General features: G+C 36.5%; 1 protein-coding gene across 1 annotated transcript; it reads right to left on the reverse strand.

Annotated features, from left to right (window-relative positions):
- Positions 1-23020: 23020 nt before the first annotated feature.
- LOC148939023 (RNA-binding protein 47-like) lies at positions 23021-30675 on the reverse strand. Its single transcript, XM_089107341.1, has 2 exons — positions 30241-30675; positions 23021-23029 (listed from the first exon to the last, which is right to left on the reverse strand). Exons 1-2 carry the CDS (start codon positions 30673-30675, stop codon positions 23021-23023), a joined length of 444 nt encoding a protein of 147 aa, XP_088963467.1.
- Between the last annotated feature and the right edge of the window lie 41414 nt (positions 30676-72089).

Below are 72089 nucleotides of genomic sequence, written 5' to 3' on the forward strand. Positions count from 1 at the left end.
TAAAATTGATTCGCGAGGCTCTACTCATTTTAAATGTTATCTCGAGTTCTTCAGAACTTTCTGGTCAGCAAGGGGATAGATACTTGCAGTCTACCCAAGAGAAAACTCTAAAATGACAGTAAAAAGTGATATTAATTCGCGAGTTAAATGATAGTCGGTATGGTGGCCGACGTTTACCCACCCTGGAAAATGCCCCCTTGTGGAAAATACCCCCCTCCCGCGGAGACATGGCTCCGTGTAGAAAGAAAAAAAGCCAAGACGGCGCGTCCAAGGCATGCCCTGTTCTTCCGTCTATGAAACGGGATGGCCCCTCCTCAACGCCTTGCTCTATACGCTAAAGTTTTTTATTTTTTAAAAAGATTTGTGGTAAAGTCAAACTTATGATTTAACTTGCGTGGCGTTGAAGAGGGGACAGCCTCTTTCATATACGGAATAATTTCTGTTCATTTTAAGCTTTAAGGTCGGTCCTTACTTTCAGTTAAAAAAAACTTGTTTTTTTTATTTGATTTTTGAAAGTTTTTGAATAAATGCAGGTTTTGATTTTGACTCACCGTACATGAATAATCAACAACAAATGTGCATATTAATTTTACTTTTATTTGGTTAAATGACTTTCTCGAAAGTTGTTTAATTTTATTTACGAACGTTTTTATTATCAATAAATATAAGTAGCATACGAGTTATCTTACGTAATGAATTTATATATTCATGAATTATTAGTAATTATATTAGGTGGTCCGACCCCTATTCAATGCCTCACTCTTTCCACTGAAACTCGAGTTTTTTTCCGCATATTTTAGAATGACCCCTGAATAACAAAGGACTTTGAATATAATAAATAGATCTCATGAAAGTACTAAAAAACTTTGGAGCAAAGAGCGAGGTATTGACTAGGGGGCAAACCCAATCATATACGTAATATTTTCTTCTCGTTTTAAGTTTTGATGTTGCTCCTTACTTTCAGTTGAAAAACTTGTTTTTTTTTAGATAATTTCTGATCTTTTTTTTAAATAATGCTGGGAAATCCGGCGCACTCTTCATAGCAATGTCCCTTCCCACATGAAAACTTCCTCCATGTAAAGATCCTCCCACATCCACCCAGACCCATCCCCCCCCACTACCCATAAAAAATCCCCCTTAAAACGTCTGTAAACTTCCCGAAAACCAATACGATATGTTAACATTGGGTAGAGTTACTAACGTTAAGCCCTCCCCCCGGGGACTTTGGGGGATTAAGTCATCCTAAAAGACATAGCTAATTTTTTGGTCACTTAAAAGGGCACTAGAACTTTTAATTTCCGTTCCAATGAGCCCTCCCACGATATTCTAGGACAACTGGGTCAATACAATCACCCCTGGGGAAAAAAACAAACAAAAAACTTGATGAAACTTATATATTTGAAATCAGCATTAAAATCTGATTCTTTTGATGTATCTATTGGTATCAAAATCTCGTTTTTAGAGTTTCGGTTACTATTGAGCTACTAATAACATATTGAGCTTACTAATATTAAATAAAAAAAAACAAGTTTTTTAAACTGAAAGTAGGGAGCGACATTAAAACTTAAAACGAACAGAAATTATTCCGTATATGAAAGGGGCTGTCCCCTCCTCAACGCCTCGCTCTTTACGCTAAAGTTTTTTATTATTTTAAAAAATAAAGTTGTGAGACAGAGTTAAACTTTAGCGTAAAGAGCGAGGCGTTGAGGAGGGGACCGCCCCTTTCATATACGGAATAATTTCTGTTCGTTTTAAGTTTTAATGTCGCTCCTTACTTTCAGTTTAAAAAACTTGTTTTTTTTTTTTAATTTCTGATCGTTTTTTAGTTAATGCAGCTTTTATTTTGGCTCGCCGTCATTGAATAAGTAAACAAAATTTGCATAAAAATTTTACTTTTCTTTTGCTAAATGGCTGTCTCTAGATTTGGTTCTGACGTAATTTACAAATTAACTTACGTAACGAACTTCTATAGTCGTATATTTTTCTTCTGGAAAAAAATACAAAGTTGCAGATTTTTGCAGATATGAGCTTGAAACCTATGTTGTAGGGTTTTCTGATACGCTGAATCTGAAAGTGATTTTCATTAAAATTTTTCCACTTTTAGGGGATGTTTCCCCCCTCTTTAAAAAATCAGGTAAGTTTTCTCAGGCTCGTAGCCTTTGATGAATAATACTAAACTTAACAAAATTTATATATTTAGAATAAGCATTATAAGCCCATTCTTTTTATACATTTATTGACATAAAAGTTCCGTTTTTAAAAGTTTGGCTTACTATTTAGCCGTATCGCTTGTTTTTTTTTTGTTTTTTTTTTTATTTCGTATATGTTATTACGTATATGATGGGGTTCTCCCCTTAGTCAATACCACGCTCTTTACGTTTAAAGTTCAGAATTTTGTTCCAATTCTTTAAGAATGACCCTTTAATCACAAAAGCCGTTTAATTAGAATAAATGGCTCTAATAAAAGTACTAAAAAACTTTGGCTTAAAGAGCGAGGTATTGACTAGGGGGCGAACCAAATCATATACGCAATATTTTCTGTTCGTTTTAAGTTTTGATGTTGCTTCTTACTTTCAGTTGAAAAATTGTTTTTTTTATAGGTAATTTCTGATCTTTTTTTAAATAATTCTGGGAAATCCGGCGCACTCTTCATAGCAATGTCCATTCCCACATGAAAACTTCCTCCATGTAAAGATTCTCCCACATAAACCCAGACCCATCCCCCCCCACTACCAAGAAAAAATCCCCCTGAAAACGTCTGTAAACTTCCCGATAACCAATACTATATGTTAACATTGGATAGAGTTACTAACTTTAAGCCCTCCCCCCGGGGAATTTGGGGGATTAAGTCATCCTAAAAGACATAGCTAATTTTTTGGTCACTTAAACAGGGCACTAGAACTCTTAATTTTCGTTCCAATAAGCCCCCCCCACGACAAATGGGTCGATACAATCACCCCTGGGGAAAAAAAACAAACAAAAAACAAATCCACCCGCATCAGTCTTTCTTCTTGCAAAAAATACAAAATTCCACATTTTATCAAATAGGAGCTTGAAACCTCTACAGTAGGGTTCTCTGATACGCTGAATCTTACGATGTGATTTTCATTAAGGTTCTATAACTTTTAGGGAGTCTTTCCCCCTTTTTTTGAAAATCAGCTAATTTTTTTAAGGCGCGCAACTTTTGATGGGTAGGACTAAACTTGATGAAACTTATATATTTGAAATGAGCATTAAAATCTGATTCTTTTGATGTATCTATTGGTATCAAAATCTCGTTTTTAGAGTTTCGGTTACTATTGAGCTACTAATACCATATTGAGCTTACTAATATATTGTTGGTATGTGTTTACCGCATAATTACCGCCTGAGCATCGGTCTAACCACATAAGGTATTAGACATCCGTGAACAAGTGCTAGAGCGAGAGAGAAATTTGGGACATTTTTTGGGGGGAGCCCACCTGTCCAGAGTCCTAGGCAAATGACCCAAAACTTAAATTTGCTCACATTGCGGGGCTGAGCTGTGCCAATGAATAGGTACTATTTGGAAGATGACTGGAGAGAAACTAGGGGGAGAGAAGCACAGTATAAGGGTACAATTATAGAACCCAAAAAATTGGGCTTGTATGATGGAAGCGGCGGACATGGGCTAGATTGGGACCCCATGTGAAAATGAATATATTGTTGCTATGTATGTTGCGGATGGTTAGCGCGGGGGGGGGGGTATTTTCCGGGGTGTATTCGCCAGATTCACCGGGGGGGGGGGATTCACCTAGAACCAGTCCGCACATGTCCATAAAACGAGCTAACGTTTATGATTGGCTTGTCTTATTCGTTCTATAGATGTAGAAAATTACTGATATGGCCAGGAGCGGATTCAGGATTTCTTTTAAGGGAGAGGGGGCACAAAATAGGTTGATCCGATAAAAATAATTTTAGGGGGCACAAAATAGGTTGATCCGATAAACTTCCGTTAGGAGCCAAGTTTAATTAACGAAAACTTGAGTTAATTAAGTAAATTACACTACTTTAGACAACGCTAGGGGGGCTCTCACCCCCTGGATCCGCCACTGGATATGGCAAGAAATTAGTTAAAAAGTTTGCATCAACATCACTTTTTCCCACTTACTGGCTCATAATATTATGTCTTTGTATGGTTTGCCATTACAGAGGGAAAATATGCAGTTCTAAGCTTCCATCTTTTCAATTACGAAAATTATGTCTCAGACCCATACTTTTATCGATCACTAATGATCAATAATTTATTATAATGGATTAATAATACATTTTATGCTTGAAAGATGTAGAACCAGTAATCCTAGAATATAAGGAGAGGGCTCATTTTGAGGATGGCGTGACCCCCACAGCCCCTGGGGGAAGGGCTGCAAGCTATGAACTTAGGTCATCGTTTACATTTAGGCTAGTATTGACTATTTGGATGGATTTTTTGGGGGGGAATTTCTCTGGTGGGGGGGAGGGGCACATGAGAGGATCTGGACATGGAGAAATTTATCGAGGGGAAGGGAATCTTCCAAGGAGGAGGAGCTGGATTTCTCGGCATTATTTAAAAAAAGATCAGAAATTAAACAATAAACAAGTTTTGTCAATTGAAAATAACTGGCAACATTAAAACTTAGAACGAACAGAAATTTAGAAGGGGGAGGAGGTAGACCCCTCCTCAATACCTCACTCTTTACGGTAAAGTTTTTCTTAGAACTTTTAAAAAGGCTTAAAATTGTAATTAACGACCCTTGTGTTTCAAGTCATTCTTAGATAATTAGAACAAAAAGTAAAACTTCAGCGTAAAGAGAAAGGTATTGAATAGGGGCAACTCCCCTTATATACGTAATAATTTCTGTTCTCTTTAATTTTGAATGTTGCTCCTTAATTTCAGTAGGAAACTTTTTCTTTTTTTAATATTTTGTAGGGACGTCAAATCACGAAAATGCAGAGGGCAAGGACTCTTTTCTAATGTAGATGCAAAACAAGGTTTTCAAAATCGGTGACAATTTTGTTGTTTTTTATCTTTTCAACGGCAACATCAAAATGATAGCTTTTAGAATCTATGAGGTGATACTTGACCTCTCCCTTAATACCTCCCTCTAAAATATGGCACCGTGATTTTGGGGCCCGGTCACAAAATTAGAGGGAAAATATTACCCTATACATATCTGAGGCTTTAAAGTGCAAGAAATATAGGTAGTTAATAGTTGCAACAGTTTCATTCACCTATTGTATGCGAAAATATTATACTGAAAATTTGTACTGTTTAAAGCAAATGCGGATAAATAGCACTTTCATTATCAAAGCATTCATTCTTAAAGAACTAATAACAAATCTTAGTGAAAGCAGGGGATTAGAGAGGAGTTGCAGCCTCCTCATGTATAGGATAACTTTTTTGTCTCAAGCTCTTTACTTTAACCTGAGAATACTTTTTTGTTCGTATCTAATATCATATTCAGGGCTATCCTCAACATGTGGGGGGATTTCTCCCTCACCCAACCGTTCACAGCATATTCATCCTTTATCTTCAGTATAACAATAAAATAGGCTTCCTAATATAAGGGAGGATGTGGCTCTCATCAAACCCCCGCTCTTTCTGCTTAACTTTAGCTCTTCATCACAATGCTTTGATACTTAAAAAATAAAATTTTCACAAAAAGATTGGAGCCGTCACATTTCAAGCACACATTACAATACTGGCAACAGTGGCAACTAATGCCAAGGAAGACTTCTGCGAAGAAACACAATATCGTCATAAACAAAAAGATAATATTCCGTCAAATTTAGCATTAAATTGAAACAAAAATTTAATTACTTAAATCATTCAGAGGAGAAAGACAACAATCGGACGACAATAGTAATTACCGAAAAATCCTCAGGTAAATATTTATATACTCTTCTGAAGAAAACATGCTCAAAAATGAAAGCTAGTGCCATTGGATTCCTTATTTTATGCTATTTAAAAATCTCATGCTCGCTTTTCTGGCAAAGCACCCCCCCTGATGGTCCCATATATAGCCCTAATAAAATATTTCACATTAATTTATGGTACTTCAAATTATAAATATACAGCGTGTTACAGCGACCATACCAAAGAAGTAAACTTAGGCTAATTATAATGAAATATACCAAACTGTGATAAAAATAAAATACTTTAGTAACATAATTATAGAAAATACAATAGAGAATTATAGAAAGCATGCCACCCAGAACGCATTATATTAAATACCTAACTTAACCTAATCATCTCTACATATTAGATATTTAATTAAAATATACCTGCATAGATATCGTTTATCTCGCTCAGGCTAAGCTGAATATCTCCGAGTTGACGCAGAAAGCTGGTTTCATTAAATATCAAGAACAAAGTGTGGTCGCTATAACAAATAAGTACCAAAAATATTTTTTTTTAATTATTACTAAAAGAACCCAGAACCCTATCGGACAGCAGACTGCAGGCAAAAAAAGAAAAAGAGCCGTATAACATTTAATAATTCACGAGTATTATAATAAAATCGTTTATGATAAACTCCAGAATAAAATTTTGAGAATTCTTAAGTAATCTTAATTAAGTAAAGAGCGACCCGTGTCATTAGCAACGGAAATCCTAAAAACAGGAACTTCATAAGAATATACATGGATCTGCTTTTCATGTTTATTTTAAAGATGTATTACTTATTAGTTTAAATTTACCCATCCAAACTTATTAGTACAGTAGTATTTTAGAATAAGGCGAAAACACACCCAAAAAGGGGTCTGGTTTTCACAATAAATTCAATATGTCTGAGAACCAAAGTATAATCACCTACGGAACAAGTACTGACAAAACCTATCCTCTCCACACACAAAAATTACCCTTTGTATACCTATCAACTAAATTGTGTAGTTATACAATTCATCCCGGTCACTCGTCGCCTGAATCACGCTCTAGCATAATTATTGTCCGGAGCAAAGTACTTTGGCTCGGAGCGATTAAGTAGTACAACATTTTGCGTCTAGAGGCGCTGAGGTACGTGGGGTCACTTTTGGCGAGTTTTACCAGTACTTGTTCCGTAGGTGATTATACTTTGCTGAGAACTTACATAACACCTAATATTAACAACCGGCGGAACTTGTATACAACCATTACTATATTACCGCATATAACTGAGAAATAATTTTCAGAGAAAACTTCTGAACAAAAACAACAAACATGGTACATGCAGTCGCCCTGGGGAAGAATTTTATTAAGAAACTTCTGTTCATTTTATATTTTCTAGGAGTTACTCGCACATTCTGTTGAAAAGTCAGACACTATACAATCTTTTGATGACGTCAATTCGAGGAGAAGGCAGGGGGCGGACTTGTCCCTCTAAATTTGTCATCCTCCTAGACTTTGAAAAAAAAATCGTTACTTATGTATTGCACGAGAAACACACTCGATAACTTGTATCGCGAACTTGATACATTACCCGTTTTTCACGATATTAAGCCCCGCCACGTTGTTCCGGCTGATAAAACAACAACACAGATGTATGGAGGGGGGGGGCGGCCATAGCGCAGTAGATTAAATGAGGAGCCTAAACTAACCTAAGCAAAAAGCCAAGTAAATATTTAATTAGAAGCAGCAATAGTGTGATGGAGTTTTATCAACTGCTTTTTCCAAACCATCTGCTTTTTCAGCCAGATCTAATGTAAATTTGAAGGTCTAGGGGGGAAGCTCCCCCTCCCTACGCCCATGAACCACGCGATAAATTGTATAGGGAAGATGCTAAAGAAACTAGTCAAATTGGTCCTTTCAATGGAGAAATCCTGTGCCAATGATTGCAAACAGTGGTTTCTCACTGCCTTTACAATATTTATACTTTGGTTTTTTAGGTTTAAAGGGAAAAAGGTAACTAGTTTATGTTACTTATTTAATATTTACTATGCTTTCCCTCCCCCCCCTCCACCACACTAGTGTGCAAATATATAGCTGGCATTTCTTTTTAAACTATTACTTTTTCATCATATTTTTTTTTATTTCATTAAGATCTAAAATTTTTCTTCGTATTTAGTTTTATTTCACTAGCATTATCGAAAATTAACTTGTCGCGTGTTTAGCGTCGGTTACTAAACAAGAACCAATTTTGACTATATATTTAAACAATATTTGGGGGCATTGTAGCGGAGCAGCGTGCAAAAAAGGTACTTTTAAATTAGCTGGTACCCACCACGATATATTGTATAGGGAAGATGCTAAAGAAAACTAGTCAAACGGATATCTGTCAATAGAGGATTGGATCGCAAACCGTGGTTTGTTATTGCGTTTACAATATTTAAACTTTTAGGGGGAAAAAGGTACCTAGGTTAGGCTAGGTTACGCATTTAATATACACGAAAGAAGTCAAGTTTGGTTAATACTAATGAAATAAAATAGTATGAAAATTAAATAATTTAGATACAAATTTGGGCTATATATTTGCACATTAGGGGGGGGGGGGTAAAGCATAGCATATATCAAATACGTAGCATAACCTAACCTAGGTACCTTTCTCCCCTAAACCCCCAAAAACATTCGTTTAAATATTTTAAACTCAATCAGAAACCACGCTGATTACTATTGCAAAAGCCGTTCGACGGGTTTCGTGTCTGCATTCCTTGTCAAGTCTATAGCGCCGTGTTATATATAAAGCAGAAGTACCGTGCAAACATATTGCCCAAATTTGTTTCTAAACTATCATATTTTCATCCTATTTTGTTTTATTTCATTAGTATTAACCAAACTTCACTTCTTACGTGGGTACCAGCTAATTGAAAAGTACCAGAAAATGTAACCTAACCTAACCAAAATACCAACTAAATATTTATTAAAATATACCTACAATGTAGTTTTCCACTTAACCGAAGCTAATTGTCTCCGTATACAACCGGCAATAAATCGGTTACTGTTTGATTTTATAAATCAAAATCCTCAAGTGTGTACTGGCTAACAGATAGGTACCTAATTTTATGCTAGTCCTTTAGTTTACATATAAGTTATTTTGACAAATCTTTTTTAGTTTTATTTGAATTATAAAGAAATTCAGTATTCCATTTTAACCTAACGCTGCTCGTCTCAATATTGCTACTCAACTTAAGCAATCTTTTCAATTTAAAATTTTTAAGCCAAATTCTGGGAAAAATGTACGAATGAAAAAAGACTCTGACGTTTGAACTGACCTTTTGATATAACACACAATCTTCAGTGTCACCCAATCTTCCATTGTAAAATTTCACAATCCCATATAACTTGACAGTCTATTATATTACCTGAGATCAAAATAACACCTTACAAAACAATATAGGTGTCGTGTAGCTCCTTTCTATGACCATTTTGTATTTCAAGGTCACGCAACACCAAAACTAATCATAATATTGGCCAGTTGGTATGCTCACCTCCGACCATTACTCCCGAAGTGAAATCAACCACTACCTCCCGGGTACTTAAGACTCGACCCCGGCACCAGGCCGGCGTACCGATCGAACGCCGCCAACGAGCGGCCCGGTTGACCGCCACCGGTGCGCCACACGCGCGCCGCCGCCGGCAGAGGCGGCGGGGTTCGGTTGACTTTGAATTAATTTTGCGGCAATTCTTTATTGCATCAACCGCAAAGTCGGAGCTTTTCTTTCATCATGTGGTTAATTATTTTAATTTTCCTGATTAGAAATCAAGCAGGGCTTGCACTATCCCCGAATTTTTGGGGATTTCCACAAAAATCTATGCGTCACCCCGAAAAAAAAAAAATCACCCAATCACGGTGCCACCCCTAGTGATTTATCGCTAGTGACTATCCCTATCAAATGTTACTTTGTATACCATAATTCTTCACTACTCTCTTGTTCGTTAATTTTCGTCTCTTGTGTTACTTTGCATATAAATCAGACAGATACAATTGCAATATACACGGTTCTTCATATGTTGACAAAGGTATCGTCTTAATGAAATTGAATTAAAAAAACAAGATTTTTAACTGAAAGTAAGGAGCGACATTAAAACTTCAACCGAGCAGCAATTATTCCGTATATGAAAGGGGCTGTCCCCTCCTCAATGTCTCGCTCTTTACGCTACATTTTTTATTGTTTTAATAATTCGAGTTGTGAAAAATAGTCAAACTTTAGCGTAAAGAATGTTGAGGAGGGGATAGCCCCTTTCATATACGGAATAATTGCTGTTATTTTTAATTTTTAATGTCGCTCCTTACTTTCATCAAAAGAAAATGTTTTTTATTTAATTTCTGAACGTTTTTCAACTACTGCAGGTTCGATTTTGGCTCACCGTGCACGAAAATTAAAGCACAATTTGCATACTAATTTTGACAGATTTAATACGAATATGAAGGGTCGCCCCCTTTTCAATATCTTGCTCTTTACGCTAAAGCTGTTTAGAACTTTAAAAAAAGCTTCCTATTCTAACTAGATAGCCCCTGTGTTTAAATTTTAGTAAACAGTCAAACTTTAGCGTAAAGAATAAGTTATTGAAGAGGGGGAACCCTTCATATGTGGCATAGTTTCTGTTCGTTTTTCAAATTCTGGGTCACCCTCTATGAAATATACCACTCCCCCTCTAGTAGCTCCTCCGTAGAAATTGAATTTAACGTAAAGTGCACCCCCCGTCAAATTCCCTCCAGACCTTTCCTTCCTGGCTGAGAATCCCTGCCCCTCTGTGATATTGCTTTTGGACGATTCACCCTGAAAAATTCTCCTTAGCATTTTTTCACTGGAATAAGACTTTAATCTCTAATCGGTGTCTCGGTCACTCAAGAATCGCCCCCTTCCGTGAAAATTATTTCCCAGAAAACAAAACGCGCGGAAAAAAGCCCCCGACGAATCCCCCCGGCCCATCTTGATCTGCGAAATTTGGCCCAGCGCCTGTCAGCCCCTTAATACGAATCTCGTATTGTAATTGTGTCAAGACCCTCCAGTGCAATATTTCCTCTAGACTATTCACGCCTCCGAACTTTCCCTTCCTCCTGACAATTGTCTCCTTAGAAATCCACCCCAATAACAACGCCCCCCTCCCTAAAAATGGCTTTATACTTCCCAATAACAAACACTACATGTAAACACTGGGTAAAAGTGAAAACTTGCAGCCCTTCTCCCGGGCACGGTGGCGGGTCATTTTACACCCAAAGACAGAGTTATTAGATTTTTTGAGTATTCTGAACAAAATGGCTATCTCAAAATTTCGATCCAGTGACTTTGGGGAAAAAATGAGCGTGAAAGGGGGCCTAGTTGCCCTCGAATTTTTTGATCACTTAAAAAGGGCACTAGAACTTTTGATTTCCGTTCGAACGAGCCCTCTCGTGATATATAAGAACCACTGTGTCGATACGATCACCCCTAGGAAGAAAAAACAAACAAATGAAAATGCATCCGTGATCTTTCTTCTGGCAAAAAGAAAATCCACTTTTTTGCATATAGGAGCTTTAAATTTCTACAAAAAGAAGGCAAATATTTCCGAAAAGAAGGCAAATATTCTCAGGCTCGTAACTTTTAATGGGTAACACTAAACTTGATGAAATCTATATATTTGAAACCAGCATAAAAATCCGATCAGATTTGTGCGTGCCCCCTTTTAATTAGATTCCTTGGATTGCCACAGCGAATCTAATATTTCAACTATTATGCAAGGGATCTGAAACGTCACAGCCATTTCATTTCTACCAGATTTCTACTTCTCTTGATGAATAACGATGAAGACCAGCGTCCAGCCAGCATCTTGCCAAGTTTTTAACTCATGAACAGGCCCGAATCTATTGTAAATTCAAGCTGGGATTTGAGAAAGAATGATGAAAACATTAATGTTTGCGGTCAACATTGCTCGTGCCGGCGGCGGCGTCGAAAAATCATTGGCGGCGCGCCGCCGGTCATCCATTATCAGCGCGGCGCCGGGGTCTATTTAAGACCATTTAGAGGACATCGGAATTGCGAGGGGGGTAGCACTACAGAGTTTAGTGTATCTTTGCTATTTTGGAAAGTTTTTTGACTAGGTAAATAAAACTTTTAGAATCAACATTGACATGAGCCGAGGCAGAAGGGTTGCCCGCTTTCCACCATCTTTTCCGCCACTTTTCTGTACATGGCATGCACAGAGATCCACCGCGCGTGGCACAGTCCCCATAAATCTGGGCTTTTTTCCACCAAAGTGGCCCCGCGCCACCAGTTTTAGGTTATTAATTAATTAAAGCGACTCCACACTAGAGGTATTATTCTTCTCAAAAATTGTCGCACCGATTAATAGACATCATAAGCAAAATCGAAAACATTTTGTTCACTTGTTTTAGGTGACAGGCAGTTCAGGAGTTTAAAGTATTTAAAATGTCCCTGTTCTCACGCATTTTTTTTCTCTCTGGTATAAGCCGTATAGTTAGGTGAATAAAAATGTCATAAATGTATGTATAGCACAAAATATTGGGCTCACCTGGTAGAAGTTTTAAATATATAATTATTCCCCATTAATAATGCTTAGGAGATTGCGTAGAAGCAAGTCTATATACCCGTCTTTAGTTTGTCCAATAAAAACCTTTCCTATTAATATTTAGTATTGTGCATTTTAAATCTAGTATCATATAACTGCTGGGCTAACATGGTCTAAGATTTATATCTCTACTTCTTCCCCAGTTATAAGGCTTAGGAGATTTCGTAGAAGCAAGTCTCTATACCCGTATTTAGTTTGGACAATAAAAACCTTTCCTCTTAATTTTGAGCATTTTCATGCGGAAAACAAGTATCATAGAACAACGCAACAATCAATGAATTACACGGCCTACATAAGAATACTACTACTACTACTGCTAACAACTCATTGCAGCACCAAGCCGCCTGAAGCGAACTCAGCTGTGCATATTCCTCCTTGACCCCAATCTGTTTAAAGCTTCACGGTGTACCCCCTCTTGTGAAATTCCAGTCGCATTTAAACCTTTCCTTATAACCTCTTCCCACCTGCAAAATCTTTGACAATCTACTATCTTTCAACCGTAAAAGGGGACATAGCCATTTTAACCTTTATTTCATTATAGCATTTCAACGGACAATTCTACTGATAGTTCTCAGACATGTAGGCGTAAATTTAATGTTTGTATCACTTATTTTGTTGCCTTTTGTTCTTGTATTCTTTTTCAGTAATACCAAAACTCACCAGCATTAGTAAATCTTTAAGTATATTTTGAACCACTGCTACTATAGAAACTAACCAGTCTAATCACCCATTACACCACCAAAGCCGCCAGGGTGCACCCTAAGCACACCCTCTTTCTCCACCACAATGTATTCTAAGGTTCACTCTTTACCACATCTGACGAAGCTACTATTTATTTTTAATCCTTCCTTAATACCTCTTTCATTAAGAACGCATGCTTTCCGTTTGACCCAAGATTGGGGTTCAAAAGCTTAATCTTTGGCAATCTGTTCAGTGGCATCATTTCGTCAAAATCCTTGGGGGGAGGACAAAGTCCGAGCCAATTTTCCCAAATCAAGTGAAAATGACAGTGAAAGCTGAAAAATAAGACATTTAGTACCAAAAAAGATAATTATATACTAAAGGAAACTGACCCGTTTCTGCGGACGCTTGAATTATGCAGGCTTATCTTAGTTTTGACAAGATTTTCGCAGAGACTAAATTTCAGCTGGGGGACAAACTGGAGCAAGGAGAGGGAGGAAACTGAGGTTTGGAGAATAGCAAATTACGCCCCTGAATCTGTCCTCCTACATCTTTGAAGTGGCAGAATCATCTTAACTTTTCGTTCCTTATAGCCCTAGAAAGTGGAGAAGTGGAATCAAACCGCAATTTTCCTACAGCTTATTGTTTGATATACGATGAGTCACGCGAGTGTCAAAACTATCCTTAGACAATTCCTCTGGAAAACAGAATATAAGCAATTTTTTTGAAGAGTAAAGTATGTAGCTTCTCAGCTTTCTGGTAAAATAGGAAACCAAAATCTTTCTAATCTTTATTCTTTCTTATCAGCATAACTCTTTTATATGTTCTTGTTTAGATTTATTACCTAAGACAAGTTTTGTTGACTTTGACTAAATTATTCAGAATTTTTGATTTACTCCTATATATTGCGCATAGATTTTCCAAAAACATATGAAATTGGAACTTGGGAAACAATTATGGTATTAGTCTCTTGTAACACAGAAATTGAACAGTAAAAAGAGAAATATAGTCATACCGTTCGATCCTTAATGCTATTTAAACATTTACTTAAAACTCGCAACCCCCCCCCCCCCAAACAAAAATGCCTGGGTATAACCCTAGGACACATACACAACTTATTTTGTTGGTTCGAATTATATTTTGAAATTATGTCTCATGAACATTGGTATATTAGCGTCAAATTGAAAAAAAAAACAACAAAAAAAAAACAGCAACATTTCTTTTATATACAATATCTAAAATGATACAATTTAGGGGCAAAATTGTTACGATATTGATTGTTATACATTCAAAGATAAATGGATTTAGGACCCTGGAGCAAAATGCAATGAATACCTTTTTCCTTTTAAGTAGGGTCTTGACTGTTATATTGTTTTTAAGAAAAAAGTGAAACTTAAAAATCATTAAATATTTTTGTTTTATTTTCTCTATCACTTGATTTGACCTTTTCCGGTTGATTGAAATTGCAAGATAGGAATTACTACTACTACTACTACTAACAACTCATCGCAGCACCAAGCCGCCTGAGGCCAACACAGCTACGCAAGCTCCTCCTCCACCCCAATCTATTCAAAGCCTCCCTTTTTACACCCACCCACGAAGTTCCAATTTCCTTTAAGTCTTTCTTTATGACGTCCTCCCACCCCAGACGGGGACGACCTGCTTTCCGTTTAGCCCTAGATGGTTGGCCGAAAAGAACAATCTTAGGCAATCTGTCATCCTTCATCCGCACAAAATGCCCTAACCACCTCAACCTTTCTTTCATTATAAACCTAGAAAGCGGTATTGAACCACATTTTTCGTATAGCCTATTGTTTGAAATACGGTCAGTCAGCCGGGTACCCAGAACAATCCTTAACCAATTTCTCTGGAAAACATTTAGCAAATCTTCATCCGCTTTTCGGAGCGTCCATGCTTCAAAGCCATATTTGACCACTGTCATCACTGTAGCTTCTAATATTCTCATCTTGGTTTGCAGACTTATCTTCCTATTCTTCCAGACTTTTTTTTAACTGTGAAAAAACACCCTGAGCCTTGGCTATTTTATTTTTAACATCTTCACTGCTCCCACCATCTTTACTAATAATACTACCAAGGTAAGTGAAGCTTCCCACCTGATCAACCTTTTCATTAGCCAACGTCACCTTTTCATTTTCACTTATTCCTAGCCTCAATGACTTAGTCTTCTTAACATTATTTTTCAAACCTATTCTAGCACCCTGAACCCACAAAGCCTCTAAAATTTCATTCATTTTGCTCACTCTTTAATCTAGTATGCTTAAATCATCAGCACAATCTAAGTCCAGGAAACATTTTCCTCCCCATTTGAGTCCGTGGTTTCCCATTGCCTTTCCTGTGCTCCTTAAAACAAAGTCCATCAAAATAATCCATGTAAAGGGGGATAGAACACAACCCTGCTTAACTCCTGATTTAATACAAAATCAGCTGCTAACCTCATTTCCTACCTTAACCGCAGCAGTGTTATTCTCGTACATGGCATTAATCACTTTAATGAATTTGTCTGGTATACCATACAAGGATAAAACCTTTACTAAAGCCTTCTATCAACAGAATCGAACGCTTGCTCATAATCTATAAAACTGAGGACCAAAGGTGTTTGAAAACTTAGGCACTTCTCAATTATTAACCTAAGAGTGAAAATTTGGTCAACACATCCTCTACCTTTTCTAAAACCGCACTGCTCTTCTCTTAAAACTTTGTCTACGGCATCTCTCAGTCTATAAAGTATCATATTACTAAGCAATTTGCTACCTACAGAGACCAGACTAATGCCACGATAATTACCCCCCCTTATTTTTTGTGGGGCCCAAATTTGATGTCTGAAGCTCTTAATTTATTCTTACTTTTCCCAATTTTTTGTCGCTTTCGATTTATTCCTGAAAAACCAAAAACAAGGTCATTAGAAAACAGAAAATTGAAGACACTCAAAGATTTGCAGCGAATTCCCCCATTTGAAGAATATCTCTTTTGGCATGGTTTCGTCGGATTCAGCCTGTGACATTATACTGTCTCGCATAATTTATGATACGACGTGCTAAAAACATAATATCATTATGATATTATGATGAGATATGGCACAAGAGCATTTATCGACGTAGGATTGAGAAAGTGAAGACATTTAAGGGCTGGTAAGACAGCACAAAAGCAGTGACCGGCACAAAGCATGTACCATTTCCTGGACCAAATTTAAAGCTATCCAGTCGAAGACAGCCGAATCTGTTGCCTCATGCATCTCCAAAGAACGGGACAAGGACATATTAGAGAACAGACGGTAGGTCTTTTAACGGAAACCAACCCGGACCTGATGGACAAGTCTCGCAAGGACTATGGCAATTACTTGTCACACGAGTGCCAACACGAATACATTTAGGTCATAGGAAAAAAAACAATTACAAGTTCTATCGCGAAAGAAGTCAGAGAAGCAAAATAATTTGTCGTTCTTGCTGACGAAACAAAAGATCTCTCAAAGAAGGAACAACTTACGATCTTAGTGTGTGCTGTTCATGATATGAAAATCAAAGAAAGAGCCATATGTTGCTACCACATGCGCAAGGTTGACGCTGAGAGTTTGGCCGACTTTATTTACAACGAAATAAAGGATATCGGCCTTGACTGGTCAATATGTGTCGGACAGTGATATGACGTGGCGGGTTGAGCGGACGTTTTTCAGGAGTACAGGCCCGTCTCCAGCAAAAGGCAACGCAAGCGATGTACACTCACTGTCAATCCCATAGACTTTACCTTGTTATTAATTAAAAAAAACTTTTTCCACAAAATAAGTTTTTCAAAGAAAATTAAAGAACTCCATTAAACCAAAAATGAGCAAAAATAAATCAAATAATCTACCAAGCGTGAAACTACCACAAATCAGCATCGATAAATAAATGAAACCCAAAAGGAATAGAAATTACAATAAATAACCAAGTCAAACTCAAAACAAGCAGAAATTAACAGAAGTTGGTCTCAAAACCCCTATGCCTTCCCAAGGCCAGGACATAATTTGCACTTTACTGACAAAAAATATAAATGTTTTTACTTTTATAACTTTAATAAATCAAATAATATTAACATTTTGATTACTAAATATCAGCATATAGATAGATAGATAGATAGATAGATTTATTTTCCATATACCAGTAAAATAATTACACAACAATCTAAAAATCCCCACAAATTCTCCATGACCTGTAGGAGGGGGATTATGAAAAGATCAAATAAACATTAAACATTTAAACACTTAAGATTTAAACAATATAAACATAACATTAATACTTAAACATATAAACATAAGCATTTGAACTTTTAATATGTAAAGCATTTGCTTAATAAAACGAAAAAAAGGAGAGTTCACTAAATAAGCTTTATCAGTGAATCACAACATCTAAAAAAAAAAAAAAATCAATAAAATAATAAAAAAAAAAAATTAAATGGAAAAAAACTATTGGCAGCAGGCAAAAGTAAAGGAAATTAATCACATGAAAACAAATATTGTTTACTAGTCTTTTGAAGGTGCCAAACGAGTGGCATTCTCGAGCCGAATCGGGAAGGGTGTTCCATGTCAAATGACACGCAACAAGAGGATTAAAATCTGATCTTATTGTTGGTGTATGGGGATATTTAGATATTTATTTGGATATTTAGAGAACTACGGAGTTGATAATTTGACCGATCAGATATAAATGAAGACGTAAATCTAAGGGACCTAGGAATATCACCATGGAGCTGAAGAAAAGCGAAAGACGCACAGGAAAGAATATAAAGTTTTTTAATATCAAGTAACGGTTTAGATCCTGGAAACGATTTACATCCTGGATAAGATTTATAGCTTTATCATAAGTATTCGAAAGCGGTTTGAGAAAAGAAGGGAAAGTATACCTCCATATGACTGAACAATAGGAAACATAAAAATGAACTAAGCTATGAAATATGATTGTTAGAATAGGTTCTGGAAAGATGTTTTAGTTTTCTTAGAATACCGAGGTTTCTGCATACCTTCATTTTAATCAAATCAATACGGTGTTTAAAAGATAAATTTTCATCTAGGAGGATACCTAGGAAACGGACATGGCCATCCTTTGGTCTACTAATAAAGCCTTTGGATATATGAATTTCAGATAATTAAGGGCAAGCCTGGGATACACGAGAAAAAACTTAAAAACTAGTTTTAGAAACATTTAAGGCAAGAGAGTTAGCATCAAACCAAATTGAAACTCTCTCAAAGAGGTCCACTAACTTTGTACGAGCTTCATCCTCAGTTCTCCCAGAAGTAATAAGGGTGGTATCATCGGAAAAAGTAACAAGCGACTCCGAGGTATGCAAACTATAGTTATGGGTAAGGGAGATTGTTGGATGACATAGACGACAGCAATAAAGAGGATTTTTATTTCTAAGTGCAAAAATTAGGTCATTTATATAAATTGAAAACAGTGCCAGCCCTAAAGCTGATACTTAAGGGACCCCCTGGTCAACACTTGATGGTGAGCGAACAAGTGGATCAACAGAAATTATTCTACCAGACAATAAAGACTTGAACCAATAAATCGCACTACCTCTTACGCCAAAATGAGAAAGTTTAAATAGAAGAACACTGTGGGTTAAAGAATCAAAGGCTCTACGAACATCCAGAAACAAAGCAGCAGGAATCAAATGGGAGTCTATGGCAGAGTGAAGATAATTCAGTAAAACTGCACAAGCATGCTCAGTCGAATGACTGAGTTTAATATGTATATGAAACTGACAGTGCACATTCATTTGAATTTTGTCAGTACTCGCCTGTACTCGGATTTGTGGTAGTTTCACGCTTGGTAGATTATTTGATTTTATTTTTACTCATTTTTTGTTTAATGGAGATCTTTACTTTTCTTGGAAAAACTTATTTTGTGGAAAGTTTCTTTAATTCATTTCTGTTCCTTTTATGTTGACATAGTCTTTTCAGGGAAAAAGAAAATAATAATACTTTAAATATTTTCGTTTTTTTAAGACTTTATAGTTTGGCCTGCTATTTGCCTTCCAATCACTTTCGACTATTAAAAAAGAACGCTAGGCCTTTCGATTTCCAATCGAATGAGCCCTTTTTGATTTTCTTCGACAACGCTTTCTATAAACACCTTATATGCCCCCACGGCATAAATTACAACCCTTACCCTAAGGGTTGTTAGGGTGGTTGTCATCCTCTAAGACCTAATTTCCAGAACTTTCAACTACGTTAAACAAAATGGCTATCTCAAAAATTTGATTAGATGTGTTTGGGGAAATGGTGGGCGCGAGAGGAGGGTTAGTTGCCCTTCAGTCAGATTCGACTATTAAAAAGAGCACTAGCCATTTCAGTTTCCAATTGAATGAGCCCTTTTTTAAGTTTCTACAACATCGTTTCTATAAAAACATTATATGCTCCCAGGGCATAACTTACTCCCAGGGGGGTTGTCATTCTATTAAAAAGGTCAGTAGCCCTCTTAATTTCCAATTGAATAAAGCTCTTTTGAAGTTTTTACGACAACTCAATCTATAAAAACCTTATATGCCCCCAGGGCATAACTTACAACCTTTGACCTGGGGGCTCTGGGGGGTTTGTCATCCTTAAATACATAATTTTCAGAACTTTCAACTACGTTGAACAAAATCACTATCTATAAACTTTTATTGAATGTTCTCGTGGAACTGATGCGTGAGAGAGGGGGGTTAATTACTTTTCGCTCACTCTCGACTATAAAAAGGGATATTTCAATTCCAAATTGAATGGCCCTTTTTGAAATTTTTACAGCAACTTTCTATATATACCTTTTATACTCCCAGGGTATAACTTACAACCCTTGCACTGAGGGCTCTGAGGGGGTTATCATCCTAAGACACCTAATTTCCAGAACTTTCAACTAGGCTGAACAAAATGGATATCTCCCAATTTTGATTGGATATGTTTGGGAAAATGGTAGGCGTGAGAGGGGGGTTAGTTGCCCTTCCGTCACATTCGGCAATTAAAAAGGGCACTAGCACTTTCAATTTCCAATTGAATGAGCCCTTTTTAAAATTTTTACAACTACTTTATATATAAACCTTTTTTGCCCCCAGGGCATAACTTACAACCCTTGCACTGAGGGCTCTGAGGGCTTTATCATCCTAAGAGACCTAATTTCCAGAACTTTCAACTAGGCTGAACAAAATGGATATCTCAAAATTTTTATTGGATATGTTTGGGAAAATGGTAGACGTGAGAGGGGGTTGCCCTTCAGTCACATTCGGCAATTAAAAAGGGCACTAGCCCTTTCAATTTACAATTGTCTGAGCCCTTTTGAAGTTTATAAAACATCATTTTCTATACAAACATTTTTTGCACCCAGGTCATAAATGATAAGCATTCTCCTGACGAGTGTGTGTGGGGGGGGTGTCCTTCTCAACGGTATAATGGCAAGAACTTTAAACTCCGCGGAACAAAATGGCTATCTCCAAATTTTGATTAGATGTGTTTGGGGAAATGGTGGGCGTGAAAGGGGTGTTAGTTGCCTTCCAATTACTTTCGACTATTAAAAAGACACTAGCCATTTCAATTTCCAATCGAATGAGCCCTTTTTGAAGTTTCTACGACAACGACAACGCGTTCTATAAAAACCTTATATGTCCCCAGGTCATAACTTACAACCCGTGTCCTGAGGGCTGTGGGGGTGTGTCCTCCTCAAAGAGCTAATGTCAATAACATTCACCAACGTTGAACAACATGGCTCTCTTAAAATTTTGCTTGGATGTGTCTGGGGAAAAGGTGGGCAAGAGAGGAGGGTTAGTTGCCCTCCAATAATTTCCGACTATTAAAAAGGGCACTAGCCCTTTGGATTTCCAATCGAATGAGCCTTTTGTGTTTCTACGACAATGTTTTCTATAAAAAAAAAAACCTTATATGCCCCCATTTCATAAATTAAAACCCTTGCCCTGAGGGCTGTGGGGGAGTGTCCTCCTCAAAAATATAATTTCTATCAGGAAATCAACTACGCTGAAAAAAATGGTTATCTCTAAATTTTGATTCACTGTGTTTCGGTAACTGGGGGGCGTGAATGGGGTGTTAGTTGCTTTCTAATCACTTTCGACTATTAAAAAGGGCACAAGCCATTCCAATTTCCAATTAAATGAGCCCTTTTCGAAGTTTCTACGAAAACTTCTTCGATACGAAGTGATAATAATGCATTGTGCCAACATCCTTCTTATATGCCCACCAGGGTATAACTTAAAACTCGCCCTGAGGGTTGTGGGGGAGCGTCCTCCTCAAAAACATATTTTCTATCTGGAAATCAACTACGCTGGACAAAATGGCTATTTCAAAATTTTGATTGGATTTATTTGGGGAAATGCTGGGCGCGGAAGGGATGTTTGTTGCCTTCCAATCACTTTCGACTATTAAAAAGGGCAAAAGCCACTCCAATTTCCAATCGAATGAGCCTTTTTCGAAGTTTCTACGACAACTGCTTCGATACGAAGTGCCCTGGTATCGAAGAAGAAGAAAACAAAACAAAAAAAATAATACATTGTGCCAACATCGTTCATTACTTAAAACCCTAGGCAGCGCAATTGCGCTGCCTATGGTTGCCGATTGTATGCAGAAAAAACGAAGAATTTCGTTAGTATTTTCAGTTTTGCAAACAGTTATGGTTTTGTTTCTAACAGCAACACTCGATACCAGTTGTTTGTCGAGGCCCAGAAAACGCCCAACGTGTCCATGCTATGGCTTGAAAGGACAGTTGTGACGCGTTGATCTTACTGATATGGATCAGTGGCTAAAATTCTGGTAAGATATGAGTGTATACTCGCAGTTCTGTCAGTTGTTCAAGAATCTTCTGACAGGGAGGAAGCGGCAGAAGCTACAGGTCTTAAGAATCAACTAGAGTCGTTTCCCTTCATATTAACTTTTTTTTTAAATAAACAAGTTATATCCTTTATCAACCCTCTTTCTGAACAAGTGCAGGCCCCAGATCTGATCATTTGAGACGCCTGCACTTTAATCACCACAACAAAAAACCAACTGAAGACAATGCATGATGTCGAGTATTTTCGAGTCCTATGTGACAAGTCTAGGGAGGTGGCTATTAATATCGGAGCTGATCTGTCGAAAACAAGCGCTCTTGCTTCAAACATGCTAGCAAATCAAAACGAGCTCAGAAGACATCTTGAAGAGTGAGGGACTATTTTACGACATCAATAGTTGGAAAGCACAGCATTGAATCTGAGGGTGCAAGAACAGAAGAGAAAATGCGAAGAAAGCTCTACGAGGTTTTGGACAGAGTGGTAAATGAGTTTGAAGAGCGTTTTTCTGTTCATCTTCCAGTACTAGAAGCCACACGATTCTTTAACCCTAAATCCGAAGACTTCATGAGCACAGATTTACTTCGCAAGATCGCGACATGCTTCGGTAAGGCGGTAAGGCTGGCATCGATGTTATAGAGCTGAAGAGTCTAGCTTTGATAGCTCGTGCATATGTGTCGCAGATTTCACAGAAACCGGCAAACGCTTTAGATCTTTTTGAAAGCCTAGGAGGATTGAAAGAAGCTTTTTCTGAGGTTCTTGAAGTCCTGAGGCTAGTCCTCACACTCCCGCTCACAAAATGCTCAAATGAACAATTTTTCTCTGTGTTAACATTTGTGAAGGATTACGTTCGGACAAAAATTGACAATGAGCGACTTTCGCACTTGCTCCTTGTGTTCTGAGAAGGCTGCAGTGAAGGAGCTCAATTTTGAAAAGCTTGTGGAAAACCCCGCAAAAATGAAGCCAAGGAGATATCCATTGCTTAATTAACTGCACGTAACTTTCAGTTTTTAATTTGTGCGGTAAATGTTCCATCTTGTAACGATTTTTTGGTCCTTAACCAGGCTGCAAAAGGTAAAATCTAGATAAATTACGTTGCTTTAATGTGTATTCGAAGAGTCATTTGAAGAGTAGTCTTTCAAACAGAGTAATTACATTTTGTGTCTGGATGGGGGTCCGACCTTGCTCTTTGCCCCCCCCCCCCTGAGGTTTTCTAAAATGGCGCCACTGGTCCCAGCTCCCCAGAACGGGCCAAGGTATTCCCCTTTGCTATACACGAAAGTTGGCTTGTTCCTTCTATTTTTTCTAATTTTGCGTTTTTTTGGCATCTTGAACCAGCTGTTAATGTGAAATAAGAAAAAAAAAAGTACAAAAGCACACAAGTCAGCGAGCTTTTGTATATACATAGTAGGATAGAGCTTCATTATTATCTAGCTTCATTAGGAGGGGGAGGACTAGGAAGGATCTGCAACACAGTATTTACTATGTTCGGACAGAGCATTGAATGGGGGAATCAAATAGTATATTTCTTTCTTTTTTCGATCTAATTTTTGTTTTTTACAACAGCTACCCAAGCTACCCAACCTGCTCTACCTTAGTAAGTTTTTGCACATAGCCTCTTCTGAACTAGAAACTATAATAACAAAAGAGTAGTACTATTCAACACTGTTTCCAAATACAATGATCACTACCATGTCCCTTGTGTCTCAGCCCCTCCCCCCCCCGCCCGTGGGGAAGATGTGCGCCTAGCCTATTTATAACGCTTAACCGATTTTTATTGCTTTTTTTACTTGGTATTATCAAACGGTTGGTGGTAAAGAACTGTAAGTAAGGCGAGGATCGGGCTGGTGTAACCGAAACTAAAAAAGGAACGTTGTTAGCAACCAAACAGTTCATGGTAACGAACTGTAAGTAAGGAGCGACCCAGCTCAATAGTAACATAAACTCTAAAAAAACAAAATTTTAATACCAATGGATTTGGTATCAAATTGCCCATCAAAAGTTGAGCCTGAGAATATTTGCCTCATTTTCAAAAAAAGGGGGAAACGCCCCCTAGAAGTCACAGAATCTTAATGAAAATCACACCGTCGAATTCAGGGTATCAGAGAATCCTACTGTAGAGGCTTCAAGCTAATATCTTTAAAAATGTGGACTCTTTTATTTTTGCCAGAAGGAATATGACAGATGCGTATTTATTAGTTTTTTTTTCAAGGATGATCGTACCGATTCAGTGGTAAAATAATATCTCGAGAGGGCTCATTCAAAAGGAAATCAAAAGTTCTAGTGTCCTTTTTAATTGACCGAAAAATTGGAGGGCAACTAGGTCCCCTCCCATGGTTATTTCTCCCCCCAAGTCATCCGATCAAAATTTTGAACAAGCCATTTTATTCAGCATGGTCGAAAAATATAATAACAATGTCTTTGAGGATGACTTAATCCCCCACAGTCCTTGGGGAAAGGATTGAAAGTTTTAAAATTTGTCCAATGTTTACATATAGGCTAGTATAAGTTATTGGAAAGTATACAGACGTTTTCAGGGGTGATTTTTCTAGTGAGTGGGGGGATTGGGGGAGCGGGTTACACGGAAGGATCCTTCCACGGAGAAATTTTTCATGGGGGGAAGGGACATCGCTATGAAGGGGGCACCAGATTTCCAAGAATTATTCAAAAAACGATCAGAAATTAAATTAAAGAATAACAAATTTTTTTCAACTGAAAGTACGGAGCGACATTAAAACTTAAAACGAAGAGAAATTATTACGTATATTAGGAGGTTCGTTAGGCGGTTCGCCCCCTAGTCAATACCACACTCTTAACGCTAAAGTTTTTTTTATTACTTTAAAAATAGCTATTTATTCTAATTAAACAGCCTTTGTGATTCAGGGTCATTCTTAAAGAATTTGAACAAAATTCGAACTTTAGGGTAACGAGCGAGGTATTGACTAGCAGGCCAACCCCCTCATATACGTAATAATTTCGGTTCGTTTTAAGTTTTTATGTCACTCCTTACTTTTAGTTGAAAAAAACTTTTTTTTGTTAAATTAATATATAAGATTTTGCGGTACTTATGTGTTATATATAACACATCACTATATACTGTACAAGGAAATACAAATTGAAATCAGTCAAACGGGTATTTGCAAGACATAAATGGATTGCAAAGCGTGATTGCTTATTGCGTTTACAAAATTTAAACTGTTGTTTTTTGGGGTTTAGGGGGGAAAAGGTACCTAGGTTAGGTTAGGTTACATATTTAATATATACCATGGTTTACTCACCACCACCCCCTAATGTGCAAATATATAACCCAAATTTGTTTCTAAACTATTATATTCATCCTATTTTATTTTATTTCTTTAGCATTAACCAAACTTGACTTCTTTCGTGTACAGCGCTGTGTTATATACAATGCATAAGTACCAATTTTGCTATTTATGCTGCTATCATATAAAAAGTTAAAACTTTTATCTTTTTCCAAGAAGGAAGATCACGGATACCCGTTTATTTTATTTTTTATTTCCATGGATGATCGCATCGAAACAAGTCCTAAAACACTGGAAAATGGCTCATTTGAACGGAAATTTAAAGTTCTAGCGCCCTTTTAAAGTGAAAAAAAGATGGTGCCTCAATAAAAATATGTTTCAAGCCCTTCTGTGGCACCAGACAACAATTTTACCCGAAATAGAAGCAACTTGCAACCAATTAGAAATTCTGAGATACAAAAACGATTAAAAAGGGTCACAAAGCTATATATTGAGCTTTCCAGTGGCAGGGGAAGTAGTGCCGCATCGTTCTTGAAAAGCCACGAAGTCCATGGAAGATAAATGGGTAAAATTGACATTTATTTTAATGCTTCATTTAACTAAGTTGATTTACTTGAGTTTTTATAAAATTATATTCGGTGGTATATAATTCCACATCAGATATTCTGAAAGGGGGATGGTGGATCATTGTGTAGGCAGGGAGACGTCAGATCCCTCATTAAGTGCTTTCTAATATCCAAATTGTGTAACTATTCATGAACCTTCAGATAAATACAGAAAAGGGTCCAGGGGGGGGAGGGTAGGGAGGGTTGTTACGAGTTAACCTCTTATATACCTTCATTTAGACTAAGCCTGAATAAGGGTGCTTCTTATTGCAGAAAAATGTTTTTGACATTTATTTTCAAGCTTCATTGGAGTAAATTGTTTCGCTTGATGTTTCATAAAATTTTAGAGCGGATAAGTGCGCATGAGCTATTATGAAGGAGGGCCGTGTGCCTCTCTCCTTCATAATAGCGGATGATACCTCAAAGAGTGCATTTCAAACGCCCAAATTTCTTAATCCTCGGTGAGCCATCAGATAAATATAGAATCAAGGTACTTGTGTATTATATAATACAAACTCGAGAACTTGTATCACGAAGATGAGACAATACCCGGTTTTCACCACAGTTTATAAACTGTGGTTTTCACCCTGTCTATACCAGACAATTATTTTTAATTATTATATTAAGGCAGAAATTTCTATCTAGGGCTTTGTTATTGATGTTGGGTGATGATTGCACCCCGCCCATTGTGACATGTTTCAGTGTAGAATAAAATATTACATATTCTTGCCGAAATGAGGGGTGAAAGAAGGGGCGGGGCATCATGAGCCTCGCTAGGAAGTTTCTTGGGTGGGGTTTGACAAGTGCTATTAGGAATTCTGTTTTCAGCCAGTTTATATGACAATATTTCTTATTGATACTTTCGTATTACCCAGTACACACTCGAGAGGTTTGCTGAATGTAAGATGTAAGAAAACCGGTTTCATAGCCACAAAGACAAAATGACGGGTGACAAAATACATTAGACTTGAATAATTTGGGCGGTACAATCCCATTTTATGGGCTTCTCTAAAAAGTCAAGTTTGGTTAATACTAATGAAATAAAATACGATGAATATATATTAGTTTAGAAACAAATTTGGGATATATATTTGCACAGTAGGGGGGATAAAGCATTGTATATATTAAATACCTAACCTAGGTACCTCCCCCCTAAAATCCAAAAAAAAAACAAATGTTAATATCGTATAAGCCAAGAAAACCGTGCAATAATTGCCTGCTCTAAAACCGTTAGGACGTCACAAAACGGGTTATATTATTATATAAACTTAAGTATTATATTTGCATCATATTTTGGTATATTTCGTTAGGATTAATCTAACTTCACTTCTCGAGTGTGCACTGGCTAATACGAAAAAACCTTCTTATTTTCTATTTTATTTACGACGTATAATGTATTCTTCTTTCACGAAGGCATTACCCCTTAATGACATTCATGGGGAACATCCATATGGCTCAAAGAATTCGCCTTTAAACCCGTAGAAATGATGACCCTATAAATTATTTTTGATATTCCAACCCCCACCCTCCTGACTATAGTGATATATTTTTTTTAAGGGGTTAATATCATTCTCTTGGCATTTATTTACTAAAACTAAACTTGAAAAAAAAAAAAAATTGGTTACTTTTATGATAGACCCCGTACCGCTGATGTTGTTAATTAATTTACGAATTATAAACCGTTTTTTTTTTTCATCTTCGCTTGATACATGGATAAGATAATAAATATAATATATTTAAATTTTATAGTTTTAGATATATATTTGCACATAAGGGGGTGGGGTCGGGGGTAAAGTGTTTGGACAGTTTGAAGTTAGAAAATAATTCTTACTACATAATATGCAGGATAATTGTACCTAACACATTAGACATGCAAACCCGCTAAACTTAACACCCACCTCCACCCTAATGTGCAAATATACAGCCCAAATTTGTTTCTAAAGTATCATATTTTTATCTTACTTTGGTATATTTCGTTAGGATTAGGTTCCGTATTGGTATATTTCGTTACCTAGGTTAGGTTCCGTATTTAATATATGCTATGCTTTACCCCCCCCCCCACCAGGGGCGGAGCCCGTATTTTTTGTTGGGGGGGCCATCTAGGGTGATCCAATAACATTTCGTTTGGTGCAAGTTTAATTACCGCACACTTGCGTTAATTAATTCACGGACCTTACTTTAGACTCCGTTAGGTGGGGGGGGGCCCCCCCTCCCCCCCCTCTGGATCCACCCCTGCCCCCCCCCCTCTAAAGGCAAAAATAAATCCCCAAATTATTTACAAAAAATTATAATTTAACCGGATTTAGCGCAAGAGAAAAATATTAGAAGAATATTAGGTAGAGGGTATATCATACAAGTACCAAAAGTTGGAGTTGAAGCAGTGAACAGTAGTCCTCCTTCATATTTCAGAGACTTGGGTCAAACAGCTCGTAGTAAAAAACTAAGTAAAGAGCAACTTTTGTCAATAAACACCAACACTGAAAACTTTTGATTACAACAAGTAACAACAAGATATATTATTCATGTTGATTCTGAACATGCAGAATGTACTGAATTTAAAGTTACTCATTAAGATGCATCCTCCCACTGGGATTATGGTTTGTTATAGGGCAGAAATTCGAAAGGAAAGAAAATTATACGACAAGGCTCTCCATTCGATGCTCTCCAAATATAATAATCGCTGCCGTTGTTCAACAGTTGGTCCATAATCCAAAATAAACCCATTTACGCCAAAATCTCCCAGGGGCGCCGTAGGCTGCGGTAATCTTGCATTACCTCCCCTTTTTCAAACGGCCCTTATTTTAGCTTCAAGCGGGATGGTATTACCTTTGGTTCCCACTGGTGCGATTTTTTTTAAAGAAAAACTGCTCATGGATGCGGGAAATTCGCAAAAATGTTCACACAGAAACGGTTCACTACAGCCGTTGAAGCACGAAGATACTATGTTATATTTAAAAAGCATATGCATAAGAATAGGATAAATCAAATTCTAGAAGCCAAGAAAAATATTCAAAGGGCTAACCTATGATAGCCTTGACTAACTATGCCTAATGAAAAATATAAGTCTTATCTATAACATGTTTAATTTCTCATTTACTTGCAATTTATGGTTCTTAATGCGTTCAAATTAAAATAACGGATGCAATTTTCAACGGCTCGTTATAAATATTTCAACGCAGCATTTGAACCGTTGTGACGAATAAACTTGCAGCAAAAAAAAACGGAGTAATTATGACGGATCCCGGAAAAACGGCCGTTTTGGCGCGAAATCGCATCATTGGAAACCCAGGGTTAGCCTACTTTTTGTCTCCCCTGCATTTGTTGAGGTTGAGACAGGGCTGGTGACACCTGAGGGAAAATTAATTGCAGCGTCCCCTCCCGACTCAAATATAAGCAAAAAAAAGGCGAATCAAAGTGATCAGTGCCCCCCAGCCAAGGCGTCCCCAGTCACAGCTCTCGAGATAGCTTGCCCTCCGGTCCCTCTACCTTTGAACGGCTCTTGATGGTAGGCAAGTTTAGCCGAAAGATAAAAAAGTAGTGAAAATATATAGTCCAAATTATGTATTTTCCATGTGTTCTACCGCTTCTTGATTTCATCAGCGTTGATTCAATTTAAGGGTACTTGGGTTTAAACAAGAGAGACGAATAGAAAAATGAATGGGAAATATATAATTTGGGCTATAATATTTGCACATTAGGGGAGGTTGGGGATAATGTATAGTGGAACGGTAGTCAAAATGAGGTAACTACCATTATTATGCATATTATGATTTAAGAATTGTTTTCATAACATTTTTCCTTCTAAACTGCCCCAGTTCTAGGCTTATAATTTACCTTAGTTTTAAATATACTAGGCCTAGATCAAATTTGAATGGAGATTGTAGCAGAGACGTTCCTAGGGTCGGTGGCGACCGGATAATAATTAATTACAGCCCCCCACCCTCCCGACAAAAATATAAGCAAAACACGCCGAATCAAAATTAAAAATTTTATCACGGTTCACCACTCTAGCCCCCCCCCCCAGCCACGGCGTCCAGGGAAGTGTGTCCTGTTCACCCTCCCCTCCCTCTTTGAACGGCTCTAGATGGTAGGCAAGTTTAGCCAAAAGCTAAGAAATGGATTAGACTAGTCTAGCAGGATGGGGATATAAACTCTCAACAAGGGCAGGGGAGACAAAAGTAGGCTAATACCATACCACTTGAAGCTAAAATAAGGGCTCTTTGAAGAAGTCCTAGAGGCAAGGCACGCGTGGTAGGCTACTGAATTCTTTTTGGTAAAATTCTAGTTCAGCCTAGATACTTTTTGCTCTCTTGGATAGGAAAATGAAACTTTCAGGGATGGGTCTACAGACTAAAGTATGTCCCGGAAGGTAATTTGTGATTAGATCTATAACAAAAAATAAACTTACATTTTTCACGATCTCCTCACTGACCATAGGCTCAGGCTCTGCCCACTCGACGGCTACTCTTTGCTCAAAAAGAAGAATCTTTTGTGGCAGTAATGTGCGACGAGCCATCGCTGCCGCTTTGTGGCTATCATAGTCCACAAAGTCACAGCCTCGCGATTTCGATTTGTCAGCCATGCCAGGGTAGCAAATGACATCAACAACTCCTTCAGTAACTCTAGATATTTCATCAAAGATTTCTTCTCGATTTTTATCTTTGGGTAGACCCCCAATGAACAGTCTACAATTATCAATCGAAACAGTGACCCCTATACGATAATTGGGACGAATTAGAAATCTATCAAGTTCCTTCACAGCCCTGGCTGCCTCTTCCGGGGTTGAATAAGTTACAAAACAAAAGCCACGATTTGTTCCAGAAAAATCCATCATCAGCCTCATTTCATAAATAAATCCCACTTTTTCAAAAATCGGCACTAATGTATCCTCGAAAATATCTCTCGGAAGCTTACCAATAAAAACTTCGCTCCCTTTTGGAGGAGGGGGCCCCGTCCAGTTGGGTGGTGGGCCACCATCTATGCGCTGACCATTTTCTTGAACCAATTTATACCCTGTTCTGCTAATTCACTGCAGTATACCAGGAGTATGATATTTGAACATTTCCAACTTGAACTAGTGACAATTTAGACAACCCTTCTTATCTAAGATAATTCCCCAACTGATATTTCAAGCATCCACTTGACTCAAGGGAAATGTAACCTTGAATCCTGATTGGTTAATATTTGTTGCTGGCTTGTTTAGTTCTAAACTGCTTAAATGTCAAATGAAAAATTTGACCGTTATGAAATGAAGATATTCGAAATAGACAAATTATTTTCAATGAATTTGAGAACAGCAATAGACTGATACAATGGATTTTGAAATGCCAAATAAAAATGTGTATTCTAGTCTATTTAATAGGATTGAAGTTTTGTTGGATCAACGTCGTTTAATGGGTGTAATTATGAGCAGATATAGTGTAAGGAGTGGAGGTAGGGAGGATGGAGGACCAGACCCTACATTAATACCGTACCAAGAAGTCAATAAGAATAGCGAAAAAGTACAATATGAGATTCTAAAAAAAAAATGTTTGCGAGTATTAACAATTTCTTTTAAACCTTTCTTCTCACCAGAGGTGGTTTTAGAGGATGGGGCACTTCCCTAAAGTACAGAAATTTTAGGGGGCGGGAAATTTCAAATAAACTAACGGTTATATTCAGTCTGTAATTTTTGTAATTGGTACTTATCGGTCTGCTGGAACACACGCGGCATGAACCGCATATATAATCTCAAATATACTAATGAAAAATAGGTTTTCTCTGCCTAGTGAGGTATTTCTCACTCCGTGAAAAATTATTTAAACTTTAGTTTTTTGGGGTTGAAGGGGCAAAAAAAGGTACAAAGGTTAGGTTTGATTAGATTACATTTTTAATATATGCTATGCTTTACCCCCACCCCCCCTAAGGGGCAAATATATAGCCCAAAGTTGTTTCTAAAATATTATATTTTTATAGTATTTTGTTTTATTTCATTAGAATTAAACAAGCTTCACTTCTCGTGTGTGTTCCAGCTAACCGCCAAGTACCTTGTAAATTGTAATTTTATTTTATTACAAAAAAAAAAAAAAAAAATATATATATACGCAAACGGGACGTGTTTTCACGTGTTTTCTTTTATTTATTTTTATTAAAATAAAGTAGAGACACACTAAATAAATGGAAATAATTCATAAATTATTAATAAACTAATAAGATAAATTAAAAATATAAAAAAATAATCAAACAATAATAATTGAATAATTTAATTAATAAATTAAAAATAAACGTGGAAATTAAAAGTTCTAGTGTCCTTCTTAAGTAAAAAAGAGAGATTGTGACCTAAGAGAACAAGGGATTACAACAATTCAAAAACCTTAAAAAAACTAAACATTTGAAGCTTAGTAGATATCGTTTTTAGAAATCGAACTTGCTTTAATAACCACAACTGTTTCAACCGCTGATGGAAAGTAGTTCGTTGAGTTTGACAGTAAAAGAACAGCTCTTTGATCTTTATTGCAGTGACTTTTTTAAAGCTACATTTGAACAAGACAGCTCATTAACAAGATTCTGAGTAGTGGAAAAGGCGACTGACCAATATTGTTTCAAAAAGCCATGAAAATCCTAGTCCCATTTGCAACTACTATTAATGTGAAACAGGTGTTTCTGCCCCTAAAATCAATGAAGTGTAAGCAGCACCGTGGTGTACATCTTCGCCAGTGTAAGCAGCACCGTGGTATATATCTTCGCTGTCAGCAAAGATACCTAAGTACTTTTACCTGACATCTGACCTTAAAAAAAAAAGATTAGATGTCATTAGAGAATTGAGAGTAGCTTTATCAAATATTTCTTTGGTTCACCGAACTTGTGATGTAAAAATCAAAAGCAAGTCCACGCATCACATTAAAAGTCGCCAATTAATTGAAAACTTTTATCATAAATAAATTTTATTTGTAATGTGAGCATCAATATTGGCTTGTATATGCTATTTTTTTTTAACTTTTTGGTACTCTAAACATGACTATTAAAACCAATTTTATTACGGGGGCGCACGTTTGGGGTTGACCAAAGTCTGGGCGGGTGCAAACTGAAAAGTTTGATAACCTCTGTCTTAGAGTATTAAGTTCAAACTTTTAGGACATGTTGAGGGGGATGTTGAACTAGCTAAAAGGTGCTTTGCGCATGCTACTACTTTTACTGCTATTCTACTACTTTTAAGGGCAAGGGTATTAAGGTGAAATTTTCTGCAAATGTTGAGGAGGATGTTAAACTAATCAAAAGGCTTAGAGTATTAAGTTGAAAATTTCAGGACATGTTTAGGAGGAGGTTGAACTAACAAATAAGCTTTATCTGCATTCTACCACTGCTACTTCTTCTACTACTACTACTACTACCACTACTACTACTACTACTACTACTACTACTACTACTACTACTACTACTACTACTACTGCTACAACTACTACTACTACTACTACTATTACTACTACTACTACCACTGCTACCTCTACTGAGGCTAGGGGTATTAAAGTAAAACTATCAAGGAACGTTGAACTAAATTAAAACACATTATATGCATGCAGGTTGTCAAAAGGGCGTATCAGCATTATCTTAGGAACAGCGTAGTCATAAGTTGAAACTTTCAGGGCACATTCAGGGGGATTTTCAACTAACCAACAGGCACTATATGTATACTACCACTATTCCAACTACTACAGCCACTGCTGCGACTACTGCTAATACTGAGGCTAAGGGTATTAAGGTGAAACTTTCGCAGAATGTTTAAGGGATGTTGAACTAAATCAAAACACACTGTGTCCATGCAGGTTTTCAGAAGGGCGTATCAACAATTTCCCAGGAAAAGTTTAGAGTATTAAGTTCAAACTTTCAGGGCATGTTGAACTAACTAAAAGCCATGTCTGCATGCTGCTGCTGCTATTACTGCTATGACTACTATTACTGCTGAGGCTGAGGGTATTAAAGGGATACTTTCAGGATATGTTTAAGCGGAGTGTTGAAAAAAATCAAAACACATTGTGTGCGTGCATGTTTTTCAAAGGACATATCAGCATTGACCCAGGAACAGCTTTGTATATTAATTTTAAACTTTTAGGGCATCTTAAGAAGGATATTGGACCAACCATTAGGTACTATATGAATACTACTGGTACTCAGGGGCAGATCCAGGAGGGGGGAGGGGGCGCCCCCCGCGCGTAGTCTAAAGTCGTGTCCTTTACTTGATTAACTCAAGTTTGCGGTAATTAAACTTGCTCCTAACGCAAGGTTATCGGAGCAACCTATTTTGCGCCCCCCCCTAAAAAATCTTACCGGATCAACCTATTTTGCGCCCCCCCTAAAAAATCCTGGCTCCGTCCCTGCTGCTACTACTTCTACAGATACTACTGCTGCTCCTATTACTACTGCTACTGCTACTACGACGCATCTAAAGGCGAAGGGTATTAAGGTGAAATATTCAGAAAATGCTGAGGAGGATGTTGAATTAAATCAAAATACGCTGTGAGTATTCACACTTTCAAAAGGGTGTTTCAGCAATTATCTCAGGAACAGCTTAAAATGCCAGTTTGATCCTTTCCAGGCAAGTTGAGGGGGGTGTTGAAATAATAGAAAGGTATTATGTGCATACTACTACTACTAGTAGAAGTGCTACTACTACTGCCACTGCTATTAGTACTACTAAGGGTAATGGTATTAAGAACTGTCAGGGATTGTTAAGAGAAATGTTGGACTAAATCAAAGCACACTATGTGCATGAAGGTTAGTTATCAAAAGCGCGTATCGGCAATATTTCAAAAACAGCTTAGAATACAATGTTGAAAATATCAGAGCATGTTGAGGGGATAGTGATATAACCAAAAGGCACCATGGGAACACAACTACTACTACTACATCCACTACTATCGCTAATACTAACTGTATTAAGATAAAACTTTCAAAAAATGGTGAGGGGGTGTTGAACTAATTGTAACCCATTATGTACATGCATGTTGTCAAAAGGACATATCAGCAATATCTCAGAAGCGACTTAGAGCTTTCTGGATATATATTTTTTTTGTAGGGGAAGGGGCAGTTGAACTAAATCAAAATACACCATGTAAACGTGGGTTATCAAAGGGGTATAACAGCAGTAACCCAGCAACGTCTTAGCGTATCAAGCTAAACCTCTCAGGGCTGCTAATATTGGTACCACTTTCGCTACTATTTTTACTACTACTGCATTTTCTACTAATACTACTACTACTAATACTACTACTACTACTACTACTACTACTTCTACTACTACTACTACTACTACTACTACTACTACTACTACAAGAACTTTCAATTTCCAATCAAACGAGCCCTCTCTAAAGTTTATACGAGCATCCTTCCAAAAGAAATAATATGAAGGATTCGGCGAATCCTTAAATTACCCTTGCCCTGAGGGCTTTGGGGGAGTTGTAATCCTAAAAGACCTAATTTCCAGAATTTAAAACTACGTTTAATAAAATGGCTGTCTTAAAATTTTGATTGGATGTGTGTGGGGAAAAGGTGGGCGTGAGAGGGGGGTTAGTTGCCTTCAAATCACTTTCGAATATTACAAAGGGCACTAGCCCTCGGAATTTCCAATCGAATGAGCCTTATTTGAAGTTTCAACGACACCGCCTTCTATATAAACCTTATATGCCCCCAGGGCATAAGTTAAAACCCTTGCCCTGAGGGCAGTGGGGGATTGTCCTCCTCAAAAACATATTTTCTATCTGGAAATCAACTACGTTGAACAAAATGGCTATCTCAAAATTTTGATTGGATGTGTTTGGGGGAATGATTGGAGGGGGGGGGCTAATTGCCCTCCAATCACTTTCGACTATTAAAAAGGGCACTAGCCCTTTGAATTTCCAATTGAATGTGCCTGTTTTGAAGTTTCTACGATAACGCCTTCCATAAAAACCTTATATGCCCCCAGGGCATAACTTAAAACTCTTGCCGAGGGTTGTGTGGGAGTGTCCTCCTCAAAAACATATTTTCTATCGGGAAATCAGCAACCCTGAACAAACGGGCTATCTCCAACGTTGGCTGGGAGGTGTTGGGGGACATGCGGGGCGTCGGGGGGGGGGCTCGGTGCCCGCCAAACACTTTTGACAATTAAAAAGGGCACAAGCCCGTTGAATGTCCAATCGAATGAACCTTTTTTGAAGTTTCTACGACAACGCCTTCTATAAAAACCTTATATGCCCCCAGGGAATATCTTAAAACCCTTGCCCTGAAGGTTCTGGTTGAGTGTCCTCCTCAAAAACATATTTTCTATCAGCAAAGCAGGTACGAGGAACACCATGGCTATCTCCCAATTTGGAGTGGAGGTTTTGGGGGACTGGGGGGCGTAGGGGGGGGGGGCTCTATACCCTTTAAACAATATCTACAATTGAAAATGGAAAAAGCCCTTTAATTTCCAATTGAATGAGCCTGTTTTGAATTTTCTACGACAACGCCTTTTATAAAAACCTTAAATGTCCCCAGGGCATAACTTAAAACCTTTGCCCTGAGGGTTGTGGGGGAGTGTCCTCCTCAAAAATATATTTTCAATCTGGAAATCAACTACTCTGAACAAAAATGGCTATCTCAAAATTTTGACTGGATGTGTTTAGGGGAATGATAGGCGTAGGGAGGGGGGGGGGCTAGTTGCCCTCCAATCATTTTTGACTATTAAAAAGGGCACTATCCCTTTGAATTTCTAATCGAATGAACCTTTTTTGAAGTTTCTACGACCGCATAAAAACCTTATATGCCCCAAGGCATATCTTAAAACCCTTGCCCTGAAGGTTTTGGGGGGGGGTTTCCTCCTCAAAAACATATTTTCTATCAGGAAATCAACAACTCTGAACAAAATGGCTATCTCAGAATCTTGATTGGATGTGTTTGGGGAAATGATGGGCGTGGGGGGGGGGGCTATTGGCACACCTATCAAGTTAGTCTATTAAAAAGGGCACTAGCCCTTTAATTTACAATCTAATGAGCCTGTTTTGAAGTTTCTACGACAACGCCTTCTGTAAAAACCATATATGCCCCCCGGGCATAACTTAAAACCCTTGCCCTGAGGGTTGTGGGGGAGTGTCCTCCTCAAAAATATATTTTCTATCTGGAAATCAACTACGCTGAACAAAATGAATATCTGAAAATTTTGATTGGATGTGTTTGGAGAAATGATGGGCGTGGGGGGGGGGAGGGGGCTAGTGACACTCCAATCAATTTCGACTATTAAAAAGGGCACTACCCCTTTAATTTCCAGTCGAATGAGCATGTTTTGAAGTTTCTACGACAACGCCGTCTATAAAAACCTTATATGTCCCCAGGGCATAACTTAAAACCCTTGCCCTGAGGGTTGTGCTGGAGTATCCTCCTCAAAAATATATTTTCTATCTGGGTCTCAACTACGCTGAACAAAATGTCTATCTCAAGATTTTGATTGGATGTGTTTGGGGGAATGCTGGGCCTGGGGGGGGGCTAGGGGACCTCCAATCCATTTAGACTATTGAAAAGGGCCCTAGAACTATCGATTTCCAATCGAATGAGCCCCCATTGAAGCTTCTACGACGACCCCTTCCATATGAAGTGCCTCTGCGGAAAAAAAATAAAACTGTACAATAGGCAACTTTACAATAGGCAACTATTTACTCAGATTGGAGGGCTAGTTGCCCTCCAATCATTTTCGACTATTAAAAAGGGCACTATCCCTTTAATTTCCAATCGAATGAGCCTGTTTTGAAGTTTCTACGACAACTCCTTCTATAAAAACCTTATATGCCCCCAGGTCATAACTTAAAACTCTTGCTTTGTGGGTTGTGGGGGAGTTTCCTCCTCAAAAATAATTTTACTATCTGGAAATCAACTACGCTGAAAAAATTGGATATCTGACATTTTTTTTTGGTTTGTTTGGGGTAAATGTTGGAGGTCGTGGGGTGGGAGGGGGGCTAGTGACACTCAGATCACTTTCGGCTATTAAAAGGGTACTAGCTCTTTAATTTCCAATCGAATGAGCCTGTTTTGAAGTTTCTACTACAACTGCTTCTAGAAAAACCTTATATGCCCCCAGGGCATAACTTAAAACCCTTGCCCTGAGGGTTGTGGGGGAGTATCCTCGTCAAAATATATTTTTATCTGGAAATCAACTACGCTGAACAAAATGGCTCTCTCAAAATTTTGTTTGGATGTGTTTGGGGGACTGATGGGAGAGGGGGGGAGTTGCCCTACAATCATTTTCGACTATTAAAAAGGGCACTAGCCCCTTAATTTCCAATCGAATGAGCCTTTCTTGAAGTTTCTACAACAACGACTTCTATAAAAACCTTATATGCCCCTAGGGCATAACTTAAAAACCATTGCCCTGAGGGTTGTGGGGGAGTGTCCTCCTCAAAAATATATTTTTTATCTGGAAATCAACTACGCTGAACAAAATGGCTATCTTAAAATTTTGATTGGATGTGTTTTGGGAAATGATGGGCGTCGGGGGGGGGGAGCTAGGTACCCTCCAATCAATTTCGACAATTAAAAATGGCACTAGCTTTTTAATTTAAGAGAAAATGAGCATGTTTTTAAGTTTATTCGAAAGCATCTTCTATAATAACCTTATATGCACACCAGGCGTACCAGAAAACCAGTGTCCTGAGGGTTGTGGGGGAGTGTCCTCCTCAAAAATATATTTTGTATGTGGAAATCAAAGACGCTGAACAAAATGGCTATCTCAAAATTTTGATGGGCTGTGTTTGGGGGAATGGTGGGCGTGAGGGGGGGGGCTAGTTGCCCTCCAATCATTATCGACGATTAAAAAGGGCACTAGAACTCTCGATGTCCAATCGAATGAGCCTGTTTTGAAGTTTCTACGACAACTCCTTCTCTAAAAACCTTATATGCCCCCAGGGCATAACTTAAAACCCTTGCCCTGAGGGTTGTGGGGAAGTGTCCTCCTCAAAAATATATTTTCTATCTGGAAATTAACTAGGCTGAACAAAATGACTATCTCAAAATTTTGATTGGCTGTGTTTGGGGTAATAATGGGCATGGGGGGGGGGCTAGTTGCCCTCCAATCACTTTCGACTATTAAAAAGGGCACTAGCTTTTTGAATTTCCAATCGAATGAGCCTTTTTTGAAGTTTCTACGACAACGCCTTCTATAAAAACCTTATATGCCCCCAAGGTCTAACATAAAGCCCTTGCCCTGAGGGCTTTGGGAAAGTGTCCTCCTTAAAAATATATTTTCGATCTGGAAATAAACTATGCTGAACAAAATGGCTATCTCAAAATTTTGATTGGATGTGTTTGGGGAAATGATGGGTGGGGGGGGGGGCGAGTGACACTCCAAACACTTTCGATTATTCAAAATGGCACTATCCCTTTAATTTGCAATCGATTGAGACTTTATTTAAGTTTATACGACAACGCCTTCTATAAAAACCTTATATGCCCCCAGGGCATAACTTAAAACCCTTGCCCTGAGGGTTGTGGGGGAGTGACGTCCTCAAAAATATATTTTCTATTTGGAAATTAACTATGCTGAACAAAATGGCTATCTCAAAATTTTTATTGGATGTGTTTGGGGGACTTGTAGGCGTGGGGCGGGGGCTAATTGCCCTCCAATTATTTTCGAATATTAAAAAGGGCACGAGAACTCTCGATTTCCAATCAAATGATCCCCCTTTGCACTTTGTACGACAACCCCTTCCATGTGAAGTGCCTCTGGGGAAAAAAAAAAATAATAAATAATAAAACATTGTAGCCGTATGGCCTTTACTATAGGCAACGCTACAGCGTTGCCTCTGATCTGGAAACAAATAGTACTGTTTAATTTAGTTTCATAACTCCTCTAGTTGACCTGAAATGGAAAACTTGATACCATTCGCAAAAAAATCTGTTTACTTTCTTTGATAGCTTGGAAACACTTACGCTATTTTGATTTGGTTAAATTTTAAGAGCAGAAATGGGAGGGCTGGAGTGGGAGAATGGGGGTGGGTGGGGGGTAGTGGAAGGGGGAATAGTTGCCCTCAAATCTCTTACGACTATTAAAAAGGGCATCAGCCCTTTCTATTTTCAATCGAAGGAACCCTTTTCGAAGTTCCCACCACAACTCCTTCGGTACGAAGTGCCCTGGTCTAAACAACAACAACAACAAAAAATAATACATTATACCCGCTTCGATCTTTACTATAAAAATGTCAAGCCTTCCAATCACTTTCGACAATTAAAATGGGCACTAGGCCTTTCGATTTCCAATCGAATGACCCCTTTTGGAAACGACAACGCTTTCTAAAGACACCTTATTGCCCTCCAATCCTTTTCGACTATTAAAAAGGGCACTAGCACTTTCGATTTCCAATCGAATGAGCCCTCTTTGAAGCTTCTACGACGACCCCTTCCATATGAAGTGCCTCTGGGAAAAAAAAACAAAAAAAACATTGGAGCCGTATGGCCTTTACAATAGGCAACTATTGGCCTTTACAATAGGCAACTATTTACTCAGATTGGAGGGCTAGTTGCCCTCCAATCATTTTCGACTACTAAAAAGGGCACTATCCCTTTAATTTCCAATCGAATGAGCCTGTTTTGAAGTTTCTACGACAACTCCTTCTATAAAAACCTTATATGCCCCCAGGGCATAACTTAACACCCTTGACCTGAGGGTTGTGGGGGAGTCTCCTCCTCAAAAATATATTTTCTGTCTGGAAATCACCTACGCTGAACAAAATGGCTATCTGAACATTTTGTTTGGTTGTGTTTGGGGAAATGATGGGCGTGGGGGGTGGGAGGGGGGCTAGTTACACTCCAATCACTTTCGACTATTAAAAGGGCACTAGCTCTTGAATTTCCAATCGAATGAGCCTGTTTTGAAGTTTCTACGACAACGCCTTCTATAAAAACCTTATATGCCCCCAGGGCATAACTTAAAACCCTTGCCCTGAGGGTTATGGGGGAGTATCCTAGTCAAAATATATTTTCTATCTGGAAATCAACTACGCTGAACAAAATGGCTATCCCCAAATTTTGTTTGGCTGGGTTTGGGGGAATGATGGGAGTGGGGGGGGGAGTTGCCCTCCAATCATTTTCGACTATTAAAACGGGCACGAGCACTCTAATTTCCAATCGAATGAGCCTGTTTTGAAGTTTCTACGACAACACCTTCTATAAAAACCTTATATTCCCCCAGGGAATAACTTAAAACCCTTGCCCTGAGGGTTGTGGGGGAGGGTCCTCCTCAAAAATATATTTTCTATCTGGAAATCAACTACGCTGAACAAAATGGCTATCTCAACTTTTGATTGTATGTGTTTGGGGGAATGATGGGCATGAGGGGGGGGGGAACTAGTTACCCTCGAATCATTTTCGATTATTAAAAAAGGCGCTAGCTCTTTAATTTCCAATAGAATGAGCCTGTTTTGAATTTTCTACGAAAACACCTTCTATAAAAAACTTATATGCACCCAAGGCATAACTTAAAACTTTTGCCCTGTGGGTTGTGGGGGAGTGTCCTCCTCCAAAATATATTTTCTATATGGGAATCAACTACTCTTATCAAAAAGACTATCTAAAAATTTTTTTTTGAAGTGTTTGGGGGAATGATGGGCGTGAGGGGGGGGGCTAGTGGCCCTCCAATCACTTATCGACTATTAAAAAGGGCACTGAGCTCTTGAATTTCCAATCGAATGAGCCTGTTTTGAAGTTTCTACGACAACGCCTTCTATAAAAACCTTATATGCCCCCAGGGCTTAATTTAAAACCATTGCCCCGAGGGTTGTTGGGGAGTGTCCTCCTCAAAAATATATTTTCTATCTGGAAATCAACTACGCGGAACAAAATAGCTATCTCCAAATTTTGATTGGATGTGTTGTGGGGAATAAGGGGCGGTGGGGGGGGGCCTAGTTGCCCTCCAATCACTTTTGACTATTATAAAGGGCACTAGCCCTTTGAATTTCCAATCGCATGAGCCTTTTTTGAAGTTTCTAAGACAATGCCTTCTATAAAAACCTTATATGCCCCCAGGGCATAACTTAAAACCCTTGCCCTGAGGGTTGTGGGGCAGTGTCCTCCTCAAAATATATTTCCTATCTGGAAATCAACTACGCTGAACAAAATGGCTATCTCAAAATTTTGATTGGATGTGTTTGGGGAAATGATGGGTGTGGGGGGGAGGGGGCTAGTTACACTCCAATCACTTATCGATTATTAAAAAGGGCACTAGCCCTTTAATTTCCAATCGATTGAGCCTGTTTTGAAGTTTCTACGACAACGCCTTCTATAAAAACCTTATATACCCCCAGGTCATAACTTAAAACTCTTGCCCTGAGGGGTGTGGGGGAGGGTCCTCCTCAAAAATATATTTTCTATTTGGAAATCAACTATGCTGAACAAAATGGTTATCTCAACGTTTTGATTGGATGTGTTTGGGGGAATGACGGGCGTGGGGGTCAGTTGACCTCCAATCACTTTTGACTATTAAAAAGGGCACTAGCCCTTTAATTTCCAAGCGATTGAGCCTGTTTTGTGAAGTTTCTACGAGAACGCCTTCTATAAAAACCTTAGAAGCCCCCAGGGCATAACTTAAAACCCTTGCCCTGAGGGTTGTGGGGGAGTGTCCTCCTCAAAAACATGTTTTCTATCTGGAAATCAACTATGCTGAACAAAATGGTTATCTCAACGTTTTGATTGGATGTGTTTGGGGGAATGACGGGCGTGGGGGTCAGTTGACCTCCAATCACTTTTGACTATTAAAAAGGGTACTACCCACTCCAATTTCCAATCGAATGAGCCATTTACGAAGTTTCTACGACAACTCCTTCGATACGAAGTGCCCGGGTATGGAGAAACACCAAAAAAACACATTGTGCCCACATCGTTCTTTACTTAGGCAGCGCTAGCGCGCTGACTATGATTAAGCTAAAACTTTCCGGGCATATTGAGGGTATGTTTAACTAAATATGGATGTTAAGGCAACTGCAATATATCTGAAATGGCTAAACGGATTGAGGTGAAATTTCCAGGGGATGTTTCGGTATGTGCTGAACAAAATCCAAGCGCAGCATTTGCATGCAGTTTTTCAAAAGGGCGTATCAGCAATACTTCATGAACGGCTGAGCCCTTTAAATTGAAGCTTTCAGGTCATGCTACATCTACTATTGATATTTCTACCACTACTACTATTGCTTCTTCGACTATTTACGACTTCTACTACTACTACTACTACTACTACTACTACTACTACTACTACTACTACTACTACTACTACTACTACTACTACCACTACTACTACTACTACTACTGTTACTTCCACTACTATTTCTACTGCTACTACTACTGCTACTACTACTACCACTACTACTACTACTACTACCACTATTACTACTACTACGATTGCTAATTCTACAACTACCATTGCTACTGAACTAAATCGAAATATTTTAAGGGCATCAAAGTTCTCAAAAGAGCATAGGCGTGATATCTTAGGACTAGATTAAGGTATTAAGTAGAAACTTACAGAGAAGTTTGTATTGCTATTAAATTGAATAAAAGTGCACAGTATTCATGCTGGCTCTAAAAATAGGCATCATCAATATATCATTAAATGTGGAGGCCAGTTATTTTAAAAGTCCAGGACTACTACTATTACTACTGCTACTCCTAATGCTGCTACTTCTATTGAATAAAATCAAAAGATTCTAAGTGCATCCAGACTGTCAAAAGTCTTAGATACAATGTTCCAGGAACAGAGTAGGGTATTAAGTTTTATTTTTAGGAAAATTTTCGGGGGTGTAAAAGTAAATCAAAAGGTAGTATGTGAGTAGGGTAAGAGGTACCATATTGCGGCCTTTACGTTCCTTCCGGTTTTTCTGGTAGGTAATTCTATTCTACAGGTCATTACACTCTTTGCCAAGAGATTTACGCAATTAATTAAACCTGTATTATAAAACCAGCGCGTCTTGTTTCGAGTTTTAACGGACAAGTTTTTGAAAAGAAGACAGTTTTTTTTTTCTTGTTTAGCATTTGCAAAAAAGGGGTAATGGGATTTGTGAATTGGAGGAGATGCCATGATTATGTACTGTATAATACACAAGTGATGTTTTGGAGCGTATTGTCAATTTAACGAGAAAATGACTGAAAAGTGTTTTGAGGGAGATGGGTTGCCTGGAGGGTTGAGTTGCATGAGAGTTCAGTTAAAGGGGGTACAGTTACACGGGGGTTTCGGTTATACAGGGGTTCAGTTAGAAGGGGATTCAGTTGCACGGGGGTTGAGTTAAATGGGGATTGAGTTCCACGAGAGTAGTGCTTTGTCGTGGTTTAGCTTGTCACAGTTTTAAAAGAGCTTTACGGGGATTGAGAGACTCAGTTGCCGGATTCCGTGTGGTTTTTTGGGGATTGAGTTCCACGAGAGTAGTGCTTTGTCGTGGTTTAGCTTGTCACAGTTTTAAAAGAGCTTTACGGGGATTGAGAGACTCAGTTGCCGGATTCCGTGTGGTTTTTAGGGAGATGGGTTGCAGGGAGGGTTGAGGTGCCGGAGAGGGCTGTTCCAGGGGGGACCGTTCCCCGGGGGGTGCGGTGCGCCCGGGGTCCAGCGCCCAGGGGGTTCAGTGGCAAGGGGGTTGAGTTAAATGGGGATTGAGTTCCACGAGAGTAGTGCTTTGTCGTGGTTTAGCTTGTCACAGTTTTAAAAGAGCTTTACAGGGATTGAGAGACTCAGTTGCCTCAGTCCGTGTGGTTTTTCGTTACTTGGTGGTCATTAAAAACGAAATTTTTGTGTTAAATTAGTTGTTTGTTTAGCTTTTAACGGATCTTTCCCTGGTTGGAGAGACTTGGGTGCCGGTTTTCGTGAGGCTGTTGGTCACATGGTGTCCCATTAAAAGCGAAAATATTATTTTAAATAATCGGAGTTTGCGTATTTTAAAACATATTTAAGGGGTTTGAGACACACGGTTGACTAAATCCCTGTGGTTTTTCTTTACTTGTTGGTCATTAAAAACGAAATTTTTGTGTTAAATAAGTAGTTTTTTTATCTTTTAAAAGAGCTTTAAGGGGTTTGAGAGACTCAGTTGCCGGATTCCGTTTGGTTTTCCTTTACTTGTTGGTCATTAAAAACGAAATTTTTGTGTTAAATCAGTAGTTTTTGTATCTTTTAAAAGAGCTTTACAGGGTTTGAGAGACTCAGTTGCCTGATTCCGTGTGGTTTTTCTTCACTTGGTGGTCATTAAAAATGAAATTTTTGTGTTAAATAAGTAGTTTTTGTATCTAATAATAGAGCTCTAAGGGGTTGGGGAGACTCAGGGGCCTGAATTCGTCTTCTTTTTCTTTAGTTGGTTGTAATTAAAATCGAAGAATTTAGGGTATATATTTAGTTTTTGTATCTTTTAATATTTATTTCAGGGGTTGTAGAGACTCGGTCTCCTGACTACGAGTAGCTTTTCTTTAAGTGGCGGTCATTAAAAAAGAAATTTTTGTGTTAAATAAGTAGTTTTTGTATCTTTTAAAAGAGCTTTACGGGGATTGAGAGACTCAACTACCTTATTCCATGTGGTTTTTCTTTGATTTGTGTTCCTTAAAATCGAAATTTGTGTGTTACATCAATATTTTTTGTATCTTTTAAAAGAGCATGAAGGGGTTTTAGAGAATCAGTTGCCGGATTCCGTGTGGTTTTTCTTTACTTGGTGGTCATTAAAAACGAAGTTTTTGTGTTAAATAAGTAGTTTTTGTATCTTTAAAAGAGCTTTACGGGGATTGAGAGATTCTGTTGCCTGATTCCGTGTGGTTTTTCTTCTTTTCAGTAAAGACACTCGATATCCTAAAAGTGTTTAATTCAAACTTTTTTTAAACTTCGAAATTTTTCAACTTTATTAATTTTTTTCTTTTTGTACATAACTTAAAATGTCAAAATATGCTTACAGTTCTAACAATTGCGCTCTGTGATTGGTCAAAGACATAATTTGACTGCACCACTTGTATTCAGGAAATGATCATTCACTCAGCCTACTCTAGTGCGTTTTTTAACTCAGTATTTTTTACTCAGTGTTATGATAAACACATAATTCATATCTATAAAAAAAAAGTGAAGATTGAACATTTAAATGAAGGGTTTCTAAATTAAAAGTATATTGAAGCATTGAATGCTGACAAAGAGAAGTATTTAAACTTTGAATCAAGTACAGATGGAAGAATTATTGGAAATGTATGCATGCATTGTCATGACAGTAAGGAATTAAATTTCTTTGGAATACTGAAAAAATTCAACTCTTATGTTGATGGTTATGCGAGATTGAGATCTCCAGAGATGATTGCACTCAAAGAGAATGCCTACATTAAAATAATCATTGATGATAGAGGACAACTCTTTGTTACTGTTGCAGCTAACACATTACCTACTGATATATCCAATTGTCACCTTTCAGGTATTAATATTCAATGGGAGACCAAGAAATTACATGCATGCCCGTATACTATTCTTTTAAAGAATATCTTATCTTCATATTAACACTGTGCTAAGCTTAAAAATAATGGGAGTATTTACAAATCTTGTGACACACCAGTATAAAGGGCTAAGTCATGATATATAACTATGGAATATTCAGATTAATAAGTAAAATTTAAAGCACAAGCACATATTAATGCCAATGGTCAAGCCGACATTGCTACAAATACTACCACGGATGAAACGCATATTTAACCTTTTGATGAGAAACCAGTAAAAATTGTGTATGACTCAAAATGGAATAATGATTATTCTACTGATTACGAACTAAGAGAAGACAATAGCTATAATATCAAGAGAGAACATGGTGAACTATTTTATAGAACAGATTCAAAATGTCCAAAGTTAATCATTGATATTAATAATGTATCATAATATATTTTTTGTATTAATATTCTACATAGCATGATCTCATTAAAAATATATTTTTCATTATATTGTTATGTGTTCATTATTTTTAGAGTAAGCTAGCATATCAAACGTTTAGAATGTCTAATAAAACGTTGGAGATGTAAGAAAAGTAATTTGTATACATCTATTGTCATACACATGGGGACAAATTTTTTCTTGAATTCACCTCTTGGATAAATAAAAAAAAGACATTTCATTCAAGAAATTATGACGAAACTCTAAGTAAGCTACAAACTCTTTCTTGAAGTTACATCATGGATACACAATGAAGAAATTTCATTTAAGAAATTATCAAAAATTGTAATTAAGTAACAAATTATTTCAAAAATATGTTAATACGTTTAAGCAATAAATATCTTTAAGCTTAACCCGTCTTTATTCTTTAGAATAGTTTTATTCATTTCATTAAATTATGAAGAAATTTTAAGTAAGTAACAATAGCTTTCTTGAATTCGCTTCCTGGACACACTACAGATATTTAATTCAAGACATCATAATCAAATCGCAAGTAAGTAATAAAGTCTTTATTGTTTTCACCTATTGGATACACAATACTAAAATTTCACTCATGAAATTATGAAGGAATTGTAAATAGGTAACACGCTGATGTTACCTAATGAATACACAATGCATAAATTTACTTTAAGAAATTATAAAAAATTTAAAGTAAGTAGCAAACTCTTTCTTGAGTTCACCTCCTGTGTACAGATAAAAGACAATTTAATAAAGAAATTATGAAAATATAGTCAGTAAGTAGCAAATTCCTTCTTTAATTCAACTGCTGAATAAACAAAAAGACATTTCTTTCAAGAAATTATAACGAAATTCCAATTAATTAAAAAAATAATTATTTTTTTAATGAATTAGATACAAGTTTTATAAATTTAATTCAATGAATTATTAAAAAATTCTAAGTCATTTGCAATTTCTTCCTTTAATTCAACTCTTGGATAAACAATACAGAAATTTCATTTAAGAAATTATGGATTATGATTTAAGAATTTTGTCATAATTTCTTGAACGAAATGTTTTTTTTGTTTGTCCAATAGGTGAATTCAAGAAAGAATTTGCTACTTAGACTGAGAATTTTTTCATAATTTCTTGAATTAAATTTCTATGACGTATATCTAACTTGTGAAAACAATAAAGAGTTTGTTACTTACTTAGAATATTTTCATAATTTCTTGAACGAACTTTCTTTTTTGTTTGTCCAACAGGTAAATTCAAGAAAGAATTTGCTACTTAGTTACAATTTTTTCAAAAATTTCTTGAATTAAATTTCCGTATTGCGTATCCAAGAGTTGACTTCAAGAAAGAAATTGTTACTTACTGAGAATTTTTGAATAATTTCTTGAATTAAATTTCTACATCATTTAGCTAAGTTAAAAATGTTTGTGATAAAGAGAAAAAAAAGTTACTTACTTGCGATTTTTTCACAGTTTCTTGAATGAAGTATCTGTACTGTATATCCAAGAGGTGAAATCAATAAAGAGTTTTGTTACTTACTTACAAATTTTGTCATAATTTCTTGAATGTAATTTCCGCATTGTGTATCCAAGAGACGAGTTCAAGAAAGAAATTGTTAATTACTGAGAATTTTTTCATAATTTCTTGAATCAAATTTCTACATCGTGTATCTAAGTCATGAAATTCTTGAGTGAAATTTCCGTATTGTGTATCCATGAGTTGACTTCAAGAAAAAAATTGTTACTTACTGAGTATTTTTTTCTAATTTCTTGAATTAAATTTCTACATCGTGTAGCTAAGTGAAAATTGTTTTTTATAAAGAGAAAAAAAAGTTACTTACTTTCGGTTTTTTAATAATTTCTTGAATGAAGTATCTGTACTGTAGATCAAAGATGTTAAAACGATAAGAGTTTGTTACTTACTTATAAATATTTACATAATTTATTGAATTAAATTTATGTATTGTGTATCCAAGAGTTAACTTCATGAAAGAAATTGTTTTTTTTAATAATTTATTAAATTAAATATCAGTAGTGTTTATAAAAGAGTTTATTTAAAGAAAGAAATTGATAATTACTGAGAATTTTTTCATAATTTCTTGAATTAAATTTCTATATTGTGTATCTAAGTCATGAAAACAATAAAGAGTTTGTTACTGACTTGGTAGTTTGTAATAATTTCTTGAACGAAATGTCTTTTCTGTTTACCCAGAAGTTGAGTTCAATAAAGAATTTGCGACTTACTTACAATTTTTTCATAGTTTCTCTATTGAACTGTCCTTTTTCTTAAAACAGGGGGCAACTTCAAGACATAATTAGATAATTAATAACAATACTTGATAATTCCTTAAATAAAATTTCTGCATTGTGTATCCATGATGTAACATGAGTGTGTGTTACCTATTTAGAGTTCCTTCATAATTTCTTGAATGAAATTTCAGTATAGTGTATCCAATAGGGGAAAACAATAAACACTTTATTACTTACTTGCGATCTTATTTTGATTTCTGGAATTAAGTATTTGTATTGTGTCCATGAAGCGAAATCAAGACAGCTATTGTTACTTACTTACAATTTATTAATAATTTAATTAAATGCATAAAACTATTCTAAATAATAAATTCTTTTTAATATTAAATATATTTATAGAATAAACGCATTATACTAATTTTGAAATAAGTTTTTAACTACTTACAATTTTTTATAATTCCTTGAAGGACATTTCTTAATTGTGTATAATTGATATAACTTCAAGACATAGTTTATAGCTTAATTAGAGTTTTGTCATAAATTTCTTGAATGAAATTTCTTTTTTTATTTATCCAAGACGCGAATTCAAGAAAGAATTTGTTCCCATTTGTATGACAATACATGTATAAAAATTCCTTCTCTTACATCTCCGACGTGTTATTAGACCTTTAAAACAATTGATCTGGTAGCTTACTATAAAAATAATGATCACATAGCAATATAATTCAACATATATTCATAATGAAATAATGTTCTGTAGAATATTAATAAAATAAATATGTTATGATACACTATTAATATAAATGATTAACTTTGGACATTTTGAATCTGTTCCATAAAATAGTTCACCATGTTCTCTCTTGATATTATAGCTATTGTCTTCTCTTAGTTCGTAATCAGTAGAATAATCATTATTCCATTTTTAGTCATACACAATTTTTACTGGTTTCTCATCAACATGCTCAATATGCTTTTCGTCTTTGGTATTATTTGGTTCAATGACTGTTTGACCAATGGCAGTAACGTTTGCTGGTGCTTTGTTTTTCATAGATTCATCTTTATATTCCATCGTGATATTTTCTGAAAATGCCCTTTTTATTTTTCTGGAAATTTCACTGTCTATTATCACATTATTTTTACACAGGTAACAGTTTCGGCACGTAGACAAGATATGGTTTACGATATTAGTAGAAGAGTAGGCCTTTCTTTTATTGATCTTCCGTTGAATGCTAATACCCGAAAGGTGACGATTGGATGTATCAGTAGGTAATGTGTTACCTGCAACAGTAGCAAGGAGTTGTCCTCTATCGTCAATGATTATTTTTATGTTGGCATTCTCTTTGAGTGCAATCATCTCTGGAGATCTAAATCTCGCATAAACAACAACATAAGAGCTGAATTTTTTCGGTATTACAAATAAATTTAATTCCTTATCGTCATGACAATTCATACATTCATTTCCATGTGGTCTACCACCTACACTTGTTTCAAAGTTTAAATACTTATATTTGTCTGCATGCAATGCTACAATAACCTTGTTATGTAAACACACTTTATTAAAATGTTCCATCTTCACTTTTTTTTGAAGATATGACTTATGTGTTTATCGTTCCATTGCGTAGGAAATACTGATTTAATACATGCAATAGATTAGGTAGTGTCAATAACCGGTTATAGAATACCAGTGGGAAAGTCACATCGTGTCTCTGACCAATCACAGAGCGCAATTGTTAGAACTGTAAGCATATTTTGACATTTTAAGTTATGTACAAAAAGAAAAATTTAATAAAGTTGAAAAATTTCGAAGTTTTAAAAAAGTTTGAATTAAACACTTTTAGGATATCGAGTGTCTTTACTGAAAAGAAGAAAAAACACACGGAATCAGGCAACAGAGTCTCTCAATCCCCGTAAAGCTCTTTTATAATATACAAAAACTACTTATTTAACACAATATCTTAGTTTTTACTGAACTCCAATTAACGAAAAACAACAAGGAATCAGGCAACTGAGTCTCTCCAACCCAGTAAAAATCTTTTAAAATATACAAAAACTGAATATTTAGAAAAAAATCTTCGTTTTTACTGACAAACAAGTAACGGAAAACCACAAGGAATCAGGCAATTGAGTCTCTCAACCCCCTTAAAGCTCTTTTAAAAGAAAAAAAAAATAAATATTTAACACACAAACTTTTTTTTTAATTATCACCAAGTAAAGAAACACCACTCGGAGTCCGCCAACTGAGTCTCTCAACCCCCTTAAGTCTATTTTAAAATATCCAAAACCTACTGATTTAAAACAAAATCTTCTTTTTTACTTAACACCAAGTAACGAAAAACTACACGGAATCCGGCAACTTAGTATCTAAAACCACTTAAATATATTTTTTATTATACAATAAATTAATATTTTACAGAATCATTTCCATTTTCAGGACTACCTACATTAGGAAAATCACACGGAGACAGACAAACGTGTCTCTCACCCTCCTAAACGATATAATAAAATATACAAAAACTGCAGAAATAACACAAAAATTTCGTTTTTATGGTCTACCCAGAACGGAAAAACGACCCGTGATCTTGATGCAGATTTTATCCATCTATATACTTATACTTTCAATGATGCAAAAACTAATTATTTAACACAAAATTATGATATTAACTAGTCTTAAGTAAAGAAAAATATCATGGACATCGGCACCTGAGTCTCTCAAACCCCTGTAAAGCTCTTTTAAAAGATACAAAAACTACTGATTTAACACCAAAATTTCGTTTTTAATGACCACCAAGACAAGTAAAACAACACGGAATTAGGCAACTGAGTCTCTCAATCCCAGCAAAGCTCTTTTAAAAGATACAAAAACTACTTATTTAACAAAAAAATTTCGTTTTTAATGCACACAAAGAAAATAAAACCCACAAGGAATCAGGCAACTGAGTCCAAAAACTTTAGTAAATCTATTTTAAAATATACAAAAACTACTTATTTAACAAAAAAACATCATTTTTACTGTCCACGAAATCAAGAACATATAATAGGAATCAGGCAACTGAGTCTCTCAAACCCCTTAAAGCTCTTTTAAAACTGTGACAAGCTAAACCACGACACAGAACTACTCTCGTGGACCTCAATCCCCATTTAACTCAACCCCCGTGCAACTGAACCCTCTTGTAACTGAACCCCTGTATAACCGAAACCCCCGTGTAACTGTACCCCCTTTAACTGAACTCTCATGCAACTCAACCCTCCATGCAACCCATCTCCCTAAAAACCACACGGAATCCGGCAACTGAGTCTCTCAATCCCCGTACAGCTCTTTTAAAACTGTGACAAGATAAACCACGACAAAGCACTACTCTCGTGGAACTCAATCCCCAAAAAACCACACGGAATCCGGCAACTGAGTCTCTCAATCCCCGTAAAGCTCTTTTAAAACTGTGACAAGCTAAACCACGACAAAGCACTACTCTCGTGGAACTCAATCCCCATTTAACTCAACCCCCGTGCAACTGAACCCCCTTGTAACTGAACCCCTGTATAACCGAAACCCCCGTGTAACTGTACCCCCTTTAACTGAACTCTCATGCAACTCAACCCTCCAACCAACCCATCTCCCTCAAAACACTTTTCAGTCATTTTCTCGTTAAATTGACAATACGCTCCAAAACATCACTTGTGTATTATATAGTACATAATCATGGCATCTCCTCCAATTCACAAATCCCATTACCCCTTTTTTGCAAATGCTAAACAAGAAAAAAAAACTGTCTGCTTTTCAAAAACTTGTCCGTTAAAACTCGAAACAAGACGCGCTGGTTTTATAATACAGGTTTAATTAATTGCGTAAATCTCTTGGCAAAGAGTGTAATGACCTGTAGAATAAAATTACCTACCAGAAAAACTGGAAGGAACGTAAAGGCCGCAATATGGTACCTCTTACCCTACTCATGTGCATCCAGATCGTCAAAAAGGCATATGTGCAATACCCCAGGAACAGCTAGGTGTGTTATGTTCAAACATTCAGAACTAAATGTTGAACTAAATAAAAAGACACAATGTTCATCCAAGTTTATCACAAGTGTGTATTTCCAATTTCATAGAAACACTTATAGGTAGTAAGCTAAAACCATTCAGGACATATTGAGGGTATGTCTAACTAAGTATGGATGTTAAAAGGCACCTGCAATATAGCTGAAATGGCTAAATGGATTGAGGTGAAATTTCCAGGGCATGTTTGGGTATGTGCTGAACAAAATCCAAACGCAGCATTTGAATGCAGTTTTCAAAAGGGCGTATCAGCAATGCTTCATGAACAGCTGAGGCCTTTAAATTGAATGTTTCAGGGCATGCTACATCTACTAGTGCTATTTCTACTACTACTACAATTGCTTCTGTGACTATTTACGACTTTGACTGCTTGCGTTTGTGACTACTTGCGACAGCAAATACTTGCAACTATGACTAATTGCAACTCCGACTACCAGTGACAGCAACTCGAGGGAAGGTGTTCGTAAATTTTACCGAATCACTACAAGATTTATGCCGTATTTTTTGCAGAAATCAAGAATTTTGCTAAATTTCGGCCAATTTCGTAGAATTTCGGCCAAAATTTTCGACTTTGGCAAAAATTTTACCTAATGCCAAAAAATTAGAGGGGGTGGCGCGCCCATACCCCCCCCCCCCTCGGGATGCCCCTGACTACTACTACGACTACTACTATTACTACTACCACTACTACTACTGCTACTGAAACTACTACTGCTACTACTTCTACTGCTACTACTACCACTACTACTACTACTACTACTACTACTACTATATTACTACAACTGCTACTTCTAATACTACCACTACTACTACTACTACTATTACTACTACTGCTACTACAGCTACTACAACTACTACTTATATCACTACTACTACTACTACTACTACTATTACTTCTACTACTACTATTACTACTAATAATAATACTAATACTATTATTACTACTACTACTACTACTACTACTACTACTACTACTACTACTACTACTACTACTACTACTACTCCTACTACTAATCCTGCTGTTACTACTACTACTAATACTAGTTCGTTAATATAAAACGACCACAAATTAATTAAAAATTTTTTTCCACAAAATCAGTTTTTCAAAGAACAGTAAAGAACTCCATTGAACTAAAAATGAACAAAACTAGAATCAGATAATCTAACAAGCGTAAACTACCACAAATCAGGGTCAATAGATAAATGAAACCCAGAACGAACAAGAATTACAATAAATAACCGAGTTAAACTCAAAATGAGAAAATATTAACATGAATAGGGCTCAAAACCCCTATGCCTTCCCAAGGCCAGAACATAATTTGCATTTTAGTGAAAAAAAATAATTTAATTATTTTCACTTTAAAACTTTAATAAATAAATTATTATTAAGATTTTAAGGATTAAATATCAGCATATGTATATTAAACTGACAATGCAAATTCACTTGCATTGTTTTTCAGTAAAGTGCAAATTATGTTCTGGCCTTGGGAAGGCATAAGAGTTCTGAGGCTTACTCGTGTTAACTTATGCTCGTTTTGAGTTTGAGTCGGTCATTTATTGTAATTACTTAAGAAAACCTTTTCCACAAAATAAGCTTTTCACAGAAAAGTAAAGAACTCCATTAAGCCAAAAATGAGAAAAAATAAAATCAAATAATCCAACAAGAGTAGTACTGCCACAAATTAGCATCGATAAGTAAATGATACCCAAAACGAACAGAAATTACAGTACAGAAATTACAATAAATAACCGAGTCAAACTCAACACGATCAGAAATTAACATGAGTAAGGCTCAATACCTCTATGCCTTCCCAAGGCCAGAACATAATTTGCACATTACTTAAAAAAATATAAATGTTTTTACTTTTATAAATTTAATAAATAAATTAATTTTAAAATTTTTATTAAAAAATATCATTATAATTATATTAAACTTACACTGCTCTTTCCATTTTTATTTTTTTTTCAGTAAATTGCAAATTATGTTCTGGCCTTGGGAAGGCATAGGGGTTTTGAGCCCTACTCATGTTAATTTCTGCTCATTTTGAGTTTGACTCGGTTATTTATTGTAATTTCTGTTCGTTTTGGGTTTTATTTAATTATCTATGCTGATTTGTTGTAGTTTCACGACTGGTAGATTATTTAGTTTTATTTTTTCTCATTTTCTGTTTAATGGAGTTATTTAATTTTATTTGAGAAACTTATTTTCTGGAAAAGATTTTTTTTAATTAATTTCTGTTCGTTTTATATTGACATAGTCTTTTCAGTAAAAAAGAAATAATTGTTTAAATCTTCTTTTTTTTTAAGACTTTATAGTTTGGCCTGCTATTTGTATGCTGGAGAAACTTTTTCAGCAATTTTTAACAACATGCAACCTTTTAAAACTCTGGACACAAATAGTAGTGTTTAATTTAGTTTCATACCTCCTCTAGTTGACCTGAAATAGTAAACTTGATACTATTCGCAAACAAATCTGTTAACTTTCTTTGATAGCTTGCACACACTTACGCTATTTTGATTCGGTTAAATTTTAAGAGCAGAAGTAGCCCCGAAAGTTTGAATATAATACCCTCAGTCGTTCTTGGGATGCTGCTGAGATGCCTTATTGAGAATTAGCATTAACACAGTGCAATTTTATTTAATCTTAACTTACAACCTTTGCCCTGGGGACTCTGGGTGGGGGGGGGGTTTGTCAAACTTAAAAACATAAAGTACAGAAATTTAAACTACGTTTAAAAAAATGGCTGTCTCTAAACTTTGATTAAATGTGTTTGGGGTAAGTGTGGGCGTGAGAGGGGGTCAATTACTCTCCACTTACTTTCGACTATTAAAAAGGGCCATTTCAATTTCAAAACAAATGAGCCCTTTTTGAAATTTTTGCAACAACTTTCTATATAAACCTTAAATAACCCCAGGGCATAACTTACAACCCTTGAACTGAGGGCTCTGAGGGGGTTATCATCCAAAAACACGTAATTTCTAGAACTTTTAACTACTTTGAACAAAAGGCATATCTCAAAATTTTGATTGGAAGGTGTTGGGGGCATGGTGGGAGTTAGAGGGGGGTTAGTTGCCCTTAAATCCCTTTCGACTATTAAAAGTGCACTATCCCTTTCAATTTTAAATTGAATGAGCCATTTTTGATTTATTTACAACCTCGCATTCCATAAAAACCTAGCCGGCGCCCAGGGCATAACTCACAACCCGTGCACTGAGGGTCGTGGGGGGGGAAGGGGGTGGTAATACTTAAATTCCTAAGTTCCAAAACTTTTGTAACTTAAAAAGGGGTCAAGTCCTTTGACTTTCCAATCGAATGAGCCCCTTTTCAAGTTTCTACTACGCAAATTTAAACAAAAACCTTATATGGCCCAAGGGAATAACTTATAACCGTTGCCCTGAAGACTGTAGGGGGAGTGTCCTGCTCAAAGGTATAATTTCTGAACTTTAAACTGCGTGGAACAAAATGGCTATCTCAAAATTTTGATTGGATATATTTGGGGAAATGATGGGCGTGGAAAGGGTGTTAGTTGCCTTTTAATCACTTTCAACTATTAAAAAGGACACTAGCCATTTCAATTTCCAATCGAATGAGTCCTTTTTGAAGTTTCTACGACAACGCGTTCTATAAAAACCTTATATGCCCCCACGGCATAACTGACAACCCTTGCCCTGAGGGCTGTGGGGGAGTGTCCTCCTCAAAAACACAATTTATATCTGTAAACCAACAACGCTGAACAAAATGGCTATCTAAAAATTTGGGTTGGATGTGTTTGGAGAAAAGTTGGGCGAGAGAGGGCGGTTAGTTGCCCTCAGATCACTTTAGACTATTAAAAAGGGCACTAGACCTTTGAATTTCCAAAAATTTTAGTTGCCTTCCAATTACTTTTGACTATAAGAAAGGGCACTAACCATTTCATTCTCTAATCTAATGAGCCCTTTTTGAAGTTTCTACGATAACGTGTTCTATAAAAACCTTATATGCCCCCAGGGCATGACTTACAACCCTTGCCCTGAGGGCTGTGAGGGGGTTTTCATCCTCAAAAACCTAATTTACAGAACTTGAAACTACGTTGAATAAAAAGGCTATCTCAAAATTTTGATTGGATGTGTTTGTGGAAAAGCTGGGCTTGAGAGGGGAGTTAGTTGCCCACCAATCACCTTCAACTATTAAAAAGGGCACTAGTCCTTTGAATTTCCAATCGAAAGAGCCTTTTTTGAAGTTTCTACGACAACGCCTTCTATATACACCTTATATGCCCCCAGGACATAACTTAACACCCTTGCCCTGAGTCGCGTGTGGGAGTGTCCTCATCAAAAACACATTTTCTTTCTGTACAACAACTCCGCTGAACAACATGGCACTCTCACACGTGTTATGGGATGTATTTGGGGTAATTCCGGGGGTGGGGTGAGTGTTGCCCTCCAATCAAATTAGACTAGTAAAAATGGCACTAGCCCTTTGAATTTCCAGTCGAAAGAGCCTTATTTGAAGTGTCTACGCCCACGCCTTCTATATCCACCTGATATGCCCCCAGGGCATAACTTACAACCCTGGCCCTGACTGTCGTGTGGGAGTGACCACCACACAAACAAATTTTCTAGCTGATAATCAACTCCGCTGAACAAAATGGCTATCTCGAACTTTTGAGGGGATGTTGTTGGGGGCGTAATGGGCGTGGGGGGGGGAGCTAGTTGACCTCCATGCACTTTAGACTATTCAAAAGGGCCCGATGCCTGTGTATTGCCAATCGAATATGCCTTTTCTGATTTTTCTACGACCACGCGTTCGCTAAAAAACTTAGATGCCCCCAGGGCATACATTAACACCCGGACAATGACGGATGTGAGGCCGTGTCCTCCTCAAAATCTCATTTTCTCTCTGCGAATCAACGACGCGGAAAAAAATGGCACGCGCTAAAGTTGGTGGGTAGGTGTTTGGGGTAAAGATTGGCGTGGGGGGGGGGGGATAGTTGCCTTTCCAATTACTTTCGACTATTAAAAAGGGCCATAGAACTCTCGATTTCCAATCGAATGAGCCCCTTTTGAAGTCTCTACGACAACCCCTTCCATATGAAGTGCCCTGCTCTAAAGCAAAAAAATAATGTATGGTACATTGTGCCAACATTGTTCTTATATGCCCTCAGGACACAACTTAAAACCCTTTCCCCGTGGGTTGTGGGGGAGTTTCCTCCTAAAAAAAATATTTTCTATCTGGAAAACAACTACGCTGAACAAAATGGCTATCTCAAAGTTTTGATTGGATGTATTTGGGGGAATGATGGGTGTGGAGGGGGGGGCTAGTTGCCCTCCAATAACTTTTGACTATTAAAAGGGCACTAGCCTCCTCAGTTTCCAATTGAATGAGCCCTTTTCGAAGTTTCTACGACAACCCCTTCGATACGAAGTGCCTTTCGAAGAAAGAAGAAAAAAACACTTTGTGGCCACATCGTTCTTTACTTAGGCAGCGCTAGAGCGCTGCCTATGATTTCTGTTCGTTTTGGGTTTCATATATTTAATGAGGGTTATAGGTGGTAGTTTTCTGCTTGGTAGATCAGCTTTTTGCTAATTTTTAGTTTGATGGAGCTCTCTACTTTTCTTTGGAAAACCTAGTTTGTGGAATTTTCTTTTTTAAATTAATGTCAATAAAAAACAAACAGAAATTAACTGAAAAAAAATTACCACAAAACAAGTTTGTCAAAGAAAAGTAAAGAACTCTATTAAGCCAAAAGTGGGTAGAAATAAAATCAAATAATTTTCCAATCTTAAAACTACTACAAATAATTTTATAAGCATATAATTTTAAATGTAATTTTGTGTGATTATGCTAAAACGTACCAGTGGAGTTGAAATGTACCAAAACGGAACAATTGTACCACAGTTCACCCCAGGACCACTAAACTTATATTTTGAGGGAGTCGATAATCACAGACTGTCTATGAATTATCAAGGGTAAAGTCAACCCATTATTTTGGAGGTCAGATTTAGAGAAGTAAGAATTTGGCCCTTCTCAGCCCTTTGCTTCGCTCTCTCCACGCGTTGGCCCGGTATTGCAGTACCTCCGGGACAGGCGTACCCCTTTCGAGGGAAAACCAAAATCCATAAACACAAATCAATTATGTAAAACAATGCGCTTTTCAAATATAATAGGAACCACCCTTGTAGTTTTTCAAAGAACAGTTTTTCAAAGTTTGTCAGTTTTTCAGTTTTTGAAAGAACATTAAAAAACTCCATTGAACTACAAAAAGAGCCAAACTAGAATCAGAAAATCTACCAAGCGTAAATTATCACAAATCAGTATCAATAAATATATGAAGCCCAGAACGAACAAGAATTGCAATAAATAACCGATTTAAACTCAAAACAAGCAAAAATTAACATGAATCTCAAAACCCGTATACCTTCCCAAGGTCAGAACATAAATTGCATTTTAGTGAAAAACAGAAATTATATATTTTCACTTTTATTACTTTAATAAATCAAATATTTTTAAGATTTTAAGGAATGAATATCAGTATATGTATATTAAACTGATAATGCAAATTCACTTGCATTGTATTTTCAGTAAAGTGCAAATTATGCAGTAAAGAACCACCCTTGTACTATAACCTTGTGCGCGCACGTAACCCCGTCTAAATTTTTTTTTTCAAAATTTCCTGAATTAAATTTCTGTATTGTGTATCCAAGAGGTGAATTCAAGAAAGAGTTTGTTACTTACTTACTTACCTACTTACTCACTTACTTACTTACAATTTTTTCATAATGACATAATGACATATCCAACAACGGATGTTGATAAAGAATTTATTCAATCTGATACCTAGATTTTGTCAATGGCATTCCCATGCACCCGAGAAATGGATGTTGATATAGAATTTAATCAACCTGATACTTAGATTTTGTCAATTTTATCCGGTATTTTATCCTATGTATCCGAGAAACGGATGCTGATATAGAATTTAGTCACTCTAATACTTAGATTTTGTCAATTTTATCCGACATACCCGATAAAGGATGTTGTTAAAGCATTTATTCATTCTGAAATTTAGATTTCGTCATTTTTATTTGATGTATCTGACAAAGGATTTTGATAAAAGAAAAAATTATTCACTCTGACAATTAGATTCTGTCAATTTTATATAATGTATCTGACAAAAGATGTTGATAAATAAAATTTATTCACTCTATCCCATGTGTCTGATAATAGATGTATGCGAATTCCTTTTCTTACATCTCCAATGTTTTAATAGACATTCTAAACGTTTGTTATGCTAGTTTACTCTAAAAATAATGAACACATAACAATGTAATGCATAACATATTTTTAATGAAATAATGCCATGTAGAATATTGATACAAAAATATATTATGATACATTATTAATATCAATGATCAACTTTGGACATTTTGAATCTGTTCAATAAAATAGTTCACCATGTTCACTCTTGATATTGTAGCTATTGTCTTCTCTTAACTCGTAATCGGTAGAATAATCATTGTTCCATCTTGAGTCATACACAATATTTACTGGTGTGTCACCGACAGGTTCAATATACGTTTCATCTTTGGGATTATTTGATTCATCGACTGTTTGATTAATGGTAGTAACGTTTGCTGGCACTTTGTTTTTCATCAATTCATCTTGATATTCCATAGTGATATTTTCTGACAATGCCCTTTTTTTTTTCTGGCAATTTCACTTTCTATTATAACATTATTTTTACACAGGTAACAGTTTCGGCACGTAGCCAAGATATGGTTTACGATATTAGTAGAAGAGTAGGCCTTTCTTTTATTGACCGTCCGTTGAATGCTAATACCTAAAAGATGACAATTAGATGTATCAGTAGGTAATGTGTTACCTGCAAAAGTAGTAAGGAGTTGTCCTCTATCATCAACGATTATCTTTATGTTGGCATTCTCTTTGAGTGCAATCGTCTCCGGAGATCTCAATCTCGCATATCCACCATTTGTACAACGGAATCTTTTCGGTATTCCAAAGAAATTTAATTCCTTACTGTCATGACAATGCATGCATTACCACTTGTACTTGTTTCATAGTTTAGATACTTCTCCTTGTTGGCAGTCAATGCTAAAGTAAAATTGTCGTGTGAACACACTTTATTAAAATGCTCCATCTTCACTTTTCTTTTAAAAATATGAATTATGTGTTTATCGTTCAACTGCGTAAAAAATGCTGATTTAATACATGCAATAAACTAGGTAGTGTCGATAACTGGCTATAGAGTACCAGTGGGAAAGCCGCATCGTGTCTCTGAGAAATCATAGAGTACAATTGTTAGAGCCGTAAGCATATTTGGTCATTTTAAGATACGTACAAAAAAAAATAAAGTTGAATAATTTAGAAGTTTAAAAAAAATATTATGTTTTTATTAAAAAAAAATATTGAATTAGAATCATCAGTACTCATCATTATGAGTATCCAAAACTGGACATAAGTTTCACATTTGAACTAGAGAATTGTATTTTCCATAATTTTCTTACATGAAAGTTGAATGAAATTTCGGTATTGTGCATTCAAGAGGTGAAGAAACTTTTTTATAATTGAATTTCTGATCGCTGGGGACAACAGAGTCTCTCAAACCCCGTAAAGCTATTTTAAAATGTACAAGAATTATTTATTTAAAATAGATCCTCTATTTCTTAATTAAAAACACGTAAATAAAAAATAACACCCAAGAAGACAACCCAGTCTCTCACACCACTTAAATCTCTTTTAAAATTTACAATAAATAGTTATTTAACAAAAAATCCAAGCTTTTTTAATGAACACAAATTAAAGAAAAAATAACATTGACTAATACAAAAGAGTATCTAAAAACCCGAAAAGCTATTTTAAAAGTTCAACTAATTATTTATTTAACAGAAATCATTTCTTTTTTAATGAACACCAAGTAAAGAAAAAAAAACAAAACTAAAAAAGCAAAAGAGTCTCTCAAACCCCTTAAATATATTTTAAAATTTACAATAAATATATATTTAACATAAATCCTCGCTGTGGGAAAGATCACCAAGTAAATAAAAAATAAAAAAGAATAAAAAAAAATATTATATCAAAAATCTTAAATCAATTTTAAAATGTAAACGAAATATTTATTTAAATGAATTAATCTATATTTTATTTATAACCAAGTAAAGAAAAAAAACATACTGAAAAAGAAATAAGATTCTCTCAACAACGTTAAGTAATTTTAAAAGGCACAAGAATTATTTATTTAACAGAAATCCTCCCACTCTGTCATCGCCCCATCTCCCAAAAAATACTTTTCAGACATTTCTGGTTAAAAATTGTATTTCAAGTCATTCATTTGGGTTTTTCGCAAGCAATTCGTGCCACAGTACAGCACTATCACTAGTCTGAGACATCCAATATGTCATCGCCCCATCCCCTCAAAAACAATTTTCAGACATTCCTCGTTAAAAATTTTATTTAAAGTCAGTCATTTAGGTTATTCAAAAGGAATTCTTGCCACATTACAGAACTATAACTGCTCTAAGCCACGCGTATTTCATTGACCCATGCCTCCAACCAAACTTTTCAGTCATTTCTTGTTAAAAATTTATTTTCAACTAATTCACTCGGGTTTTCAAAAAGCAATTCCTGCCAGAGTACAGCACTATAACTAGTCTAAGACATCCACTCTGTCATCGCCCCATCCCCCAAAAATACTTTTCAGAAATTTCTGTTGAAAACTTTTATTTCAAGTCATTAATGTTGGATTTTTACAAGCAATTAGTACCACAATACAGCACTATCACTAGTCCGATAAAACCCCTCGGTAAACGCCACATCCCCCCCAAAAACACTGTATAAACATTTCTCGTTAAAATTTTTATTTAAAGTCAGTCTTTTGGTTTGTCAACATTATTTGTTGCCCCAGTCCAGAACTAGAACTACTCGAAGACACGCTGCTGTCCTCGCCCCATTCCCCCAAAAACACTCTTCAGACATTTCTTGTTAAAACTTTATTTTCAAGTCATTCATTTGGGTTTTTCACAAGCAATTCGTGCCACAGTACTGAACTATCACTAGTCTGAGACATCCAATCTGTCATCGCCCCATCCCTCCCCCCAAAACACTTTTCAGCCATTTCTCGTTAAAAATTTATTTTCAACTAATTCACCCAGGTTTTCGAAAAGCAATTCATGCCAGAGTACAGCACTAGACCTAGTCTAAGACATCCACACTGTCATCGCCCCATCTCCCAAAAAAAACTATTCAGACATTTCTTTTTAAAAATTTTTTTTAAAGTCATTCATTTGGGTTTTTCTCAAGCAATTAGTTCCACAGTACTTAACTATTACTAGTCTTAGACATCCAATCTGTCATTGCCCCATCCCCACAAAAAAAATTTTCAGACATTTCTCTTTAAAAATTTTATTTCAAGTCATTCATTTGGGTTTTTCAAAAGTAATTCGTGCCAAAGTACAGAACTATAACTACTCTAAGACACGCTGCTGTCATCGCCCCATCTCACCAAAAACACTTTTAATGCATTTCTTGCTAAAACTTTATTTTCAAGTCATTCATTTGGGTTTTTCACAAGCGATTCTTTTCACAGTACTGAAATATAACTAGTCTAAGACACACTTCTGTCATCACCCCATCTCCCCAAAAACACTTTTCGGACATTTCTTGTTAAAACTTTATTTTCAACTAATTCATCCGTGTTTTCGAAAGCAATTCATGACAGAGTACATCACTATAACTAGTCTAAGAAATCCACTCTGTCATTGCTCCATCCCCCAAAAAATACTTTTCAGACATTTCTTGTTAAAAATTTTATTTCAAGTCATTCATTTGGGTTTTTCATAAGCAATTCTTACCACAGTACAGCACTATCACTAGTTTGAGACATCCAATCTGTCATCGCCCCATCCCTCCCCCCAAAACACTTTTCAGTCATTTCTCGTTAAAAATTTTTTTCAACTAATTCACCCGGGTTTTCGAAAAGCAATTCATGCCAGAGTACAGCACTATAACTAGTCTAAGACATCCACTCTGTCATCGCCCCATCTCCCAAAAAATACTTTTCAGATATTTCATTCTTGTAGGCGTAAATGTAGGTGTGAAAGTGTGTTTGGTCTTGTAGGTGTGAAAGTGCGTATACCGATACTACTGCCGTACCCAGGATTTTTTTCGGAGGGGGTTTGACTCAAAAGAGATTTTCGGGGTGGGGTTACACAAAAAAACCTCAAAAAACTTACACAAAATTTGTTTATGTTCATTTTGTTACGTTTTTACGAGTCAGACAAACATTTTTCTGGGGGGGGGGGTCAAACCCCCTTAACCCCCTTCTGGGTACGGTTTTTGTATTAGCAGTAATGAAAAAAGGAACTTTTGTTTGTTAACGAGAAAATAATTGCCATAATCAGTAAAACGGCCATTGGGTTCTCAGAAATTAAAGTTTCGACTATCCAGTTATGTTGGTAATAAGATGAGAAACTCCCAATTTTGTTTCTTCAAAAAAGTAAATTTACATTCAAACAATTAAGACGTTTGACTATGAAAATGAAATGGAACATTGCTATTTTTTAAAATAATTTTGAGACTTGATTCATTGATGTGAAAAAGTTGTGTACACCTGCATCTGTTTCATTATTCAATTTTTTTTCAATTCAATCAATTTATTCAATCAATAAACTTAACAAAATACACTTCAATATAAACTCCCCGTAAGGCTCTATGGCCAGGGAAAAAAAACAGGGGAGAAACAAAAATGAAGGAAATACATAAAAAACAAAAAGATTTTCAGCATCATACATTCACACATTTAAGATACTCAAAACAAGAAAAAAAAAAAAAAAATAATAATAATAATAATAATAATAAATAAACAAAAAAAAAAATAAACAAGAATGAAAAATCATAAAATACAATGATCCACATAAAAAAAGAAGAGAGAGAAAAAAAAATCAAAAACTAAACAGGGGACTACCAAGCAATCAATTTATTCCGCGTGGACTACCCTATGATCAATCAATAAATAAATTTAAATAACCAATAAATTACGACAAAAACACTTCAATATAGAACCCCCCATAAGGTTCTATGGCCAGGAAAAAAATAGGGGAAAAACAGAAAAAGCATAAACACCTAAAAAAAAAAAAAAAGTATTTTCAACATAATGTATTTCAACCTTTCAAAGACTCAACACACACACACACACACACAAAACAAAACAAATAAGAGAAAAAACAATAATTAAAAGACCCAAACAAAAAACAGTTTTTATGACACCCTACCCCCACCCCCAAAACAAAAAGGCCAAAGATGTAGAGAATCCAAATACAAATAATCACCTAAAAGCAACAAACATCCAAAAATAGAATTTTAACCAAGACACACACAATATTATACAAACTAAGTACCCCTCACAACAAACGTTTCCCACCCAGGCTCGAGCCACCCCCCCCCTCCAAAAAAAGATAAAAAAAAAAAAAAATAAAAAATAACAAAAAAGAAAATAAAATATTTTTTAAATTATTTTAAAAATAACAACAGAGTGACATTCTTGTTCCGACTCATGTAGGCTATTCCAAACGATATGACAAGCAGTTAATTAAAGTCAGACCTCACCCATGGAGTAAATAAAATATTAATATTCCTTGAATTCCGAAGATGATGCGAAGACCTATCAGTGACGAAAGAAGGAATAGTTTGAAGGACTCTGGGAACATCACCATGAATTTGATGAAAAGTGAAAGACGCGCACGAAAGAATGTAGAGAGACTGCAAATCAAGGAATGGGCTAGTTGGCTTGGATGTAGAACAATTTGTTTCCTGTATAAGCCTTCTTGCCTCATCATATAACTTAGAAAGTGGTTTCTAAAAAAGAAGAGAAAGTTGACATCCATATTGTAGGGCAATAAGAGATGTAGGACTGAACTAAGCAATGGAACATAATTTTTAAAACTGATCCATGAAAAATGTGTTTTAGCTTCCTCAAAATTCCAAGACTCCTTGAGATCTTCATATTAATTAGTCCAATATGATGCTTAAATGAAAGATTTTCATCGAGAAGAATACCGAGAAATCGGACATATCGTTCCTTAGGTCTACTGAGAGAGCCCCTTGAAAGCTGGATATTAGTTAACTCGGGGTACGCCAGAGAAATACGGGAAAAAATTAGAAAACTTTACTTAGCAACATTTAGGGCAAGGCAATTTGCATCAAACCAAAGAACAACTCCTTCAAAAAGGTCAACTAATTTGGTAAGCATCTCAGACTCAGTTCCTACTACAGTACCAATGGTACTGTCATCAGCAAAAGCAAAGAGAGTGTCAACATCCTGAGACGATGGATTTTTTTTTAGCATAGAAAGATTCAGGATGACATAGGCGACAGCACAGTTTAGGTTTTTGATTCTTAACCGCAAATATAGGTTCATTAACATAAATCAAAAACAGAAACGGTCCAAGAACAGAGCCTTGAGGAACACCAAACTCAACTTCCGACGAAAAGCGGGAAAGGAAGTCTACGGAGATAGTTCTACCTGACAAATATTAATCAAACCAAGCATGAGCGTGTCCTCTTGCACCATTGTGTGATAGCTTATACAGCAGAATCTCATGAGTTAAAGAGTCAAAAGTCTTACGGAGATCTAGGAATATAGCTGCAGGAATCAAACCAGAGTCAAGCGCGGTGTGGAGAAAATTGAAAAGAGTTACACACGCATGCTCGGTAGAATGTTTAGCTCGGAAGCCAAACTGAAAATCATGAAAAAATCTTTTAGCCTCTAGAAAAGTAAGTAGACGGGAAAGCATGGTCTTTTCAAAAATTTTGCTAAAAACAGACAGCAAAGATATAGGACGATAATTGGCTGGATCACTTCTTGGTCCACCTTTATATAAAAAATTACTCTAGCTCGTTTAAGATAACTGGGGAAAATCCCATTTTTAAAAGAAAGATTTATAAGCTTTGTCAATGGAGAAATAATTGAAGGAAGAAAGAATTTAACTACCATAGTTGGAATACAGACAGGGCCAGACGAAAAAGAACCCTTCAAGCTGTTTACAATCCTGGCTACTTCAACAACAGAAGCAGGATATAACACCATCGATTTGAGACAAGGCGGACCAAGATAAGATTTGTAATGTGGTTGTGACTGTGAAGACCTGACTGAAGAAGCAGTGGCTTTCCCAATATTGGCAAAATATGATGTAAATGCTTCTTGAACAGATGAAATACCCTCAACATCCACATCACCAACTACAAGCCTTGGAGGGATAGAAGGAGCCGGAAGAGAACGTTTGAGGACGGAATTGATCACTTGCCAGGCTTTTCGAATATCTTTCCCACAATCCGAGAATTTTTTGGAATAATAAAGGAATTTAGCCTTCCGGCATAAAGAATTGAAAACATTCCTGTAGAGTTTGAATTGCTGAAGACGTGCATCATTAAAAGATTTTTTTTCTGAATTAAAAGATTTAAAAATATTATTTTTTAAAAACAGATGCTATAGTGTCCGTATTCAATGTTTTTTCAAGGATAAAACCGGAAAATACAGGAAAATGGTCTGAAATATCACTCACTACAACAGAATTCCGAACCAAATTAAGAGACAAAAAAGTATTATCAATTAAAGACGCTGACGTATCAGTTACACGTGTTTGAATACAGGTTGTTGGTAGAACCCCAGCAGCGAGCATATCTGAGAGAAAATCCACCGTAGTAGAGGAAGCCATGTCAATTAGATTTCAGTTAAAGTCTCCCATTATTACAATTTCACATGGACGTCTGCCTATTAAAGCCAAGACCTCATCAAGGACCTGAAGAAAAGAAGGGACGGATCCACTGGGAGATCTATAAACATTACCGTATATCAAAACCTTATTTTTTAATTTAACTTCAATAAACTGGGATTCAAAAACCCCTTCGTCATTCCTTGACAGATCTGTTTTCTGTTTCTGTTTCATAAATTTTTTTTAAAAAAAAAACAACTAATTGTGAAAAAAAGTCGAAAAAACGCACGAATTTTCTTTAAAAAGCGACCGGTTGGATATCATGCATGCCAAATCATCAAACCAATTAACATGAAAAAAGGGGAAAAAAATAATAATAACAGAAAATAATGATAAATATATAATGGCACAAAATATAAAAAAAAAAAAAAAAAAAAATATCTAAAAAAAAAAAAAAAAAACCCTTATAACCAACCATTAAAACAACCAAATTCCTGAAAAGAAATTATTTTTAATACGGGTTTTAAGTGTCGGCACAATTTCAGCTTGACGAACAGAATCTGGAAACGAATTCTAAACTGACAGGCCCATGTGTCTGGTCACTTGGCTCGCTCTCGTTATGTTCCGTGGCTCGGATGCAAGACTATCAACACTCCTAGTCAAATAATCGTGATAAAACGACCTAGGCCTAAAAATATTCATAAAAAAATCCGGTGCAAAACCATTCAGACATTGAAATACAAAAACTCCAATTTGATAATCCCTTATTTCACCAACCTTTAAAATTTTAAACTTTCTAAAAAGTGATTCAGTGCTATCAACACCACGATCATACCTTCCAATCAACCTTATAGCCTTATTCTGCAGAACTTGAACTCTTCTAAAATTGCAACTAAAATTACTCGCCCAAATCAAACAACCATAATTTATAGAAGGCACTATTATGGAAAAATACAATAAAAGCAGAATTCTCAAAGGTAAAAAATTTTGAAAACGGTTCAGAACTCCAAGGCCTCGCGCCAGCTTGCATGCTATGATGTCGCAGTGTTTTCTCCAACTCAAGTTTCGATCCAGGATGAATCCCAGATATCGGATCTCTTCAACTTGTGATAGCGGTAGGCCATTGTAAATAATGACACCAGGGAGAGTGGGAGCAGAACCAGTCCTTGTAAACATCATAAAATTAGTTTTTGATGCATTGACGCTAAGTAGGCTAGCACAAACAAATTCATGTAGGCCATCCAGCGCCTTATTAGCCTTGAACAAGAGCTCTTGCAGCGACTTTGCTGCAATCACTAAGGCCGTTTCGTCAGCAAACGAAGTAACTGAAGCTCCGGGAATGTAGAATCTCATTGTGTCTACCAATGTCAGGTACAGGAGAGGACCAAGAACTGAGCCCTGTGGAACACCACACTTTATGGGAAACAGCTGAGAAGATTTGTTACTCAAAGTCACTCGTAGCTTCCTTTCACTTAAATACGATCCAAACCAATTTAAAACCCTACCCTTTATGCCTAAATAACACAGCCTTTCCAATAAAATCTTGAAATAAACCGTGTCGAAAGCTTTTCTAAAATCAATAAACACGCCCCTGCACTGCTCGCCATTCTCAAGTGCTGAGTTAATATTTTCCAGAAGATGCTGGACTGCCTGCGTCGTCGAAGGTCCTGTCCGAAAGCCAAATTGACCATCGTGTAAAACACCAATTTTCATCAGATACTCGTAAAGCCGGTGATGAACAATCTTTTCATAAACTTTTGAATAAATCGGGAGAATTGATATTGGTATCCAATTAGATATATCAGTTTTGACTCCACCTTTGTCCAACGGTACAACTTTAGCTATATTAAGCGCACTCGGAAACATCCCCTTTTCCATAGAAATATTGATAAGGTATACGATGACAGGAAGCAAATAAACCAGAACCGACTTGAGCGTTCTAAGGTTCATTACATCAACTCCTGCACTGTTTGACTTAATCGTGCTAACAATTTTGCGTACCTCCTCTTCAGTACTAGGCTGGAAATGCATTTCGAAACCTCTTCCTCGCTCATCCACAAAACTGCTTGATTCGAAAACATGGGAGCTCCTTGCTTCTTCTTGAATCTTGCGGCCAATTTCAGAGAAATATTGCCCAAATGCGTTGCAGATTTCCTCAGTTTCTTCCAAAGTCCTATTATTTAGCACAATTTTTGGCTCCGATGGCTTCATAGGGCCTTTTAGAAGATCATTCACAACTTGCCATTTTGCTTTGGGGTTACCTTTACTTTCTTCAAATACATTTGTAAAATATGCCTTCTTTTTTTCCTTCTTAGGGCATTTGCCCTATTCCTTAGGTCTTTATACATCACATGGAGCTCATTATTCTGCGGATGATTCAGCTGCTCCTCACACGCCTGATTTCTCATATTAAATAGATTCAGCAGATCATCATCACACCATGGTTTTCTTGGTTTATTCTTTCTGGGGTTTGTTTCTTTAAGCGGACACGTCCTATCATAAACATTCGACACTATTTGGTTAAACTTTTCAAATGCTTCCGACGGATGATCTTCATTCAGTACTGTTTCCCAGTTAATAACACTAATTTGTTCTTCAAATTTTTTCAGATTAACTGGCTTCAGTTCACGCATTGGTATTTTATTCTTTCTGTTATGTTTCTTCACTTCAAAATTCAAATGCAATACAACCGGAAGATGGCCGGAGGCTGGGCTTATAACAACAGATCAGTAAGCTTTACTTAGTATTGCTGAAGACACAAACACATTATCGATGAGCGTTTCCGAATGATCCGTGATTATCGTTGGAATGCTCACGGTCGGGTATAAATCATTTGACATCATCAGGCTCAAAAAATCCAAATTTGGTCCACGTACATTTAACAAATCAAAATTAAAGTCTCCCATACATATAAACTCTTGACTAGATCTATTTACCTTTGCAGCAAGACATTCAAATCCTTCAGCAAACTCTTCAAATGATGAACTTGGTGGCTTATATACAACAGTAAAAATACAAGCTCGATTTTCAAACTGAATTTCTATACTAAGGGTTTCTATCTTACCCTCCTTCCAAATGTCCAAATCCTTTCTAATTTTCCAATTCAAATCCTGTCGGACAATGAAAGCCAGGCCTCCACGTCCCATTGACGTTCGACTTCGAACAATCAGTTCATAACCTGTAAAATTAAAGGACGAAAGAACAGTATCATGACCCAAAAATGTTTCACATAAGGCCATTATATGTAAATTATTAGATCGGGAAATAAAATAAAAAATCTCATGGTAAGAAGACGTTAAATGACAATTCCATGTACATGCATGAAATCCAGACCGGCCTAACTCCTCCAAAGTTGATAACTGACGATATTTACTATCAAGATATGGACAAAAACTAATTTGCGACCCATCATTTCCAATGTCCGTCAACAAATAATCATCAACATTAAACGGATTATTTTGCAAATTACTCAATCTTCCACTTAAACTACTACTCATATCAACTTACGCAAAAAAGAATCCTATAATTCATCCCTTTTCCGCGCTCAAACGGGGCGATAATTATACTCATGAGAAATCAAAAAATAAACAACAAAATAAAAATATAAATAAAGAGTAATATAGAACATCTTGACGAGATAAACACTACCAAACTACTCATAAACAACAAACTAAACGCAATCTGAAAGCGAGTTAATTCGACGAGCAGCTCGCTCACCCGGAAGCATTGCGAGAACCTGGCCACGATCTGACCATACATTTTTCACGCCAAACTTGTCTCTCGCGGCACTCAGGATATCGCGACGGCGCTTGGTTAGAGACTCAGACAAAAAGATTTTCGAACCAGCCAATTTTGTTTAATCGCAAACACTCTACGGGCCGTCTCACAGGTAGAAAATCTCACGAACACTGGTGCAACTTTATCGTTTGCCGACCCTGTATTATTCAATTTCGACCTGTAAACCATAGCAAAATCACAATCAGAGATACCGGGAAGCCCCAGCTTTTGCGAGGCTCTATTCAGAATGGTCGACTTCAAGTCAACACCCGGCTGCTGCTTAATACCATGAAAAACTAGAGTTCCAAGCTGTTTTTCTTGCTCATAATCATCAATTTTCACTTCTAATTTTGCAATTCGGTTCTCTAAATTTTCAATCAGTCCTTTGATATTCTTTACTGACACCAACAATTGCTCTAGCTTCGGATTGAACTCAAGCGACACTGACGAGTATATTTCACTCACGATAGCCTCAACAGAAGTTTTCAGAGTTTGATCGTTTCCGCACTTATCTTGAACTTGCTTAGTAATCGCGCTCATCATTGATTCTTTTGTCTTAGCGATTTCTTCCTCAGTTGCGACTATTTTAACTAGCAAATCCGCGGTAGATGGTCCAGAAGAAACTGCTCT

This window comes from Artemia sp. Qi Xiang Cuo, unplaced genomic scaffold (genome assembly GCF_049724085.1).
Source record: "Artemia sp. Qi Xiang Cuo unplaced genomic scaffold, ASM4972408v1 HiC_scaffold_22, whole genome shotgun sequence".
Classification (NCBI taxonomy): domain Eukaryota; kingdom Metazoa; phylum Arthropoda; class Branchiopoda; order Anostraca; family Artemiidae; genus Artemia; species Artemia sp. Qi Xiang Cuo.

Excerpts from the sequence above, each read along its gene's own strand:
- LOC148939023 (XM_089107341.1), bottom strand. The coding sequence starts at position 30,675 with ATGAGGCTGATGATGGATTTTTCTGGAACAAATCGTGGCTTTTGTTTT.